At 57.7% G+C, this 71445-nt stretch overlaps 2 protein-coding genes across 3 annotated transcripts in view; one reads left to right on the top strand and one right to left on the bottom strand.

Moving 5' to 3' along the window:
• Positions 1-7454: 7454 nt before the first annotated feature.
• TMEM63C (transmembrane protein 63C) lies at positions 7455-57694 on the top strand. Of its 2 annotated transcripts, none has more exons than XM_056554899.1 (23): positions 7455-7608; positions 13139-13314; positions 16631-16710; positions 19624-19711; positions 27953-27990; positions 36262-36404; positions 36480-36531; positions 37586-37694; positions 37772-37845; positions 40163-40243; positions 40527-40647; positions 49211-49344; positions 50914-51036; positions 51106-51259; positions 53017-53123; positions 54120-54206; positions 54278-54343; positions 55654-55816; positions 55885-55990; positions 56056-56223; positions 56300-56415; positions 57002-57073; positions 57159-57694. In XM_056554899.1, exons 2-23 carry the CDS (start codon positions 13147-13149, stop codon positions 57333-57335), a joined length of 2427 nt encoding a protein of 808 aa, XP_056410874.1. In that variant the 5' UTR covers positions 7455-7608; positions 13139-13146; the 3' UTR covers positions 57336-57694. The 2 variants fall into 2 exon arrangements, with proteins under 2 accessions (XP_056410874.1, XP_056410873.1); XM_056554898.1 differs by lacking the exon at positions 7455-7608 and adding an exon at positions 7626-7713.
• Positions 57695-61334: 3640 nt separating this feature from the next.
• The window catches only part of NGB (neuroglobin), an 11177-nt gene continuing 1066 nt past the window's right edge, over positions 61335-71445 (bottom strand). Inside the window, exons 2-4 of the mRNA XM_056554900.1 lie at positions 67208-67319; positions 65396-65515; positions 61335-61573 (exon numbers count right to left, since the gene is read on the bottom strand). Of these exons, the coding sequence (XP_056410875.1) occupies positions 61427-61573; positions 65396-65515; positions 67208-67319 (379 nt within the window). The 3' untranslated portion in view covers positions 61335-61426. The remainder of the gene's footprint in view (positions 61574-65395; positions 65516-67207; positions 67320-71445) is intronic.

Genomic DNA, 71445 nt, shown 5'->3' on the forward strand with positions numbered 1-71445 from the left:
TGACCTCTCTTACAGTATAGACTCCATAGTGTGACCTCTCTTACAGTATAGACTCCATAGTGTGACCTCTCTTACAGTATAGACTCCAATTGTGTGACCTCTCTTACAGTATAGACTCCATAGTGTGACCTCTCTTACAGTATAGACTCCATAGATGTGACCTCTCTTACAGTAGAGACTCCATAGTGTGACCGCTCTTACAGTATAGACTCCATAGTGTGACCTCTCTTACAGTATAGACTCCATAGTGTGACCTCTCTTACAGTATAGACTCATAGTGTGACCTCTCTTACAGTATAGACTCCATAGTGTGACCTCTCTTACAGTATAGACTCCATAGTGTGACCTCTCTTACAGTATAGACTCATAGTGTGACCGCTCTTACAGTATAGACTCCATAGTGTGACCGCTCTTACAGTATAGACACCATAGTGTGACCTCTCTTACAGTATAGACTCCATAGTGTGACCGCTCTTACAGTATAGACTCCATAGTGTGACCTCTCTTACAGTATAGACTCCATAGTGTGACCTCTCTTACAGTATAGACTCCATAGTGTGACCTCTCTTACAGTATAGACTCCATAGTGTGACCGCTCTTACAGTATAGACTCCATAGTGTGACCTCTCTTACAGTATAGACTCCATAGTGTGACCTCTCTTACAGTATAGACTCCATAGTGTGACCTCTCTTACAGTATAGACTCCATAGTGTGACCTCTCTTACAGTATAGACTCATAGTGTGACCGCTCTTACAGTATAGACTCCATAGTGTGACCTCTCTTACAGTATAGACTCCATAGTGTGACGCTCTACAGTATAGACTCCATAGTGTGACCTCTCTTACAGTATAGACTCCATAGTGTGACCGCTCTTACAGTATAGACTCCATAGTGTGACCTCTCTTACAGTATAGACTCCATAGTGTGACCGCTCTTACAGTATAGACTCCATAGTGTGACCGCTCTTACAGTATAGACCCCATAGTTTGACCTCTCTTACAGTATAGACTCCATAGTGTGACCGCTCTTACAGTATAGACTCCATAGTGTGACCTCTCTTACAGTATAGACTCCATTGTGTGACTGCTCTTACAGTATAGACTCCATAGTGTGACCTCTCTTACAGTATAGACTCCATAGTGTGACCTCTCTTACAGTATAGACTCCATAGTGTGATCTCTCTTACAGTATAGACTCCATAGTGTGACCTCTCTTACAGTATAGACTCCATAGTGTGACCGCTCTTACAGTAGAGACTCCATAGTGTGACCGCTCTTACAGTATAGACTCCATAGTGTGACCTCTCTTACAGTATAGACTCCATAGTGTGACCTCTCTTACAGTGTAGACTCCATAGTGTGACCTCTCTTACAGTATAGACTCCATAGTGTGACCTCTCTTACAGTGTAGACTCCATAGTGTGACCTCTCTTACAGTATAGACTCCCATAGTGTGACTGCTCCTACAGTATAGACTCCATAGTGTGACCGCTCTTACAGTATAGACTCCATAGTGTGACCTCTCTTACAGTATAGACTCCATAGTGTGACCTCTCTTACAGTATAGACTCCATAGTGTGACCTCTCTTACGGTATAGACTCCATAGTGTGACCTCTCTTACAGTATAGACTCCATAGTGTGATCTCTCTTACAGTATAGACTCCATAGTGTGACCTCTCTTACAGTATAGACTCCATAGTGTGATCTCTTACAGTATAGACTCCATAGTGTGACCTCTCTTACAGTATAGACTCCATAGTGTGACCTCTCTTACAGTATAGACTCCATAGTGTGACCCGCTCTTACAGTATAGACTCCATAGTGTGACCTCTCTTACAGTATAGACTCCATAGTGTGACCTCTCTTACAGTATAGACTCCATAGTGTGACCTCTCTTACAGTATAGACTCCATAGCGTGATCTCTCTTACAGTATAGACTCCATAGTGTGACCCCTCTTACAGTATAGACTCCATAGTGTGACCTCTCTTACAGTGTAGAATCCAATGTTTGACGAATCTGTGACAGCCCTCATATACCGGTGACAGCCCACAAATACCAGTGACAGCCCTCATATACCAGTGACAGCCCTCATATACCAGTTACAGCCCCTATATACCAGTGACAGCCTCACATACCAGTGACAGCCCTCACTTACCAGTGACAGCCCCTATATACCAGTGACAACCCTCACTTACCAGTGACAGCCCCTATATACCAGTGACAGCCCCCATATACCAGTGACAGCCCTCATATACCGGTCACAACCCTCATATACCAGTGACCGCCCTCACATACCAGTGACAGCCCCTTTATACCGGTGACAGCCGTCATATACCAGTGACAGCCCTCACATACCAGTGACAGCCCTCACTTACCAGTGACAGCCCTCACTTACCAGTGACAGCCCTCACTTACCAGTGACAGCCCCCATATACCGGTGACAGCCCCCATATACCGGTGACAACCCTCATATACCAGTGACAGTCCTCACATACCAGTGACAACCCCTATATACCGGTGACAGCCCCCATATACCAGTGACAACCCTCATATACCAGTGACAGCCCTCACATACCAGTGACAGCCCTCACATACCAGTGACAGCCCCTATATACCGGTGACAGCCCCCATATACCAGTGACAACCCTCATATACCAGTGACAGCCCTCACATACCAGTGACAGCCCTCCCATACCAGTGACAGCCCTCACATACCAGTGACAGCCCTCACATACCAGTGACAGCCCTCACATACCAGTGACAGCCCTCACATACCAGTGACAGCCCTCACATACCAGTGACAGCCCTCACATACCAGTGACAGCCCTCACATACCAGTGACAGCCCTCACATACCAGTGACAGCCCTCACATACCAATGACAGCCCCTATATACCAGTGAAAGCCCCTATATACCAGTGAAAGCCCCTATATACCAGTGACAGCCCTCATATACCAGTGACAGCCCTCATATACCGGTGACAACCCTCATATACCAGTGACCGCCCTCACATACCAGTGACAGCCCCCATATACCAGTGACAGCCCTCATATACCAGTGACAGCCGTCATATACCAGTGACAGCCCTCATATACCAGTGACAGCCCTCATATACCAGTGACAGCCCTCATATACCAGTGACAGCCCTCACATACCAGTGACAGCCCTCACTTACCAGTGACAGCCCCTATATACCAGTGACAGCCCTCATATACCGGTGACAACCCTCATATACCAGTGACAGCCCTCACATACCAGTGACAGCCCCTATATACCGGTGACAGCCCCCATATACCAGTGACAACCCTCATATACCAGTGACAGCCCTCACATACCAGTGACAGCCCTCACATACCAGTGACAGCCCTCACATACCAGTGACAGCCCTCACATACCAGTGACAGCCCTCACATACCAGTGACAGCCCTCACATACCAGTGACAGCCCTCACATACCAGTGACAGCCCTCACATACCAGTGACAGCCCTCACATACCAGTGACAGCCCTCACATACCAATGACAGCCCTCATATACCAATGACAGCCCTCATATACCGGTGACAGCCCTCATATACCTGTGACAGCCCTCATATACCAGTGAAAGCCCCTATATACCAGTGACAGCCCTCATATACCAGTGACAGCCCTCATATACCGGTGACAGCCCTCATATACCTGTGACAGCCCCTATATACCAGTGACAGCCTCTATATACCAGTGACAGCCCTCATATACCAGTCACAGCCCTCATTTACCAGTGACAGCCCCCATATACCGGTGACAGCACTCACATACCGGTGACAACCCTCATATACCGGTGACAACCCTCATATACCGGTGACAGCCCACATATACCGGTGACAGCCCTCATATACCGGTGACAGCCCCCACATACCGGTGACAGCCCCCACATACCGGTGACAGCCCCCGTATACCGGTGACAGCCCTCGTATACCGGTGACAGCCCTCGTATACCGGTGACAGCCCTCGTATACCGGTGACAGCCCTCGTATACCAGTGACAGCCCCCATATACCGGTGACAGCCCCCATATACCGGTGACATCCCCCATATACCGGTGACAGCCCCCATATACCGGTGACAGCCCCCATATACCGGTGACTGCCCCCATATACCGGTGACTGCCCCCATATACCGGTGACAGCCCCCATATACCGGTGACAGCCCCCATATACCGGTGACAGCCCCCATATACCGGTGACAGCCCCCATATACCGGTGACAGCCCCCATATACCGGTGACAGCCCCCATATACCGGTGACAGCCCCCATATACCGGTGACAGCCCCCATATACCGGTGACTGCCCCCATATACCGGTGACTGCCCCCATATAGCGGTGACTGCCCCCATATACCGGTGACAGCCCCCATATACCGGTGACAGCCCCCATATACCGGTGACAGCCCCCATATACCTGTGACAGCCCTCATATACCTGTGACAGCCCTCATATACCGGTGACAGCCCTCATATACCGGTGACAGCCCTCATATACCGGTGACAGCCCTCATTTACCGGTGACAGCCCTCATATACCGGTGACAGCCCTCATATACCGGTGACAGCCCTCATATACCGGTGACAGCCCCCATATACCGGTGACAGCCCCCATATACCGGTGACAGCCCCCATATACCGGTGACAGCCCTCATATACCCGTGACAGCCCTCATATACCGGTGACAGCCCCTTTATACCGGTGACAGCCCTCATATACCGGTGACAGCCCTCATATACCGGTGACAGCCCTCATATACCAGTGACAGCCCTCATATACCAGTGACAGCCCTCACATACCAGTGACAGCCCTCACATACCAGTGACAGCCCTCATATACCGGTGACAGCCCTCATATACCGGTGACAGCCCCCATATACCAGTGACAGCCCTCATATACCGGTGACAGCCCTCATATACCAGTGACAGCCCCTTTATACCAGTGACAGCCCTCATATACCGGTGACAGCCCTCATATACCAGTGACAGCCCTCATATACCAGTGACAGCCCTCATATACCAGTGACAGCCCTCATATACCAGTGACAGCCCCTTTATACCGGTGACAGCCCTTATATACCAGTGACAGCCCTCATATACCTGTGACAGCCCCTATATACCAGTGACAGCCCTCATATACCGGTGACAGCCCTCATATACCAGTGACAGCCCCTTTATACCGGTGACAGCCCTCATATACCAGTGACAGCCCTCATATACCAGTGACAGCCCTCATATACCGGTGACAGCCCTCATATACCGGTGACAGCCCACATATACCGGTGACAGCCCCTTTATACCGGTGACAGCCCTCATATACCAGTGACAGCCCCTTTATACCGGTGACAGCCCTCATATACCAGTGACAGCCCTCATATACCAGTGACAGCCCTCATATACCAGTGACAGCCCCTTTATACCGGTGACAGCCCACATATACCGGTGACAGCCCCTTTATACCGGTGACAGCCCTCATATACCGGTGACAGCCCTCATATACCGGTGACAGCCCACATATACCGGTGACAGCCCCTTTATACCGGTGACAGCCCTCATATACCTGTGACAGCCCTCATATACCGGTGACAGCCCTCATATACCGGTGACAGCCCCTATATACCAGTGACAGCCCCTTTATACCGGTGACAGCCCTCATATACCGGTGACAGCCCTCATATACCAGTGACAGCCCCTTTATACCGGTGACAGCCCTCATATACCGGTGACAGCCCTCATATACCTGTGACAGCCCCTATATACCAGTGACAGCCCTCATATACCGGTGACAGCCCTCATATACCGGTGACAGCCCTCATATACCAGTGACAGCCCCTTTATACCGGTGACAGCCCTCATATACCGGTGACAGCCCTCATATACCTGTGACAGCCCCTATATACCAGTGACAGCCCTCATATACCGGTGACAGCCCCTTTATACCGGTGACAGCCCTCATATACCAGTGACAGCCCTCATATACCAGTGACAGCCCTCATATACCAGTGACAGCCCTCATATACCGGTGACAGCCCACATATACCAGTGACAGCCCCTTTATACCGGTGACAGCCCTCATATACCAGTGACAGCCCTCATATACCAGTGACAGCCCCTTTATACCGGTGACAGCCCTCATATACCAGTGACAGCCCCTTTATACCGGTGACAGCCCTCATATACCAGTGACAGCCCCCATATACCGGTGACAGCCCTCATATACCGGTGACAGCCCTCATATACCAGTGACTGCCCCCATATACCGGTGACAGCCCTCATATACCGGTGACAGCCCTCATATACCAGTGACAGCCCTCATATACCAGTGACAGCCCCTTTATACCGGTGACAGCCCTCATATACCAGTGACAGCCCCTTTATACCGGTGACAGCCCTCATATACCAGTGACAGCCCCTTTATACCGGTGACAGCCCTCATATACCAGTGACAGCCCCTTTATACCGGGGACAGCCCTCATATACCAGTGACAGCCCTCATATACCAGTGACAGCCCCCATATACCAGTGACAGCCCTCATATACCAGTGACAGCCCTCATATACCAGTGACAGCCCTCATATACCGGTGACAGCCCCTTTATACCGGTGACAGCCCTCATATACCGGTGACAGCCCTCATATACCGGTGACAGCCCTCATATACCAGTGACAGCCCTCATATACCAGTGACAGCCCTCATATACCAGTGACAGCCCTCATATACCAGTGACAGCCCTCATATACCAGTGACAGCCCCCATATACCAGTGACAGCCCCCATATACCAGTGACAGCCCTCATATACCGGTGACAGCCCCTTTATACCGGTGACAGCCTTCATATACCGGTGACAGCCCTCATATACCAGTGACAGCCCCTTTATACCGGTGACAGCCTTCATATACCGGTGACAGCCCTCATATACCAGTGACAGCCCTCATATACCGGTGACAGCCCTCATATACCAGTGACAGCCCTCATATACCAGTGACAGCCCACATATACCAGTGACAGCCCCTTTATACCGGTGACAGCCCTCATATACCGGTGACAGCCCTCATATACCAGTGACAGCCCCTTTATACCGGTGACAGCCCTCATATACCAGTGACAGCCCTCATATACCAGTGACAGCCCTCATATACCGGTGACAGCCCCCATATACCGGTGACAGCCCTCATATACCAGTGACAGCCCTCATATACCGGTGACAGCCCTCATATACCAGTGACAGCCCCTTTATACCGGTGATAGCCCTCATATACCGGTGACAGCCCTCATATACCAGTGACAGCCCTCATATACCAGTGACAGCCCTCATATACCAGTGACAGCCCTCATATACCGGTGACAGCCCTCATATACCGGTGACAGCACTCACATACCGGTGACAACCCTCATATACCGGTGACAGCCCTCATATACCAGTGACAGCCCCTTTATACCGGTGACAGCCCTCATATACCAGTGACAGCCCCTTTATACCGGTGACAGTCTCCGGAGCCCCGCCCGCCCGCTGCCCTTTGCTGATGTCAGGAGGCGGCCCCGGATCTCGGTGCTGTCGGACGCGGTTCGGGATGCTGCGGGCTCCCAGGTGAGGAGGCGGCGGGAGGGGTCGGGATGATGTTTGTTTTCTGGCGGAGGCTCCTAGACCCGATCCCCCTGTGTAATGTACCGGGAGCGCCGGGCCCAGCTGCGTGTACGGGGTGATACCGGGGCTAGAGGGGGTGATACCGGGGCTAGAGGGGGTAATACCGGGGCTAGAGGGGGTGATACCGGGGCTAGAGGGGGTAATACCGGGGCTAGAGGGGGTAATACCGGGGCTAGAGGGGGTAATACCGGGGCTAGAGGGGGTGATACCGGGGCTAGAGGGGGTGATACCGGGGCTAGAGGGGGTAATACCGGGGCTAGAGGGGGTAATACCGGGGCTAGAGGGGGTAATACCGGGGCTAGAGGGGGTGATACCGGGGCTAGAGGGGGTGATACCGGGGCTAGAGGGGGTAATACCGGGGCTAGAGGGGGTAATACCTGGGCTAGAGGGGGTAATACCGGGGCTAGAGGGGGTGATACCGGGGCTAGAGGGGGAGATACCGGGGCTAGAGGGGGAGATACCGGGGCTAGAGGGGGAGATACCGGGGCTAGAGGGGGAGATACCGGGGCTAGAGGGGGTAATACCGGGGCTAGAGGGGGTGATACCGGGGCTAGAGGGGGAGATACCGGGGCTAGAGGGGGAGATACCGGGGCTAGAGGGGGAGATACCGGGGCTAGAGGGGGAGATACCGGGGCTAGAGGGGGTGATACCGGGGCTAGAGGGGGAGATACCGGGGCTAGAGGGGGTGATACCGGGGCTAGAGGGGGTGATACCGGGGCTAGAGGGGGTGATACCGGGGCTAGAGGGGGTGATACCGGGGCTAGAGGGGGTAATACCGGGGCTAGAGGGGGAGATACCGGGGCTAGAGGGGGAGATACCGGGGCTAGAGGGGGTGATACCGGGGCTAGAGGGGGTAATACCGGGGCTAGAGGGGGTAATACCGGGGCTAGAGGGGGAGATACCGGGGCTAGAGGGGGAGATACCGGGGCTAGAGGGGGAGATACCGGGGCTAGAGGGGGAGATACGGGGCTAGAGGGGGTAATACCGGGGCTAGAGGGGGTAATACCGGGGCTAGAGGGGGTGATACCGGGGCTAGAGGGGGAGATACCGGGGCTAGAGGGGGTGATACCGGGGCTAGAGGGGGTGATACCGGGGCTAGAGGGGGTGATACCGGGGCTAGAGGGGGTGATACCGGGGCTAGAGGGGGTGATACCGGGGCTAGAGGGGGTGATACCGGGGCTAGAGGGGGAGATACCGGGGCTAGAGGGGGAGATACCGGGGCTAGAGGGGGTGATACCGGGGCTAGAGGGGGTGATACCGGGGCTAGAGGGGGTGATACCGGGGCTAGAGGGGGTGATACCGGGGCTAGAGGGGGTGATACCGGGGCTAGAGGGGGTGATACCGGGGCTAGAGGGGGTGATACCGGGGCTAGAGGGGGAGATACCGGGGCTAGAGGGGGTGATACCGGGGCTAGAGGGGGTGATACCGGGGCTAGAGGGGGTGATACCGGGGCTAGAGGGGGTGATACCGGGGCTAGAGGGGGTGATACCGGGGCTAGAGGGGGTGATACCGGGGCTAGAGGGGGTGATACCGGGGCTAGAGGGGGAGATACCTGGGCTAGAGGGGGTGATACCGGGGCTAGAGGGGGTGATACCGGGGCTAGAGGGGGAGATACCGGGGCTAGAGGGGGTGATACCGGGGCTAGAGGGGGTAATACCGGGGCTAGAGGGGGTGATACCGGGGCTAGAGGGGGTAATACCGGGGCTAGAGGGGGTGATACCGGGGCTAGAGGGGGTGATACCGGGGCTAGAGGGGGTGATACCGGGGCTAGAGGGGGTAATACCGGGGCTAGAGGGGGGTGATACCGGGGCTAGAGGGGGGTGATACCGGGGCTAGAGGGGGAGATACCGGGGCTAGAGGGGGTGATACCGGGGCTAGAGGGGGAGATACCGGGGCTAGAGGGGGAGATACCGGGGCTAGAGGGGGAGATACCGGGGCTAGAGGGGGAGATACGGGGCTAGAGGGGGAGATACGGGGCTAGAGGGGGAGATACCGGGGCTAGAGGGGGAGATACCGGGGCTAGAGGGGGAGATACCGGGGCTAGAGGGGGAGATACCGGGGCTAGAGGGGGAGATACCGGGGCTAGAGGGGGAGATACCGGGGCTAGAGGGGGAGATACCAAGGCTAGAGGGGGTAAAGGGGTTGGAGGAAGGGTATTAGGGTATTTAGTGCTGTAGAGGGGTAGGGGGTAATAGGGTATTTAGTGCTGTAGAGGTGTAGGTGGTAATAGGGTATTTAGTGCTGTAGAGGGGTAGGTGATAATAGGGTATTTAGTGCTGTAGAGGGGTAGGTGGTAATAGGGTATTTAGTGCTGTAGAGGGGTAGGGGGTAATAGGGTATTTAGTGCTGTAGAGGGGTAGGGGGTAATAGGGTATTTAGTGCTGTAGAGGGGTAGGGGGTAATAGGGTATTTAGTGCTGTAAGGGGTAGGTGGTAATAGGGTATTTAGTGCTGTAGAGGGTAATAGGGTATTTAGTGCTGTATGGGGTAATAGGGTATTTAGTGCTGTAGAGGGGTAGGTGGTAATAGGGTATTTAATGCTGTAGAGGGGTAGGGGGTAATAGGGTATTTAGTGCTCTAAGGGGTACGGGGTAGTAGGGAATTTAGTGCTGTAGAGGGGTAGGGGGTAATAGGGTATTAAGTGCTGTACTGGGGTAGGTGATAATAGGGTATTTAGTGCTGTAGAGGGGTAGTTGGTAATAGGGTATTTAGTGTTGTAGAGGGGTAGGGGGTAATAGGGTATTTAGTGCTGTAAAGGGATAGGGGGTAATAGGGTATTTAGTGCTGTAGGGGGTAATAGGGTATTTAGTGCTGTAGAGGGTTAGGGGGTAATAGGGTATTTAGTGCTGTAGAGGGGTAGGGGGTAATAGGGTATTTAGTGCTGTAGAGGGTTAGGGGGTAATAGGGTATTTAGTGCTGTAGAGGGGTAGAGGGTAATAGGGTATTTAGTGCTGTAGATGGGTATGGGGTAATAGGGTATTTAGTGCTGTAGAGGGGTAGGGGGTAATAGGGTATTTAGTGCTGTAGGAGGTAATAGGGTATTTAGTGCTGTAGAGGGGTAGGGGGTAATAGGGTATTTAGTGCTGTAGAGGGGTAGGGGGTAATAGGGTATTTAGTGCTGTAGAGGGGTAGGGGGTAATAGGGTATTTAGTGCTGTAGGGGGTAATAGGGTATTTAGTGCTGTAGAGGTGTAGGGGGTAATAGGGTATTTAGTGCTGTAGAGGGGTAGGGGGTAATAGGGTATTTAGTGCTGTAGAGGGGTAGGGGGTAATAGGGTATTTAGTACTGTAAGGGGTAGGGGGTAATAGGGTATTTAGTGCTGTAGAGGTGTAGGGGGTAATAGGGTATTTAGTGCTGTAAGGGGTAGGGGGTAATAGGGTATTTAGTGCTGTAAGGGGTAGGGGGTAATAGGGTATTTATTGTTGTAAGGGGTAGGTGGTAATAGGGTATTTAGTGATGTAGAGGTGTAGGGGGTAATAGGGTATTTAGTGCTGTAGAGGGTTAGGGGGTAATAGGGTATTTAGTGCTGTAAGGGGTAGGGGGTAATAGGGTATTTATTGTTGTAAGGGGTAGGTGGTAATAGGGTATTTAGTGATGTAGAGGTGTAGGGGGTAATAGGGTATTTAGTGCTGTAGAGGGTTAGGGGGTAATAGGGTATTTAGTGCTGTAGGAGGTAATAGGGTATTTAGTGATGTAGAGGGTTAGGGGGTAATAGTGGTGCCCTTACCCCGGTGACTGTATATATCCCCGCAGAAGGCTGACCGCTCCATCTCCTGCCCTTACCCCGGTGTATATACCCCCGCAGGAGGCTGACCGCTCCATCTCCTGCCCTTACCCCGGTGACTGTATATACCCCTCAGGAGGCTGACCGCTCCATCTTCTGCCCTTACCCCAGTGACTGTATATACCCCTCAGGAGGCTGACCGCTCCATCTCCTGCCCTTACCCCAGTGACTGTATATACCCCTCAGGAGGCTGACCGCTCCATCTCCTGCTCTTACCCCGGTGTATATACCCCCTCAGGAGGCTGACCGCTCCATCTCCTGCCCTTACCCCGGTGACTGTATATACCCCCTCAGGAGGCTGACCGCTCCATCTCCTGCTCTTACCCCGGTGTATATACCCCCTCAGGAGGCTGACCGCTCCATCTCCTGCTCTTACCCCGGTGTATATACCCCATCAGGAGGCTGACCGCTCCATCTCCTGCTCTTACCCCGGTGTATATACCCCCTCAGGAGGCTGACCGCTCCATCTCCTGCCCTTACCCCGGTGACTGTATATATCCCCGCAGGAGGCTGACCGCTCAATCTCCTGCTCTTACCCCGGTGTATATACCCCCTCAGGATGCTGACCGCTCCATCTCCTGCCCTTACCCCGGTGTATATACCCCCGCAGGAGGCTGACCGCTCCATCTCCTGCCCTTACCCCGGTGACTGTATATACCCCCTCAGGAGGCTGACCGCTCCATCTCCTGCCCTTACCCCGGTGTATATACCCCCGCAGGAGGCTGACCGCTCCATCTCCTGCCCTTACCCCGGTGACTGTATATACCCCCGCAGGAGGCTGACCGCTCCATCTCCTGCTCTTACCCCGGTGTATATACCCCTCAGGATGCTGACCGCTCCATCTCCTGTCCTTACCCCAGTGACTGTATATACCCCCTCAGGATGCTGACCGCTCCATCTCCTGCCCTTACCCCGGTGACTGTATATACCCCCGCAGGAGGCTGACCGCTCCATCTCCTGCCCTTACCCCGGTGACTGTATATACCCCTCAGGAGGCTGACCGCTCCATCTCCTGCCCTTACCCCGGGGACTGTATATACCCCTCAGGAGGCTGACCGCTCCATCTCCTGCCCTTACCCCGGTGTATATACCCCCGCAGGAGGCTGACCGCTCCATCTCCTGCCCTTACCCCGGTGACTGTATATACCCCTCAGGAGGCTGACCGCTCCATCTCCTGCCCTTACCCCGGGGACTGTATATACCCCTCAGGAGGCTGACCGCTCCATCTCCTGCCCTTACCCCGGTGTATATACCCCCGCAGGAGACTGACCGCTCCATCTCCTGCCCTTACCCGGTGACTGTATATACCCCCTCAGGAAGCTGACCGCTCCATCTCCTGCCCTTACCCCAGTGACTGTATATACCCCCCTCAGGAGGCTGACCGCTCCATCTCCTGCCCTTACCCCGGTGTATATACCCCCTCAGGAGGCTGACCACTCCATCTCCTGCCCTTACCCCGGTGTATATACCCCCGCAGGAGGCTGACCGCTCCATCTCCTGCCTTACCCCGGTGACTGTATATACCCCCGCAGGAGGCTGACCGCTCCATCTCCTGCCCTTACCCAGTGTATATACCCCCTCAGGATGCTGACCGCTCCATCTCCTGCCCTTACCCCGGTGACTGTATATACCCCCTCAGGAGGCTGACCACCGCCTTGTGTTGCAGACCTCGATGTTACTTGTTTTTCAGGTTACAATATGGCCGCCCTTCTGGAGTCCTCCTCAGTGGAGCCCTTCATTCCCGAGGACTTCCCCACCAATGTGACCGACGAGTGTTACAGTGCCCTCTCACACAGTACGGTCCTACAAGGGCTGCCCTTCGGAGGGGTTCCTACTGTGTTGGCGATAAACTTCTTGGTGTGGCTGGTGAGTCTGGTGATGAGGGGGTGATGAGGGTTTTGTCGGTGGGAGGCGGTGAGGGTGGTATCGGGGTGGGGGGGTGATGAGGGTGGTATTGGGGTGGGGGGCGGTGAGGGTTGTATTGGTGGGGGGCGGTGAGAGTGGTATCAGGGTGGGGGGCGGTGAGAGTGGTATCAGGGTGGGGGGGCGGTGAGGGTGGTAGGGGGGGCGGTGAGGGTGGTAGGGGGGTGGGGGGGCTGTGAGGGTGGTATCGGGGTGGGGGGACGGTGAGGGTGGTATCGGGGTGAGGGTGGTATCAGGGTGGGGGGCGGTGAGGGTGGTATGGGGGTGGGGGGCGGTGAGGGTGGTATGGGGTGGGGGGGCGGTGAGGGTGGTATGGGGGTGGGGGGGGCGGTGAGGGTGGTATGGGGGTGGGGGGGCGGTGAGGGTGGTATCGGGGTGGGGGGCGGTGAGGGTGGTATCGGTGGGGGCTGTATTGATGGGGGGCGCTGAGGGTGGTATTGAGGTGGGAGGTGGTGAGGGTGGTATCGGTGGGGGCTGTATTGGTGGGAGGTGGTGAGGGTGGTACCGGGGTGGGAGGTGGTGAGGGTGGTACCGGGGTGGGAGGTGGTGAGGGTGGTACCGGGGTGGTATCAGGGTGGTGAGGCTGGTACCGGGGTGGGAGGTGGTGAGGGTGGTACTGGGGTGGTATCAGGGTGGTGAGGATGGTATCGGGGTGGGAGGTGGTGAGGGTGGTACCGGGGTGGTATCAGGGTGGTGAGGATGGTATCGGGGTGGGAGGTGGTGAGGGTGGTACCGGGGGGGTATCGGGGTGGTATCGGGGTGGTGAAGGTGGTATCGGGGTGGGGGGCAGTGAGGGTGGTATCGGTGGGGGCTGTATTGGTGGGGGGGTGGTATCGGGGTGGGAGGTGGTGAGGGTGGTATTGGTGGGGGCTGTATTGGTGGGGGGCAGTGAGGGTAGTATCGGGGTGGGAGGTGGTGAGGGTGGTATCGGGGTGGGGGTTGGTGAGGGTGGTATCGGGGGGTGGTGAGGGTAGTATCGGGGTGTGGGAGGTGGTTAGGGTGGGATCGGGGTGGGAGGTGGTGAGGGTAGTATCGGGGTGTGGGAGGTGGTTAGGGTGGGATCGGGGTGGGAGGTGGTGAGGGTGGTATTGGTGGGGGGTGGTGAGGGTGGTATCGGGATGGGAAGCGGTGAGGGTGGTATCGGGATGGGAAGCGGTGAGGGTGGTATCAGGGTGGGGGGGTGGGAGGTGGTGAGGGTGGTATCGGTGGGGGCTGTATTGGTGGGGGGCGGTGAGGGTGGTATCGGGGTGGGGAGGTGGTGAGGGTTGTATCGGGGTGGGGTGGGCGGTGAGGGTGGTATCTGGGTGGGAGGTGGTGAGGGTTGTATCGGGATGGGGGGGGGCGGTGAGGGTTGTATCGGGGTGGGGGGGGGGGCGGTGAGGGTGGTATCGGGGTGGGAGGTGGTGAGGGTGGTATCTGGGTGGGAGGTGTGAGGGTTGTATCGGGGTGGGGGGCGGTGAGGGTGGTATCGGGGTGGGGGGGGGCGGTGAGGGTGGTATCGGGGTGGGAGGTGGTGAGGGTGGTATCGGTGGGGGCTGTATTGGTGGGGGGCGGTGAGGGTGGTATCGGGGTGGGGAGGTGGTGAGGGTTGTATCGGGGTGGGGTGGGCGGTGAGGGTGGTATCTGGGTGGGAGGTGGTGAGGGTTGTATCGGGGTGGGGGGGGCGGTGAGGGTTGTATCGGGGTGGGGGGGGGGCGGTGAGGGTGGTATCGGGGTGGGAGGTGGTGAGGGTGGTATCTGGGTGGGAGGTGTGAGGGTTGTATCGGGGTGGGGGGCGGTAAGGGTGGTATCGGGGTGGGGGGGGGGGGGCGGTGAGGGTGGTATCGGGGTGGGAGGTGTGAGGGTTGTATCGGGGTGGGGTGGGAGGTGGTGAGGGTTGTATCGGGGTGGGGGGGGGGCGGTGAGGGTTGTATCGGGGTGGGGGGGGGGCGGTGATGGTGGTATCGGGGTGGGAGGCGGTGAGGGTGGTATCTGGGTGGGAGGTGTGAGGGTTGTATCGGGGTGGGGGGCGGTGAGGGTGGTATCGGGGTGGGGGGGGGGGCGGTGAGGGTGGTATCGGGGTGGGAGGTGGTGAGGGTGGTATCGGTGGGGGCTGTATTGGTGGGGGGCGGTGAGGGTTGTATCGGGGTGGGGTGGGCGGTGAGGGTGGTATCGGGGTGGGAGGTGGTGAGGGTGGTATCTGGGTGGGAGGTGTGAGGGTTGTATCGGGGTGGGAGGGGGTGGTGAGGGTGGTATCGGGGTGGTGGGTGGTGAGGGTGGTATCTGGGTGGGAGGTGTGAGGGTTGTATCGGGGTGGGGGGCGGTGAGGGTGGTATCGGGGTGGGGGGGGGGGCGGTGAGGGTGGTATCGGGGTGGGAGGTGGTGAGGGTGGTATCGGTGGGGGCTGTATTGGTGGGGGGCGGTGAGGGTGGTATCGGGGTGGGGAGGTGGTGAGGGTTGTATCGGGGTGGGGTGGGCGGTGAGGGTGGTATCTGGGTGGGAGGTGGTGAGGGTTGTATCGGGGTGGGGGGGGCGGTGAGGGTTGTATCGGGGTGGGGGGGGGCGGTGAGGGTGGTATCTGGGTGGGAGGTGTGAGGGTTGTATCGGGGTGGGGGGCGGTGAGGGTGGTATCGGGGTGGGAGGTGGTGAGGGTGGTATCGGTGGGGGCTGTATTGGTGGGGGGCGGTGAGGGTGGTATCGGGGTGGGGGAGGTGGTGAGGGTTGTATCGGGGTGGGGTGGGCGGTTAGGGTGGTATCGGGGTGGGAGGTGGTGAGGGTGGTATCTGGGTGGGAGGTGTGAGGGTTGTATCGGGGTGGGGGGGGGGGTGGTGAGGGTGGTATCGGGGTGGGGGGTGGTGAGGGTGGTATCTGGGTGGGAGGTGTGAGGGTTGTATCGGGGTGGGGGGGGGGGGCGGTGAGGGTGGTATCTGGGTGGGAGGTGTGAGGGTTGTATCGGGGTGGGGGGCGGTGAGGGTGGTATCGGGGTGGGGGGGGGGCGGTGAGGGTGGTATCGGGGTGGGGGGGGGGGCGGTGAGGGTGGTATCGGTGAGGGTTGTATCGGGGTGGGGGGGGGCGGTGAGGGTGGTATCGGGGTGGGAGGTGGTGAGGGTGGTATCTGGGTGGGAGGTGTGAGGGTTGTATCGGGGTGGGGGGCGGTGAGGGTTGTATCGGGGTGGGGGGCGGTGAGGGTGGTATTGGTGAGGGTTGTATCGGGGTGGGGGGCGGTGAGGGTGGTATCGGTGGGGGCGGGGAGATCTGTAATGGTGTCTTCTGATTTCAGCTCCTCCTCCTGGTCTTCTCGTGTCTCAGGAAGGCGGCCTGGGATTATGGGCGTCTGGCGCTCCTGATAGACAATGATAGGTGAGATATAAGGCGGGGCCCCGCACTCTGCTCCTCCCTCTTGTTATTCGGACACTGACCTCTCCATTCTCTCCCCAGCCCGGCCATACGACGCAGATGGACATCATACGAGTAATGGTCGACTATAGTCAGTGGGCTGGTGGTGGAGGGACTGGGATAAAAGTGTCCAGACCTGAGGCTGCTCCTCCTTGTGACTGCACAGTACTGACCCCTGGTGTGCACCCCGTGGAGGAGAACACATCGGGGCCCTAAATGTGTGCAGTCCATGGAGGAGGCCGAGCAGTGAGAACACATCGGGGCCCTAAATGGAGAGAGGACCAGACACTTCTATCTGGATGCCTCTCACATTCCTGTTGGCACCATGTTTATTATGAGGATGGACACGTTTCATGCCAGGCCCCTAGCAGGGACTCGTGGTGGAGGCTCCTAAGCAGGGACTCGTGGTGGAGGCTCCTAAGCAGGGACTCGTGGTGGAGGCTCCTAAGCAGGGACTCGTGGTGGAGGCTCCTAAGCAGGGACTCGTGGTGGAGGCTCCTAAGCAGGGACTGGTGGTGGAGGCTCCTAAGCAGGGACTCGTGGTGGAGGCTCCTAAGCAGGGACTCGTGGTGGAGGCTCCTAAGCAGGGACTCGTGGTGGAGGCTCCTAAGCAGGGACTCGTGGTGGAGGCTCCTAAGCAGGGACTCGTGGTGGAGGCTCCTAAGCAGGGACTCGTGGTGGAGGCTCCTAAGCAGGGACTCGTGGTGGAGGCTCTAGAGCAGGGACTGGTGGTGGAGGCTCCTAAGCAGGGACTCGTGGTGGAGGCTCCTAAGCAGGGACTCGTGGTGGAGGCTCCTGAGCAGGGACTCGTGGTGGAGGCTCTTGAGCAGGGACTCGTGGTGGAGGCTCTTGAGCAGGGACTGGTGGTGGAGGCTCTTGAGCAGGGACTGGTGGTGGAGGCTCTTGAGCAGGGACTGGTGGTGGAGGCTCTTGAGCAGGGACTGGTGGTGGAGGCTCTTAAGCAGGGACTGGTGGTGGAGGCTCTTAAGCAGGGACTGGTGGTGGAGGCTCTTAAGCAGGGACTGGTGGTGGAGGCTCTTAAGCAGGGACTGGTGGTGGAGGCTCCTAAGCAGGGACTGGTGGTGGAGGCTCCTAAGCAGGGACTGGCGGTGGAGGCTCCTAAGCAGGGACTCGTGGTGGAGGCTCCTAAGCAGGGACTCGTGGTGGAGGCTCTTGAGCAGGGACTCGTGGTGGAGGCTCTTGAGCAGGGACTGGTGGTGGAGGCTCTTGAGCAGGGACTGGTGGTGGAGGCTCTTGAGCAGGGACTGGTGGTGGAGGCTCTTGAGCAGGGACTGGTGGTGGAGGCTCTTGAGCAGGGACTGGTGGTGGAGGCTCTTAAGCAGGGACTGGTGGTGGAGGCTCTTAAGCAGGGACTGGTGGTGGAGGCTCCTAAGCAGGGACTGGTGGTGGAGGCTCCTAAGCAGGGACTGGTGGTGGAGGCTCCTAAGCAGGGACTGGTGGTGGAGGCTCCTAAGCAGGGACTGGTGGTGGAGGCTCCTAAGCAGGGACTGGTGGTGGAGGCTCCTAAGCAGGGACTGGTGGTGGAGGCTCCTAAGCAGGGACTGGTGGTGGAGGCTCCTAAGCAGGGACTGGTGGTGGAGGCTCCTAAGCAGGGACTGGTGGTGGAGGCTCCTAAGCAGGGACTGGTGGTGGAGGCTCCTAAGCAGGGACTGGTGGTGGAGGCTCCTAAGCAGGGACTGGTGGTGGAGGCTCCTAAGCAGGGACTGGTGGTGGAGGCTCCTAAGCAGGGACTGGTGGTGGAGGCGGAGGCTCCTAAGCAGGGACTGGTGGTGGAGGCTCTAGAGCAGGGACTGGTGGTGGAGGCTCCTAAGCAGGGACTCGTGGTGGAGGCTCCTAAGCAGGACTCGTGGTGGAGGCTCCTAAGCAGGGGACTGGTGGTGGAGGCTCCTAAGCAGGGACTGGTGGTGGAGGCTCCTAAGCAGGGACTCGTGGTGGAGGCTCCTAAGCAGGGACTCGTGGTGGAGGCTCCTAGCAGGGACTTCGTGGTGGAGGCTCCTAGCAGGGACTCGTGGTGGAGGCTCACAAAAGGTTCTCCTGCTTGATGTAATTTGTGGTGGAGGCTCCTAAAGGTTTCTAGTGGTTGGGGCTTCTAGAAGGTTCTCACGTGGAGGCTTCTAGTAGGTTCTCACGGTGGAGGCTCCTGGAAGGTTCTCACGGTGGAGGCTCCTGGAAGGTTCTCACGGTGGAGGCTCCTGGAAGGTTCTCACGGTGGAGGCTCCTGGAAGGTTCTCACGGTGGAGGCTCCTGGAAGGTTCTCACGGTGGAGGCTCCTGGAAGGTTCTCACGGTGGAGGCTCCTGGAAGGTTCTCACGGTGGAGGCTCCTGGAAGGTTCTCACGGTGGAGGCTCCTGGAAGGTTCTCACGGTGGAGGCTCCTGGAAGGTTCTCACGGTGGAGGCTCCTGGAAGGTTCTCACGGTGGAGGCTCCTGGAAGGTTCTCACGGTGGAGGCTTCTGGAAGGTTCTCACGGTGGAGGCTTCTGGAAGGTTCTCATGGTGGAGGCTTCTGGAAGGTTCTCATGGTGGAGGCTCCTGGAATGTTCTCACGGTGGAGGCTCCTAGAATGTTCTCACGGTGGAGGCTCCTAGAAGGTTCTCACGGTGGAGGCTCCTGGAAGGTTCTCATGGTGGAGGCTTCTGGAAGGTTCTCATGGTGGAGGCTTCTGGAAGGTTCTCATGGTGGAGGCTCCTAGAATGTTCTCATGGTGGAGGCTCCTAGAAGGTTCTCATGGTGGAGGCTCCTAGAAGGTTCTCATGGTGGAGGCTCCTAGAAGGTTCTCATGGTGGAGGCTCCTTGCAGGGAGTAGTACAATGGGCTCAGGGCCTGGATGTCTCTTGATGCCTCTGTCTCTCTTGCAGTCTGACCTCCCTTTTCTATGGAGAGCCGAGTGACAAGGAGAAGTCGCCCTGTGAGACCAGTCCCTCCGACCTCCACAGTAAAGATCTGGTGAGTAACGGGATCATACATGATATGGACTCCATTAGTCTTCTATATTACGTGTGTGGTGACGGGATCCCTGTGTATAACGTGTGTGGTGACGGGATCCCTGTGTATTACGTGTGTGGTGACGGGATCCCTGTGTATTACGTGTGTGGTGACGGGATCCCTGTGTATAACGTGTGTGGTGACGGGATCCCTGTGTATTACGTGTGTGGTGACGGGATCCCTGTGTATTACGTGTGTGGGGACGGGATCCCTGTGTATTACGTGTGTGGTGACGGGATCCCTGTGTATTGCGTGTTTGGTGACGGGATCCCTGTGTATTACGTGTGTGGCGACGGGATCCCTGTGTATTACGTGTGTGGCGACGGGATCCCTGTGTATTACGTGTGTGGCGACGGAGTCCCTGTGTATTACGTGTGTGGCGACGGGATCCTGTGTATTACGTGTGTGGCGACGGGATCCCTGTGTATTACGTGTGTGGTGACGGGATCCCTGTGTATTACGTGTGTGGTGACGGGATCCCTGTGTATAACGTGTGTGGGGACGGGATCCCTGTGTATTACGTGTGTGGTGACGGGATCCCTGTGTATTGCGTGTTTGGTGACGGGATCCCTGTGTATTGCGTGTGTGGTGACGGGATCTCTGTGTATTACGTGTTTGGTGACGGGATCATTGTGTATTACGTGTTTGGTGACGGGATCCCTGTGTATTACGTGTTTGGTGACGGGATCCCTGTGTATTACGTGTTTGGTGACGGGATCTCTGTGTATTACGTGTTTGGTGACGGGATCCCTGTGTATTACGTGTTTGGTGACGGGATCCCTGTGTATTACGTGTTTGGTGACGGGATCCCTGTGTATTACGTGTTTGGTGACGGGATCCCTGTGTATTACGTGTTTGGTGACGGGATCTCTGTGTATTACGTGTTTGGTGACGGGATCTCTGTGTATTACGTGTTTGGTGACGGGATCATTGTGTATTACGTGTTTGGTGACGGGATCCCTGTGTATTACGTGTTTGGTGACGGGATCTCTGTGTATTACGTGTTTGGTGACGGGATCCCTGTGTATTACGAGTGTGGTGACGGGATCCTGTGTATTACGTGTGTGGTGACGGGATCCCTGTGTATAACGTGTGTGGTGACGGGATCCCTGTGTATTGCGTGTGTGGTGACGGGATCCCTGTGTATTGCGTGTTTGGTGACGGGATCCCTGTGTATTGCGTGTTTGGTGACGGGATCCCTGTGTATTGCGTGTGTGGTGACGGGATCCCTGTGTATAACGTGTGTGGTGACGGGATCCCTGTGTATTACGTGTGTGGTGACGGGATCCCTGTGTATTACGTGTTTGGTGACGGGATCCCTGTGTATTACGTGTTTGGTGACGGGATCCCTGTGTATTGCGTGTGTGGTGACGGGATCCCTGTGTATTACGTGTGTGGTGACGGGATCCCTGTGTATAACGTGTGTGGGGACGGGATCCCTGTGTATTACGTGTGTGGTGACGGGATCCCTGTGTATTACGTGTGGGGGGACGGGATCCCTGTGTATTACGTGTGTGGCGACGGGATCCCTGTGTATTACGTGTGTGGCGACGGGATCCCTGTGTATTACGTGTGTGGCGACGGGATCCCTGTGTATTACGTGTGTGGCGACGGGATCCCTGTGTATTACGTGTGTGGCGACGGGATCCCTGTGTATTACGTGTGTGGCGACGGGATCCCTGTGTATTACGTGTGTGGCGACGGGATCCCTGTGTATTACGTGTGTGGCGACGGGATCCCTGTGTATTACGTGTGTGGCGACGGGATCCCTGTGTATTACGAGTGTGGCGACTGGATCCCTGTGTATTACGTGTGTGGCGACGGGATCCCTGTGTATTAAGAGTGTGGCGACGGGATCCCTGTGTATTACGTGTGTGGCGACGGGATCCCTGTGTATTACGTGTGTGGCGACGGGATCCCTGTGTATTACGTGTGTGGCGACGGGATCCCTGTGTATTACGTGTGTGGCGACGGGATCCCTGTGTATTACGTGTGTGGCGACGGGATCCCTGTGTATTACGTGTGTGGCGACGGGATCCCTGTGTATTACGTGTGTGGCGACGGGATCCCTGTGTATTACGTGTGTGGCGGCGGGATCCCTGTGTATTACGTGTGTGGCGACGGGATCCCTGTGTATTACGTGTGTGGCGACGGGATCCCTGTGTATTACGTGTGTGGCGACGGGATCCCTGTGTATTACGTGTGTGGCGACGGGATCCCTGTGTATTACGTGTGTGGCGACGGGATCCCTGTGTATTACGTGTGTGGCGACGGGATCCCTGTGTATTACGTGTGTGGCGACGGGATCCCTGTGTATTACGTGTGTGGCGACGGGATCCCTGTGTATTACGTGTGTGGCGACGGGATCCCTGTGTATTACGTGTGTGGCGACGGGATCCCTGTGTATTACGTGTGTGGCGACTGGATCCCTGTGTATTACGTGTGTGGCGACGGGATCCCTGTGTCTTACGTGTGTGGCGACGGGATCCCTGTGTATTACGTGTGTGGCGACGGGATCCCTGTGTATTACGTGTGTGGCGACGGGATCCCTGTGTATAACGTGTGTGGCGACTGGATCCCTGTGTATTACGTGTGTGGTGACTGGATCCCTGTGTATTACGAGTGTGGTGACGGGATCCCTGTGTATTACGAGTGTGGTGACGGGATCCCTGTGTATTACGTGTGTGGTGACTGGATCCCTGTGTATTACGTGTGTGGTGACTGGATCCCTGTGTATTACGAGTGTGGTGACGGGATCCCTGTGTATTACGAGTGTGGTGACGGGATCCCTGTGTATTACGTGTGTGGTGACGGGATCCCTGTGTATTACGTGTGTGGTGACGGGATCCCTGTGTATTACGTGTGTGGTGACTGGATCCCTGTGTATTACGAGTGTGGTGACGGGATCCCTGTGTATTACGTGTGTGGTGACGGGATCCCTGTGTATTACGTGTGTGGTGACGGGATCCCTGTGTATTACGTGTGTGGTGACGGGATCCCTGTGTATTACGTGTGTGGTGACGGGATCCCTGTGTATTACGAGTGTGGTGACGGGATCCCTGTGTATTACGAGTGTGGTGACGGGATCCCTGTGTATTACGTGTGTGGTGACGGGATCCCTGTGTATTACGTGTGTGGTGACGGGATCCCTGTGTATTACGTGTGTGGTGACGGGATCCCTGTGTATTACGTGTGTGGTGACGGGATCCCTGTGTATTACGTGTGTGGTGACGGGATCCCTGTGTATTACGTGTGTGGTGACGGGATCCCTGTGTATTACGTGTGTGGTGACTGGATCCCTGTGTATTACGTGTGTGGTGACTGGATCCCTGTGTATTACGTGTGTGGTGACGGGATCCCTGTGTATTACGTGTGTGGTGACGGGATCCCTGTGTATTACGTGTGTGGTGACGGGATCCCTGTGTATTACGTGTGTGGTGACGGGATCCCTGTGTATTACGTGTGTGGTGACGGGATCCCTGTGTATTACGTGTGTGGTGACTGGATCCCTGTGTATTACGTGTGTGGTGACTGGATCCCTGTGTATTACGTGTGTGGTGACGGGATCCCTGTGTATTACGTGTGTGGTGACGGGATCCCTGTGTATTACGTGTGTGGTGACGGGATCCCTGTGTATTACGTGTGTGGTGACGGGATCCCTGTGTATTACGTGTGTGGTGACGGGATCCCTGTGTATTACGTGTGTGGGGACGGGATCCCTGTGTATTGCGTGTTTGGTGACGGGATCCCTGTGTATTACGTGTTTGGTGACGGGATCCCTGTGTATTACGTGTTTGGTGACGGGATCCCTGTGTATTACGTGTTTGGTGACGGGATCCCTGTGTATTACGTGTTTGGTGACGGGATCCCTGTGTATTACGTGTTTGGTGACGGGATCCCTGTGTATTACGTGTTTGGTGACGGGATCCCTGTGTATTACGTGTTTGGTGACGGGATCTCTGTGTATTACGTGTTTGGTGACGGGATCTCTGTGTATTACGTGTTTGGTGACGGGATCATTGTGTATTACGTGTTTGGTGACGGGATCTCTGTGTATTACGTGTTTGGTGACGGGATCCCTGTGTATTACGAGTGTGGTGACGGGATCCCTGTGTATTACGTGTGTGGTGACGGGATCCCTGTGTATAGCGTGTGTGGGGACGGGATCCCTGTGTATTGCGTGTGTGGTGACGGGATCCCTGTGTATTGCGTGTTTGGTGACGGGATCCCTGTGTATTGCGTGTTTGGTGACGGGATCCCTGTGTATTGCGTGTGTGGTGACGGGATCCCTGTGTATAGCGTGTGTGGTGACGGGATCCCTGTGTATAACGTGTGTGGTGACGGGATCCCTGTGTATTACGTGTGTGGTGACGGGATCCCTGTGTATTACGTGTGTGGTGACGGGATCCCTGTGTATTACGTGTTTGGTGACGGGATCTCTGTGTATTACGTGTTTGGTGACGGGATCCCTGTGTATTGCGTGTGTGGTGACGGGATCCCTGTGTATTACGTCTGTGGTGACGGGATCCCTGTGTATTACGTGTGTGGTGACGGGATCCCTGTGTATTACGTGTTTGGTGACGGGATCCCTGTGTATTGTGTGTGTGGGGACGGGATCCCTGTGTATTACGTGTGTGGTGACGGGATCCCTGTGTATTACGTGTGGGGGGACGGGATCCCTGTGTATAGCGTGTGTGGTGACGGGATCCCTGTGTATAACGTGTGTGGTGACGGGATCCCTGTGTATTACGTGTGTGGTGACGGGATCCCTGTGTATTACGTGTTTGGTGACGGGATCCCTGTGTATTACGTGTTTGGTGACGGGATCCCTGTGTATTGCGTGTGTGGTGACGGGATCCCTGTGTATTACGTGTGTGGTGACGGGATCCCTGTGTATTACGTGTGTGGTGACGGGATCCCTGTGTATTACGTGTTTGGTGACGGGATCCCTGTGTATTGTGTGTGTGGGGACGGGATCCCTGTGTATTACGTGTGTGGTGACGGGATCCCTGTGTATTACGTGTGGGGGGACGGGATCCCTGTGTATTACGTGTGTGGCGACGGGATCCCTGTGTATTACGTGTGTGGCGACGGGATCCCTGTGTATTACGTGTGTGGCGACGGGATCCCTGTGTATTACGTGTGTGGCGACGGGATCCCTGTGTATTACGTGTGTGGCGACGGGATCCCTGTGTATTACGTGTGTGGCGACGGGATCCCTGTGTATTACGTGTGTGGCGACGGGATCCCTGTGTATTACGTGTGTGGCGACGGGATCCCTGTGTATTACGTGTGTGGCGACGGGATCCCTGTGTATTACGAGTGTGGCGACGGGATCCCTGTGTATTACGTGTGTGGGGACGGGATCCCTGTGTATTGCGTGTTTGGTGACGGGATCCCTGTGTATTACGTGTTTGGTGACGGGATCCCTGTGTATTACGTGTTTGGTGACGGGATCTCTGTGTATTACGTGTTTGGTGACGGGATCCCTGTGTATTACGTGTTTGGTGACGGGATCCCTGTGTATTACGTGTTTGGTGACGGGATCCCTGTGTATTACGTGTTTGGTGACGGGATCCCTGTGTATTACGTGTTTGGTGACGGGATCTCTGTGTATTACGTGTTTGGTGACGGGATCTCTGTGTATTACGTGTTTGGTGACGGGATCATTGTGTATTACGTGTTTGGTGACGGGATCTCTGTGTATTACGTGTTTGGTGACGGGATCCCTGTGTATTACGAGTGTGGTGACGGGATCCCTGTGTATTACGTGTGTGGGGACGGGATCCCTGTGTATAGCGTGTGTGGGGACGGGATCCCTGTGTATTGCGTGTGTGGTGACGGGATCCCTGTGTATTGCGTGTTTGGTGACGGGATCCCTGTGTATTGCGTGTTTGGTGACGGGATCCCTGTGTATTGCGTGTGTGGTGACGGGATCCCTGTGTATAGCGTGTGTGGTGACGGGATCCCTGTGTATAACGTGTGTGGTGACGGGATCCCTGTGTATTACGTGTGTGGTGACGGGATCCCTGTGTATTACGTGTGTGGTGACGGGATCCCTGTGTATTACGTGTGTGGCGACGGGATCCCTGTGTATTACGTGTGTGGCGACGGGATCCCTGTGTATTACGTGTGTGGCGACGGGATCCCTGTGTATTACGTGTGTGGCGACGGGATCCCTGTGTATTACGTGTGTGGTGACGGGATCCCTGTGTATTACGTGTGTGGCGACGGGATCCCTGTGTATTACGAGTGTGGCGACGGGATCCCTGTGTATTACGAGTGTGGCGACTGGATCCCTGTGTATTAAGAGTGTGGCGACGGGATCCCTGTGTATTAAGAGTGTGGCGACGGGATCCCTGTGTATTACGTGTGTGGCGACGGGATCCCTGTGTATTACGTGTGTGGCGACGGGATCCCTGTGTATTACGTGTGTGGCGACGGGATCCCTGTGTATTACGTGTGTGGCGACGGGATCCCTGTGTATTACGTGTGTGGCGACGGGATCCCTGTGTATTACGTGTGTGGCGACGGGATCCCTGTGTATTACGTGTGTGGCGACGGGATCCCTGTGTATTACGTGTGTGGCGACGGGATCCCTGTGTATTACGTGTGTGGCGACGGGATCCCTGTGTATTACGTGTGTGGCGGCGGGATCCCTGTGTATTACGTGTGTGGCGGCGGGATCCCTGTGTATTACGTGTGTGGCGACGGGATCCCTGTGTATTACGTGTGTGGCGACGGGATCCCTGTGTATTACGTGTGTGGCGACGGGATCCCTGTGTATTACGTGTGTGGCGACGGGATCCCTGTGTATTACGTGTGTGGCGACGGGATCCCTGTGTATTACGTGTGTGGCGACGGGATCCCTGTGTATTACGTGTGTGGCGACGGGATCCCTGTGTATTACGTGTGTGGCGACGGGATCCCTGTGTATTACGTGTGTGGCGACGGGATCCCTGTGTCTTACGTGTGTGGCGACGGGATCCCTGTGTATTACGTGTGTGGCGACGGGATCCCTGTGTATTACGTGTGTGGCGACGGGATCCCTGTGTATAACGTGTGTGGCGACTGGATCCCTGTGTATTACGTGTGTGGCGACTGGATCCCTGTGTATTACGAGTGTGGTGACGGGATCCCTGTGTATTACGAGTGTGGTGACGGGATCCCTGTGTATTACGTGTGTGGTGACTGGATCCCTGTGTATTACGTGTGTGGTGACTGGATCCCTGTGTATTACGAGTGTGGTGACGGGATCCCTGTGTATTACGAGTGTGGTGACGGGATCCCTGTGTATTACGAGTGTGGTGACGGGATCCCTGTGTATTACGTGTGTGGTGACGGGATCCCTGTGTATTACGTGTGTGGTGACTGGATCCCTGTGTATTACGTGTGTGGTGACGGGATCCCTGTGTATTACGTGTGTGGTGACGGGATCCCTGTGTATTACGTGTGTGGTGACGGGATCCCTGTGTATTACGTGTGTGGTGACGGGATCCCTGTGTATTACGTGTGTGGTGACGGGATCCCTGTGTATTACGAGTGTGGTGACGGGATCCCTGTGTATTACGAGTGTGGTGACGGGATCCCTGTGTATTACGTGTGTGGTGACGGGATCCCTGTGTATTACGTGTGTGGTGACGGGATCCCTGTGTATTACGTGTGTGGTGACGGGATCCCTGTGTATTACGTGTGTGGTGACGGGATCCCTGTGTATTACGTGTGTGGTGACTGGATCCCTGTGTATTACGTGTGTGGTGACTGGATCCCTGTGTATTACGTGTGTGGTGACGGGATCCCTGTGTATTACGTGTGTGGTGACGGGATCCCTGTGTATTACGTGTGTGGTGACGGGATCCCTGTGTATTACGTGTGTGGTGACGGGATCCCTGTGTATTACGTGTGTGGTGACGGGATCCCTGTGTATTACGTGTGTGGTGACGGGATCCCTGTGTATTACGTGTGTGGTGACGGGATCCCTGTGTATTACGTGTGTGGTGACGGGATCCCTGTGTATTACGTGTGTGGTGACGGGATCCCTGTGTATTACGTGTGTGGTGACGGGATCCCTGTGTATTACGTGTGTGGTGACGGGATCCCTGCGTATTACGTGTGTGGTGACGGGATCCCTGCGTATTACGTGTGTGGTGACGGGATCCCTGTGTATTATGTGTTTATGATTCTGTGTTTATTCTCTTGCAGGGTTTCTGTTCCTGGCTGAGCTCAATTTATCAGATGAAGTAAGAAGATGATGGGGGTGGAGGGAGATGATGGGGTGGATGATGGGGGTGGAGAGAGATGATGGGGGTGGAGGGAGATGATGGGGTGGATGATGGGTGGAGGGAGATGATGGGGGTGGAGGGAGATGATGGGGGTGGAGGGAGATGATGGGGGTGGAGGGAGATGATGGGTGGAGGGAGATGATGGGGTGGATGATGGGGGTGGAGGGAGATGATGGGGGTGGAGGGAGATGATGGGGGTGGAGGGAGATGATGGGGTGGATGATGGGGGTGGAGGGAGATGATGGGGGTGGAGGGAGATGATGGGGTGGATGATGGGTGGAGGGAGATGATGGGGGTGGAGGGAGATGATGGGGGTGGAGGGAGATGATGGGGTGGATGATGGGTGGAGGGAGATGATGGGGGTGGAGGGAGATGATGGGGGTGGAGGGAGATGATGGGGTGGATGATGGGTGGAGGGAGATGATGGGGTGGATGATGGGGGTGGAGGGAGATGATGGGTGTGGAGGGAGATGATGGGGGTGGAGGAAGATGATGGGGGTGGAGGGAGATGATGGGGTGGATGATGGGTGGAGGGAGATGATGGGGTGGATGATGGGGGTGGAGGGAGATGATGGGTGTGGAGGGAGATGATGGGGGTGGAGGGAGATGATGGGGTGGATGATGGGGGTGGAGGGAGATGATGGGGTGGATGATGGGGGTGGAGGGAGATGATGGGGTGGATGATGGGGGTGGAGGGAGATGATGGGGGTGGAGGGAGATGATGGGGTGGATGATGGGGGGTGGAGGGAGATGATGGGGTGGATGATGGGGGTGGAGGGACATGATGGGGTGGAGGGAGATGATGGGGTGGATGATGGGGGTGGAGAGAGATGATGGGGTAGATGATGGGGTGGATGATGGGGGTGGAGGGAGATGATGGGGTGGATGATGGGGGTGGAGGGAGATGATGGGGTGGATGATGGGGGTGGAGGGAGATGATGGGGGTGGATGATGGGGGTGGAGGGAGATGATGGGGTGGATGATGGGGGTGGAGGGAGATGATGGGTGTGGAGGGAGATGATGGGGTGGATGATGGGGGTGGAGGGAGATGATGGGGTGGATGATGGGGGTGGAGGGAGATGATGGGGGTGGATGATGGGGGGGTGGAGGGAGATGATGGGGTGGATGATGGGGGTGGAGGGAGATGATGGGGTGGATGATGGGGGTGGAGGGAGATGATGGGGTGGATGATGGGGGTGGAGGGGGTGGAGGGAGATGATGGGGGTGGAGGGAGATGATGGGGTGGATGATGATGGGGTGGATGATGGGGGTGGAGGGAGATGATGGGGGTGGATGATGGGGGTGGAGGGAGATGATGGGGTGGATGATGGGGGTGGAGGGAGATGATGGGGGTGGATGATGGGGGTGGAGGGAGATGATGGGGGTGGATGATGGGGGGTGGAGGGAGATGATGGGGGTGGATGATGGGGGGTGGAGGGAGATGATGGGGGTGGATGATGGGGGTGGATGATGGGGGGTGGAGGGAGATGATGGGGTGGATGATGGGGGTGGAGGGAGATGATGGGGTGGATGATGGGGGTGGAGGGAGATGATGGGGTGGATGATGGGGGTGGAGGGAGATGATGGGGGTGGAGGGAGATGATGGGGTGGATGATGGGGGGTGGAGGGAGATGATGGGGTGGATGATGGGGGTGGAGGGACATGATGGGGTGGAGGGAGATGATGGGGTGGATGATGGGGGTGGAGGGAGATGATGGGGTAGATGATGGGGTGGATGATGGGGGTGGAGGGAGATGATGGGGTGGATGATGGGGGTGGAGGGAGATGATGGGGGTGGAGGGAGATGATGGGGTGGATGATGGGGGTGGAGGGAGATGATGGGGTGGGAGATGATGGGGGTGGAGGGAGATGATGGGGTGGATGATGGGGGTGGAGGGAGATGATGGGGTGGATGATGGGGGTGGAGGTGGATGATGGGGGTGGAGGGAGATGATGGGGGTGGAGGGAGATGATGGGGGTGGAGGGAGATGATGGGGTGGATGATGGGGGTGGAGGGAGATGGGGTGAATGATGGGGGTGGAGGGAGATGATGGGGTGGATGATGGGGGTGGAGGAAGATGATGGGGTGGATGATGGGGGTGGAGGGAGATGATGGGGTGGATGATGGGGGTGGAGGGAGATGATGGGGTGGATGATGGGGGTGAAGGGAGATGATGGGGTGGATGATGGGGGTGGAGGAAGATGATGGGGTGGATGATGGGGGTGGAGGGAGATGATGGGGTGGATGATGGGGGTGGAGGGAGATGATGGGGTGGATGATGGGGGTGGAGGGAGATGATGGGGTGGATGATGGGGGTGGAGGGAGATGATGGGGGTGGAGGGAGATGATGGGGTGAATGATGGGGGTGGAGGGAGATGATGGGGCTGGAGGGAGATGATGGGGTGGATGATGGGGCTGGAGGGAGATGATGGGGTGGATGATGGGGTGGAGGGAGATGATGGGGTGGATGATGGGGGTGGAGGGAGATGATGGGGGTGGAGGGAGATGATGGGGGTGGAGGGAGATGATGGGGGTGGAGGGAGATGGGGTGAATGATGGGGGTGGAGGGAGATGATGGGGTGGATGATGGGGGTGGAGGAAGATGATGGGGGTGGAGGGAGATGATGGGGTGGAGGGAGATGATGGGGTGGATGATGGGGGTGGAGGGAGATGATGGGGTGGATGATGGGGGTGGAGGGAGATGATGGGGGTGGAGGGAGATGATGGGGGTGGAGGGAGATGATGGGGGTGGAGGGATATGATGGGGTGGATGATGGGGGTGGAGGGAGATGGGGTGAATGATGGGGGTGGAAGGAGATGGGGTGGATGATGGGGGTGGAGGAAGATGATGGGGTGGATGATGGGGGTGGAGGGAGATGATGGGGTGGAGGGAGATGATGGGGTGTATGATGGGGGTGGAGGGAGAGGATGGGGTGGATGATGGGGGTGGAGGGAGATGATGGGGTGGATGATGGGGGTGGAGGGAGATGATGGGGTGGATGATGGGGGTGGAGGGAGATGATGGGGTGGATGATGGGGGGTGGAGGGAGATGATGGGGTGGATGATGGGGGTGGAGGGAGATGATGGGGTGGATGATGGGGGTGGAGGGAGATAATGGGGTGGATGATGGGGGTGGAGGGAGATGATGGGGTGGATGATGGGGTGGAGGGAGATGATGGGGTGGATGATGGGGGTGGAGGGAGATGATGGGGGTGGAGGAAGATGATGGGGGGTGGAGGAAGATGATGGGGTGGATGATGGGGGTGGAGGGAGATGATGGGGGTGGATGATGGAGGGAGATGATGGGGGTGGAGGAAGATGATGGGGGTGGAGGGAGATGATGGGGGTGGAGGGAGATGATGGGGTGGATGATGGGGGTGGATGATGGGGGTGGAGGGAGATGATGGGGGTGGAGGAAGATGATGGGGGTGGAGGAAGATGATGGGGTGGATGATGGGGGTGGAGGGAGATGATGGGGGTGGAGGGAGATGATGGGGGTGGATGATGGGGGTGGAGGGAGATGATGGGGTGGATGATGGGGGTGGAGGGAGATGATGGGGTGGATGATGGGGGTGGAGGGAGATGATGGGGTAGATGATGGGGTGGATGATGGGGTGGAGGGAGATGATGGGGTGGATGATGGGGGTGGAGGGAGATGATGGGGGTGGAGGAAGATGATGGGGTGGATGATGGGGGTGGAGGGAGATGATGGGGGTGGAGGGAGATGATGGGGGGTGGAGGGAGATGATGGGGTGGATGATGGGGGTGGAGGGAGATGATGGGGTGGATGATGGGGGTGGAGGGAGATGATGGGGTGGATGATGGGGGTGGAGGGAGATGATGGGGTGGATGATGGGGGTGGAGGGAGATGATGGGGTGGATGATGGGGGTGGAGGGAGATGATGGGGTGGATGATGGGGGTGGAGGGAGATGATGGGGTGGATGATGGGGGTGGAGGGAGATGATGGGGTGGATGATGGGGGTGGAGGGAGATGATGGGGTGGATGATGGGGGTGGAGGGAGATGATGGGGTGGATGATGGGGGTGGAGGGAGATGATGGGGTGGATGATGGGGTGGAGGGAGATGATGGGGTGGATGATGGGGGTGGAGGGAGATGATGGGGGTGGAGGAAGATGATCGGGGTGGAGGAAGATGATGGGGGTGGAGGGAGATGATGGGGGTGGAGGGAGATGATGGGGGTGGAGGGAGATGATGGGGGTGGAGGGAGATGATGGGGGTGGAGGGAGATGATGGGGGTGGAGGGAGATGATGGGGTGGATGATGGGGGTGAAGGGAGATGATGGGGTGGATGATGGGGGTGGAGGGAGATGATGGGGGTGGATGATGGGGGTGGAGGGAGATGATGGGGGTTGAGGGAGATGATGGGGTGGATGATGGGGGTGGAGGGAGATGATGGGGGTGGATGATGGGGGTGGAGGGAGATGATGGGGGTTGAGGGAGATGATGGGGTGGATGATGGGGGTGGAGGGAGATGATAGGGGTGGATGATGGGGCTGGAGGGAGATGATGGGGGTGGAGGGAGATGATGGGGGTGGAGGAAGATGATGGGGGTGGAGGGAGATGATGGGGGTGGAGGGAGATGATGGGGGTGGAGGGAGATGATGGGGGTGGAGGGAGATGATGGGGGTGGAGGGAGATGATGGGGTGGATGATGGGGGTGGAGGGAGATCATAGGGGTGGATGATGGGGGTGGAGGGAGATGATAGGGGTGGATGATGGGGCTGGAGGGAGATGATAGGGGTGGAGGGAGATGATGGGGTGGATGATGGGGGTGGAGGGAGATGATGAGGGTGGAGGGAGATGATGGGGTGGATGATGGGGGTGGAGGAAGATGATGGGGGTTGAGGGAGATGATGGGGTGGATGATGGGGGTGGAGGGAGATGATGGGGTGGATGATGTGGGTGGAGTGAGATGATGGGGGTGGATGATGGGGGTGGAGGGAGATGATGGGGGTTGAGGGAGATGATGGGGTGGATGATGGGGGTGGAGGGAGATGATGGGGGTGGAGGGAGATGATGGGGTGGATGATGGGGGTGGAGGGAGATGATGGGGTGGATGATGGGGGTGGAGGGAGATGATGGGGTGGATGATGGGGGTGGAGGGAGATGATGGGGTGGATGATGGGGGTGGAGGGAGATGATGGGGTGGATGATGGGGGTGGAGGGAGATGATGGGGTGGATGATGGGCGTGGGGGTGGATGATGGGGGTGGAGGGAGATGATGGGGTGGATGATGGGCGTGGAGGAAGATGATGGGGGTGGAGGGAGATGATGGGGTGGATGATGGGGGTGGAGGAAGATGATGGGGGTGGAGGAAGATGATGGGGGTGGAGGAAGATGATGGGGTGGATGATGGGGTTGGAGGGAGATGATGGGGGTGGAGGGAGATGATGGGGTGGATGATGGGGGTGGAGGGAGATGATAGGGTGGAGGTAGATGATGGGGGTTGAGGGAGATGATGGGGTGGATGATGGGGGTGGAGGGAGATGATGGGGGTGGAGGGAGATGATGGGGTGGATGATGGGGGTGGAGGGAGATGATGGGGTGGATGATGGGGGTGGAGGGAGATGATGGGGTGGATGATGGGGGTGGAGGGAGATGATGGGGTGGATGATGGGGGTGGAGGGAGATGATGGGGTGGATGATGGGGGTGGAGGGAGATGATGGGGTGGAGGGAGATGATGGGGTGGATGATGGGGGTGGAGGGAGATGATGGGGTGGATGATGGGGGTGGAGGGAGATGATGGGGGTGGAGGGAGATGATGGGGGTGGAGGGAGATGATGGGTGGAGGGAGATGATGGGGTGGATGATGGGGGTGGAGGGAGATGATGGGGGTGGAGGGAGATGATGGGGGTGGAGGGAGATGATGGGGTGGATGATGGGGGTGGAGGGAGATGATGGGGTGGATGATGGGGGTGGAGGGAGATGATGGGGTGGATGATGGGGGTGGAGGGAGATGATGGGGTGGATGATGGGGGTGGAGGGAGATGATGGGGTGGATGATGGGGGTGGAGGGAGATGATGGGGTGGATGATGGGGGTGGAGGGAGATGATGGGGTGGATGATGGGGGTGGAGGGAGATGATGGGGGTGATGGGAGAGTGATGGGGGTGGATGATGGGGGTGGAGGGAGATGATGGGGGTGGATGATGGGGGTGGAGGGAGATGATGGGGGGGATGATGGGGGTGGAGGGAGATGATGGGGGTGGATGATGGGGGTGGAGGGAGATGATGGGGGGGAGGGAGTGATGGGGGATGATGGGGGGGGAGGGAGATGATGGGGGTGGATGGATGGGGGTGGAGGGGAGATGATGGGGGTGGATGATGGGGGTGGAGGGAGATGATGGGGTGGATGATGGGGGTGGAGGGAGATGATGGGGTGAGATGGTGATGGGGTGAGGGAGAGATGGGGGTTGGAGGGAGATGATGGGGGAGGTTGATGGGGGTGGAGGGAGATGATGGGGTGGATGATGGGGGTAGAGGGAGATGATGGGGGTTGAGGGAGATGATGGGGTGGATGATGGGGGTGGAGGGAGATGATGGGGTGGATGATGGGGGTGGAGGGAGATGATGGGGGTGAATGATGGGGGTGGAGGGAGATGATGGGGGTGGATGATGGGGGTGGAGGGAGATGATGGGGGTGGAGGGAGATGATGGGGTGGATGATGGGGGTGGAGGGAGATGATGGGGTGGTGATGGGGGTGGAGGGAGATGATGGGGGTGGTTGATGGGGGTGGAGGGAGATGATGGGGGTGGTTGTGGGGGGGGTTGTTGGGGGTGGAGGTGATGATGGGGTGGATTGATGGGGGTGGTGGGATGATGGGGGTGGGGGAGATGATGGGGTGGATGATGGGGGTGGAGGGGAGATGATGGGTGGTTGATGGGGTGGTGGGATGATGGGGTTGGATGATGGGGGTGGAGGGAGATGATGGGGGTGGATGATGGGGGTGGAGGGAGATGATGGGGTGGATGATGGGGGTGGAGGGAGTGATGGGGGGGATGATGGGGGTGGAGGGAGATGATGGGGTGGATGATGGGGGTGGAGGGAGATGTTGGGGGTGGAGGGATGATGGGGTGGATGATGGGGGTGGAGGGAGATGATGGGGTGGATGATGGGGGTGGAGGGAGATGATGGGGTGGATGATGGGGGTGGAGGGAGATGATGGGGTGGATGATGGGGGTGGAGGGAGATGATGCGGTGGATGATGGGGGTTGAGGGAGATGATGGGGTGGATGATGGGGGTGGAGGGAGATGATGGGGTGGATGATGGGGGTGAGGGAGATGATGGGGGGTGGAGGGAGATGATGGGGTGGATGATGGGGGTGGAGGGAGATGATGGGGTTGGATGATGGGGGTGGAGGGAGATGATTAGGGTGGAGGGAGATGATGGGGGTGGAGGGAGATGATGGGGTGGATGATGGGGGTGGAGGGAGATGATGGGGTGGATGATGGGGGTGGAGGGAGATGATGGGGTGGATGATGGGGGTGGAGGGAGATGATGGGGTGGATGATGGGGGTGGAGGGAGATGATGCGGTGGATGATGGGGGTTGAGGGAGATGATGGGGTGGATGATGGGGGGTGGAGGGAGATGATGGGGTGGATGATGGGGGTGGAGGGAGATGATGGGGGGTGGAGGGAGATGATGGGGTGGATGATGGGGGTGGAGGGAGATGATGGGGTTGGATGATGGGGGTGGAGGGAGATGATTAGGGTGGAGGGAGATGATGGGGGTGGAGGGAGATGATGGGGGTGGATGATGGGGGTGGAGGGAGATGATGGGGGTGGATGATGGGGGTGGAGGGAGATGATGGGGGTGGAGGGAGATGATGGGGTGGATGATGGGGGTGGAGGGAGATGATGGGGTGGATGATGGGGGTGGAGGGAGATGATGGGGTGGATGATGGGGGTGGAGGGAGATGATGGGGGTGGAGGGAGATGATGGGGTGGATGATGGGGGTGGAGGGAGATGATGGGGTGGGATGATGGGGGTGGAGGGAGATGATGGGGTGGATGATGGGGGTGGAGGGAGATGATGCGGTGGATGATGGGGGTTGAGGGAGATGATGGGGTGGATGATGGGGGTGGAGGGAGATGATGGGGTTGGATGATGGGGGTGAAGGGAGATGATGCGGTGGATGATGGGGGTTGAGGGAGATGATGGGGTGGATGATGGGAGTCCCCTGACCTGTGATTATCTGTACAGGGATGAGGAGATCCAGAGTAAGTGCGGGGTGGACGCCATCACCTATCTGTCCTATCAGCGCCATCTTCTGGTTCTTCTGCTCCTCGTCTGTGTCCTCTCCGTGTCCATCATTTTACCTGTGAACTTCTCTGGAGATTTGTTGGGTGAGTCGCCTGTTTCCCCCCTCGCTGTCCCGTCCGGTGTTAACCCTTCACTATATCCTGGTGTCTTTACTGCAGGTGACGGTCCGGCCCAGTTTGGACGCACTACAATCGTCAATGTTCCCACACAGTGAGTGGCGGGTGTATGGGGGGGGGGGGTCACGGTGGATGTATGGGGTGTCAGGGGGTCATTGGGTGTGGGGGGAGTCACTGGCTGTGGTGGATGTATGGGGGGGGGGTCACGGTGGATGTGTGGGGGGGGTCATTGGGTGTGGGGGGGGTCACTGGCCGTGGTGGATGTATGGGGTGTGGGGGGGGTCATTGGGTGTGTGGGGGGGGGGGGGTCACTGGCCATGGTGGATGTATGGGGTGTGGGGGGGTCATTGGGTGTGGGGGGGGGGTCACTGGCCGTGGTGGATGTATGGCGTGTGGGGGGGGTCATTGGTGTGGGGGGGGGGGGGTCACTGGCCGTGGCGGATGTATGTGGGGTGTGGGGGGGTCATTGGGTGTGTGGGGGGGGGTCATTGGTGTGGGGGGGGGGTCACTGGCCGTGGCGGATGTATGTGGGGTGGGGGGGGGGGTCATTGGGTGTGGGGGGGGTCACTGGCCATGGTGGATGTATGGTGTGTGGGGGGGGGGTCACTGGCCGTGGTGGATGTATGGGGTGTGGGGGGGGGTCATTGGGTGTCGGTGGGGGGGGGGTCACTGGCCGTGGTGGATGTATGGGGTGTGGGGGGGGGTCATTGGGTGTGTGGGGGGGGGGGTCACTGGCCGTGGCGGATGTATGTGGGGTGGGGGGGGGTCATTGGGTGTGGGGGGGGGGGGTCACTGGCCATGGTGGATGTATGTGTGTGGGGGGGGGGGGGGTCACTGGCCGTGCGGATGTATGTGGGGTGGGGGGGGGTCATTGGGTGTGGGGGGGGGGGTCACTGGCCATGGTGGATGTATGGTGTGTGGGGGGGGTCACTGGCCGTGGTGGATGTATGGGGTGTGGGGGGGGTCATTGGGTGTGGAGGGGGGGTCACTGGCCATGGTGGATGTATGGGGTGTGGGGGGCCATTGGGTGTGGGGGGGGGGGGGTCACTGGCCATGGTGGATGTATGGGGTGTGGGGGGGTCATTGGGTGTGGGTGGGGGGGGGGGGTCACTGGCAGTGGCGGTGCATGACTGCTCTTCTGTCCTCAGGGACCGCTTCCTGTGGCTGCACAGTGTGTTCGCTCTCTTGTACTTCTTGCTGACCGTCCTGTGTATGCGCCATCACTCCGCCTCCTTACACTATAGAGAAGACGACAAGGTGAGAAGACCCCTCCCCCCGACCTCCGCCACGTCCTGTGGGGTCACCTCATCTGTCCCCTCTGCTTATATCTCCAGGTGGTCCGCACCCTCATGGTGACTCACATCCCTCTAGAGATCTCGGACCCCTCACTGATCACCAAACATTTCCAGTAAGTCCAAATCAGTCGTGACCCTCACCTACTGACAAGGCTGGGAGTGAGGACGGGGGGGCCCCCACCTGAGAGTGAGGACGGGGGGCCATCACCTGAGAGTGTGTGGTCGGGGGGGGGGCCCCCACCTGAGAGTGAGGACGGGGGGGCCCCCACCTGAGAGTGAGGACGGGGGGGGGGGGGCCCCCACCTGAGAGTGAGGACGGGGGGGGGGGGGCCATCACTTGAGAGTGAGGACGGGTGGGGGCCATCACTTGAGAGTGAGGACGGGGGGGGGGGCCATCACCTGAGAGTGAGGACGGGGGGGGGGCCCATCACCTGAGAGTGAGGACGGGGGGGCCATCACCTGAGAGTGAGGACGGGGGGGCCATCACCTGAGAGTGAGGACGGGGGGCCATCACCTGAGAGTGAGGATGGGGGGGGGCCCCCACCTGAGAGTGTGTGCACGGGGGGGGCCCCCACCTGAGAGTGTGTGGACGGGGGGGGCCCCCTCCTGAGAGTGTGTGGACGGGGGGGGGCCCCCTCCTGAGAGTGTGTGGTCGGGGGGGCCCCCTCCTGAGAGTGTGTGGTCGGGGGGGCCCCCACCTGAGAGTGAGGACGGGAGGGCCATCACCTGAGAGTGAGGACGGGGGTCCCCCCACCTGAGAGTGAGGACGGGGGGTCCCCCACCTGAGAGTGAGGACGGGGGGTCCCCCACCTGAGAGTGTGTGGACGGGGGGGCCCCCACCTGAGAGTGTGTGGACGGGGGGGCCCCCACCTGAGAGTGTGTGGACGGGAGGGCCATCACCTGAGAGTGAGGACGGGGGGGGGGACATCACCTGAGAGTGAGGACGGGGGGGGCCCCCACCTGAGAGTGTGTGGACGGGGGGGCCCCCACCTGAGAGTGTGTGGACGGGGGGGCCCCCACCTGAGAGTGTGTGTGGACGGGGGGGGCCCCCACCTGAGAGTGTGTATGGACGGGGGGGGCCCCCACCTGAGAGTGTGTGTGGACGGGGGGGCCCCCACCTGAGAGTGTGTGTGGACGGGGGGGCCCCCACCTGAGAGTGTGTGTGGACGGGGGGGCCCCCACCTGAGAGTGTGTGTGGACGGGGGGGGCCCCCACCTGAGAGTGTGTGGACGGGGGGGCCCCCACCTGAGAGTGTGTGGACGGGGGGGCCCCCCACCTGAGAGTGTGTGGACGGGGGGGGCCCCCACCTGAGAGTGTGTGGACGGGGGGGCCCCCACCTGAGAGTGTGTGGACGGGGGGGCCCCCACCTGAGAGTGTGTGGACGGGGGGGGCCCCCACCTGAGAGTGTGTGGACGGGGGGGCCCCCACCTGAGAGTGTGTGGACGGGGGGGCCCCCACCTGAGAGTGTGTGGACGGGGGGGGCCCCCACCTGAGAGTGTGTGGACGGGGGGGCCCCCACCTGAGAGTGTGTGGACGGGGGGGCCCCCACCTGAGAGTGTGTGGACGGGGGGGGCCCCCACCTGAGAGTGTGTGGACGGGGGGGCCCCCACCTGAGAGTGTGTGGACGGGGGGGGCCCCCACCTGAGAGTGTGTGGACGGGGGGGCCCCCACCTGAGAGTGTGTGGACGGGGGGGGCCCCCACCTGAGAGTGTGTGGACGGGGGGGCCCCCACCTGAGAGTGTGTGGACGGGGGGGCCCCCACCTGAGAGTGTGTGGACGGGGGGGCCCCCACCTGAGAGTGTGTGGACGGGGGGGCCCCCACCTGAGAGTGTGTGGACGGGGGGGCCCCCACCTGAGAGTGTGTGGACGGGGGGGCCCCCACCTGAGAGTGTGTGGACGGGGGGGCCCCCACCTGAGAGTGTGTGGACGGGGGGGCCCCCACCTGAGAGTGTGTGGACGGGGGGGCCCCCACCTGAGAGTGTGTGGACGGGGGGGGCCCCCACCTGAGAGTGTGTGGACGGGGGGGCCCCCACCTGAGAGTGTGTGGACGGGGGGGCCCCCACCTGAGAGTGTGTGGACGGGGGGGGCCCCCACCTGAGAGTGTGTGGACGGGGGGGGCCCCCACCTGAGAGGGAGGACGGCGGGGGGGGGGCCATCACCTGAGAGGGAGGACGGGGGGGGGCATCACCTGAGAGTGAGGACGGGGGGGGGGCCATCACCTGAGAGTGAGGACGGGGGGGGGGCCATCACCTGAGAGTGAGGACGGGGGGGTCATCACCTGAGAGTGAGGACGGGGGGGGGGGGGCCCATCACCTGAGATTGTGTGGTCTGAGGGGGCCCCACATGAGTGTATGTGGTCGGGGGGTCCTCTTGTTGACCTTCAGTCATTGCTGTCCCCCCCCCCCCCCCCCTCCGGGGTCTCTCTTGCAGTGAGGCCTACCCCAGCTGTACGGTCACAGACGTCCAGTTCAGCTACGATGTCCGCAGACTGATGAAGCTGGACACCGAAAGGTGAGAGGTCAATCCCCTCATCCAATCAGAATACCCTGGTTATGGAACAGAACTATTGTCACACACTGGGGCGCACAATTACACACTCTAATCTCTCCCCCATCTCTCTCCTCTTCTCCTCCTCTTCTCTCCCCTCCTCCTCTTCTCTCCGCCCCTCTCTTCTCCTCCTCTTCTCTCCTTTCCTCCTCTTCTCTCCGCCCCTCTCTTCTCCTCCTCTTCTCTCCGCCCCTCTCTTCTCCTCCTCTTCTCTCCTCTTCTCATCACATGACTTCTCTTTTCCTAGGCGTCGCGCTATGAAGGGTCGTCTATACTTTGCTGGAAGATCTCAGAAAGAAGGAAGAATCCTGATCAAAACCCACCCGTGTGCCCGACTCTGCCCCTGTGACTGCTGCGGCTTCCAGAAAGTAAGAGGGGACTACCCTGTGTGCAGACCCCAGAGGTCATTAGTATCATTTATTTTTATAGTGCCCCTGATTCCAGTGCGCTTTACATATAATGGGGGGTAAAATACATAACACAAATACAGGAACAATGAACTTAAATGAGTAAATTACTGATATAGAGGGAGAGGGGGCCCTGCCCAGGAGGGTTTACAGTCTACAAGGGGAGGGAATAGAGAGGGCCCTGCCCAGGAGGGCTAACCCCAGGAGGGCTAACAGTCTACAAGGGGATAGAGAGGGCCCTGCCCTGGAGGGCTAACAATCTACAAGGGGAGAGAATAAAGATGGCCCTGACCAGGAGGGCTTACAGTTTACAAGGCGAGGGAGAAATGGCCTTGCCCAGGAGGGTTTACAGTCTTCAAGGGGCAGTAGAGAGTGCCCTGCCCAGGAGGGCTTACAATCTGCAAGGGGAGGGAATAGAGAGGGCCCTGCCCAGGAGGGTTTACAGTCTACAAGGGGAGGGAGAAATGGCCTTGCCCAGGAGGGTTTACAGTTTACAAGGCGAGGAAGAAATGGCCTTGCCCAGGAGGGTTTACAGTCTTCAAGGGGCAGTAGAGACTGCCCAGGAGGGCTTACAATCTGCAAGGGGAGGGAATAGAGAGGGCCCTGTCCGGGAGGGTTTACAGCCTACAAGGGGACGGAGAGAGGCCCTGCCTGGGAGGGTTAACAATCTACAAGGAGATAGAGGGGGCCCTGCCCAGGAGGGTTTACAGTCTGCAAGGAGATAGATGGGGCCCTGCCCAGGAGGGTTTACAGTCTACAAGGGGAAGGAATAGAGAGGGCCCTGCCAGGGAGGTTTACAGTCTACAAGGAGAGGGACCTGCCCAGGAGGGTTTACAGTCTTCAAGAGGCAGTAGAGAGTGCCCTGCCCAGGAGGGCTTACAATCTGCAAGGGGAGGGAATAGAGAGGGCCCTGCCCAGGAGGGTTTACAGTCTGCAAGGAGAGGGAGAGAGGGCCTTGCCCAGGAGGGTTTACAGTCTACAAGGGGCAGTAGAGAGGGCCCTGCCCGGGAGGATTTACAGTCTACAACGGGAGGGAATAGAGGGGGCCCTGCCCAGGAGGGTTTACAGTCTACAAGGGGAGGGAATAGAGAGGGCCCTGGCCAGGGGGGATAACAATCTACAAGGAGAGGGAATAAAGAGGGCCCTTCCCAGGAGATCTTACAATCTACAAGGGGAGGGAATAGAGAGGGCCCTGCCCAGGAGGGTTTACAGTCTACAAGGGGAGGGAGAAATGGCCTTGCCCAGGAGGGTTTACAGTTTACAAGGCGAGGGAGAAATGGCCTTGCCCAGGAGGGTTTACAGTCTTCAAGGGGCAGTAGAGACTGCCCAGGAGGGCTTACAATCTGCAAGGGGAGGGAATAGAGAGGGCCCTGCCCAGGAGGGTTTACAGTCTACAAGGGGAGGGAGAAATGGCCTTGCCCAGGAGGGTTTACAGTTTACAAGGCGAGGGAGAAATGGCCTTGCCCAGGAGGGTTTACAGTCTTCAAGGGGCAGTAGAGACTGCCCAGGAGGGCTTACAATCTGCAAGGGGAGGGAATAGAGAGGGCCCTGCCCGGGAGGGTTTACAGCCTACAAGGGGACGGAGAGAGGCCCTGCCTGGGAGGGTTAACAATCTACAAGGAGATAGAGGGGGCCCTGCCCAGGAGGGTTTACAGTCTGCAAGGAGATAGATGGGGCCCTGCCCAGGAGGGTTTACAGTCTACAAGGGGAAGGAATAGAGAGGGCCCTGCCCGGGAGGGTTTACAGTCTACAAGGAGAGGGAGAGAGGGCCCTGCCCAGGAGGGTTTACAGTCTACAAGGGGAGGGAGAAATGGCCTTGCCCAGGAGGGTTTACAGTTTACAAGGCGAGGGAGAAATGGCCTTGCCCAGGAGGGTTTACAGTCTTCAAGGGGCAGTAGAGACTGCCCAGGAGGGCTTACAATCTGCAAGGGGAGGGAATAGAGAGGGCCCTGCCCGGGAGGGTTTACAGCCTACAAGGGGACGGAGAGAGGCCCTGCCTGGGAGGGTTAACAATCTACAAGGAGATAGAGGGGGCCCTGCCCAGGAGGGTTTACAGTCTGCAAGGAGATAGATGGGGCCCTGCCCAGGAGGGTTTACAGTCTACAAGGGGAAGGAATAGAGAGGGCCCTGCCAGGGAGGTTTACAGTCTACAAGGAGAGGGACCTGCCCAGGAGGGTTTACAGTCTTCAAGAGGCAGTAGAGAGTGCCCTGCCCAGGAGGGCTTACAATCTGCAAGGGGAGGGAATAGAGAGGGCCCTGCCCAGGAGGGTTTACAGTCTACAAGGAGAGGGAGAGAGGGCCTTGCCCAGGAGGGTTTACAGTCTACAAGGGGCAGTAGAGAGGGCCCTGCCCGGGAGGGTTTACAGTCTACAACGGGAGGGAATAGAGGGGGCCCTGCCCAGGAGGGTTTACAGTCTACAAGGGGAGGGAATAGAGAGGACCCTGGTCAGGGGGGATAACAATCTACAAGGAGAGGGAATAAAGAGGGCCCTTCCCAGGAGATCTTACAATCTACAAGGGGAGGGAATAGAGAGGGCCCTGCCCGGGAGGGCTTTCAGTCTACAAGGGGAGGGAATAGAGAGGGCCCTGCCCGGGAGGGCTTTCAGTCTACAAGGGGAGGGAATAGAGAGGGCCCTGCCCCGGAGGGTTTTCAGTCTACAAGGAAAGGGAGAGGGGGCACTGCCCAGGAGGGTTTACAGTCTACAAGGGGAGGGAATAGAGGGGGCCCTGCCCAGGAGGGTTTACAGTCTACAAGGGGAGGGAGAGAGGGCCTGCCCAGGAGGGTTTACAGTCTACAAGGGGAGGGAATAGAGAGGGCCCTCCCCAGGAGGGTTTACAGTCTACAAGGGGATAGAGGGGGCCCTGCCCAGGAGGGTTTACAGTCTACAAGGGGAGAGAATAGAGAGGACCCTGCCCAGGAGGGTTTACAGTCTACAAGGGTAGGGAATAGAGAGGGCCCTGCCAGGGAGAGTTTACAGTCTCTACAAGGGGAGGGAGAGAGGGCCCTGCCCGGGAGGGTTTACAGTCTACAAGGGGAGGGAGAGAGGGCCCTGCCCGGGAGGGTTTACAGTCTACAAGGAGAGGGACCTGCCCAGGAGGGTTTACAGTCTACAAGGGGAGGGAGAAATGGCCCTGCCCAGGAGGGCTTACAATCTGCAAGGGGAGGGAATAGAGAGGGCCCTGCCCGGGAGGGTTTACAGTCTCTACAAGGGGAGGGAGAGAGGGCCTGCCCGGGAGGGTTTACAGTCTACAAGGGGCAGTAGAGAGGGCCCTGCTCGGGAGGGTTTACAGTCTACAAGGGGAGGGAATAGAGGGGGCCCTGCCCAGGAGGGTTTACAGTTTACAAGGGGAGGGAATAGAGAGGGCCCTGGCCAGGAGGGATAACAATCTACAAGGGGAGGGAATAGAGAGGGCCCAGGCCAGGAGGGATAACAATCTACAAGGGGAGGGAATAAAGAGGGCCCTTCCCAGGAGATCTTACAATCTACAAGGGGAGGGAATAGAGAGGGCCCTGCCCGGGAGGGCTTTCAGCCTACAAGGGGAGGGAATAGAGAGGGCCCTGCCCGGGAGGGTTTTCACTCTACAAGGAGATAGGGGGGGGCCCTGCCCAGGAGGGTTTACCATCTAAAAGGAGAGGGAGAGAGGGCCCTGCCCAGGAGGGTTTACAGGAGGGAGAGGGGGCACTGCCCAGGAGGGTTTACAGTCTACAAGGGGCTGGGAATAGAGGGGGCCCTGCCCAGGAGGGTTTACAGTCTACAAGGGGAGGGAATAGAGAGGGCCCTCCCCAGGAGGGTTTACAGTCTACAAGGGGATAGAGGGGGCCCTGCCGGGGAGGGTTTACAGTCTACAAGGGGAGGGAATAGAGGGGGCCCTATCCAGGAGGGTTTACAGTCTACAAGGGGAGGGAATACAGAGGGCCCTGCCCAAGAGGTTTTACAATCTACAAGGGGAGGGAATACAGAGGGCCCTGCCCGGTAGGGTTTACAGTCTACAAGGGGAGGGAATACAGAGGGCCCTGCCCGGTAGGGTTTACAGTCTACAAGGGGAGGGAATACAGAGGGCCCTGCCCGGGAGGGTTTACAATCTACAAGGGGAGGTAGAGAGGGCCCTGCCCAGGAGGGTTTACAGTCTACAAGGGGAGGGAATAGAGAGGGCCCTGCCCGGGAGGGTTTCAGTCTACAAGGGGAGGGAATAGAGAGGGCCCTGCCCAGGAGGGTTTACAGTCTACAAGGGTAGGGAATAGAGGGGGCCCTGCCCAGGAGGGTTTACAGTCTACAAGGGGAGGGAATACAGAGGGCCCTGCCCAGGAGGGTTTACAGTCTACAAGGGGAGGGAATACAGAGGGTCCTGCCCGGGAGGGTTTACAATCTACAAGGGGAGGTAGAGGGGGCCCTGCCCAGGAGGGTTTACAATCTACAAGGGGATGGAATCGAGGGAGCCCTGCCCGGGAGGGTTTACTGTCTACAAGGGGAGGGAATACAGAGGGCCCTGCCCGGGAGGGTTTACAGTCTACAAGGGGAGGGAATACAGAGGGCCCTGCCCGGGAGGGTTTACAGTCTACAAGGGGAGGGAATAGAGAGGGCCTTTCCCAGGAGGGTTTACAGTCTACAAGGGGAGGGAATAGAGGGGGCCCTGCCCGGGAGGGTTTACAGCCTACAACGGGAGGGAATACAGAGGGCCCTGCCCAGGAGGATTTACAGTCTACAAGGGGAGGGAATAGAGAGGGCCTTGGCGAGGAGGGATAACAATCTACAAGGGGAGGGAATAAAGAGGGCCCTTCCCAGGAGATCTTACAATCTACAAGGGGAGGGAATAGAGAGGGCCCTGCCCGGGAGGGCTTTCAGTCTACAAGGGGAGGGAATAGAGAGGGCCCTGCCCGGGAGGGTTTTCAGTCTACAAGGAGATAGGGGGGCCCTGTCCAGGAGGGTTTACCATCTAAAAGGAGAGGGAGAGAGGACCCTGCCCAGGAGGGTTTACAGGAGGGAGAGGGGGCACTGCCCAGGAGGGCTTACAGTCTACAAGGGGATAGAGGGGGCCCTGCCGGGGAGGGTTTAGTCTACAAGGGGAGGGAATAGAGGGGGCCCTATCCAGGAGGGTTTACAGCCTACAAGGGGAGGGAATACAGAGGGCCCTGCCCGGGAGGGTTTACAATCTACAAAGGGAGGTAGAGAGGGCCCTGCCCAGGAGGGTTTACAGTCTACAAGGGGAGGGAATAGAGAGGGCCCTGCCGGGGAGGGTTTACAATCTACAAGGGGAGGGAATACAGAGGGTCCTGCCCGGGAGGGTTTACAACCTACAAGGGGAGGGAATAGAGGGGGCCCTGCCCGGGAGGGTTTGCAGTCTACAAGGGGAGGGAATACAGAGGGCCCTGCCCAGGAGGGTTTACAGTCTACAAGGGGAGGGAATAGAGGGGGCCCTGCCCGGGAGGGTTTACAGCCTACAACGGGAGGGAATACAGAGGGCCCTGCCCAGGAGGATTTACAGTCTACAAGGGGAGGGAATAGAGAGGGCCTTGGCCAGGAGGGATAACAATCTACAAGGGGAGGGAATAGAGAGGGCCCTGCCCGGGAGGGCTTTCAGTCTACAAGGGGAGGGAATAGAGAGGGCCCTGCCCGGGAGGGTTTTCAGTCTACAAGGAGATAGGGGGGCCCTGCCCAGGAGGGTTTACCATCTAAAAGGAGAGGGAGAGAGGACCCTGCCCAGGAGGGTTTACAGGAGGGAGAGGGGGGCACTGCCCAGGAGGGCTTACAGTCTACAAGGGGATAGAGGGGGCCCTGCCGGGGAGGGTTTAGTCTACAAGGGGAGGGAATAGAGGGGGCCCTATCCAGGAGGGTTTACAGTCTACAAGGGGAGGGAATACAGAGGGCCCTGCCCGGGAGGGTTTACAATCTACAAGGGGAGGGAATACAGAGGGTCCTGCCCGGGAGGGTTTACAATCTACAAGGGGAGGGAATACAGAGGGTCCTGCCCGGGAGGGTTTACAATCTACAAGGGGAGGGAATAGAGGGGGCCCTGCCCGGGAGGGTTTGCAGTCTGAAAGGGGAGGGAATACAGAGGGCCCTGCCCAGGAGGGTTTACAGTCTACAAGGGGAGGGAATAGAGGGGGCCCTGCCCAGGAGGGTTTACAGTCTACAAGGGGAGGGAATAGAGGGGGCCCTGCCCTGGAGGGTTTACAATGTACAAGGGGATGGAATCGAGGGGGCCCTGCCCGGGAGGGTTTACAGTCTACAAGGGGAGGGAATACAGAGGGCCCTGCCCGGGAGGGTTTACAGTCTAAAAGGGGAGGGAATAGAGAGGGCCCTGCCCAGGAGGGTTTACAGTCTACAAGGGGAGGGAATAGAGAGGGCCCTGCCCGGGAGGGTTTACAGTCTACAAGGGGAGGGAATAGAGAGGGCCCCGCCCAGGAGGGTTTACAGTCTACAAGGGGAGGGAATAGAGAGGGCCCCGCCCAGGAGGGTTTACAGTCTACAAGGGGAGGGAATAGAGAGGGCCCTGCCCGGGAGAGTTTACAGTCTACAAGGGGAGGGAATAGAGAGGGCCCCGCCCAGGAGGGTTTACAGTCTACAAGGGGAGGGAATACAGAGGGTCCTGCCCAGGAGGGTTTACAGTCTACAAGGGGAGGGAATAGAGAGGGCCCTGCACAGGAGGGTTTACAGTCTACAAGGGGAGGGAATAGAGGGGGCCCTGCCCGGGAGGGTTTGCAGTCTACAAGGGGAGGGAATACAGAGGGCCCTACCCAGGAGGGTTTACAGTCTACAAGGGGAGGGAATAGAGGGGGCCCTGCCCAGGAGGGTTTACAGTCTACAAGGGGAGGGAATAGAGGGGGCCCTGCCCAGGAGGGTTTACAATCTACAAGGGGATGGAATCGAGGGGGCCCTGCCCGGGAGGGTTTACAGTCTACAAGGGGAGGGAATACAGAGGGCCCTGCCCAGGAGGGTTTACAGTCTACAAGGGGAGGGAATACAGAGGGCCCTGCCCGGGAGGGTTTACAGTCTAAAAGGGGAGGGAATAGAGAGGGCCCTGCCCGGGAGGGTTTACAGTCTACAAGGGGAGGGAATAGAGAGGGCCCTGCCCGGGAGGGTTTACAGTCTACAAGGGGAGGGAATAGAGAGGGCCCCGCCCAGGAGGGTTTACAGTCTACAAGGGGAGGGAATAGAGAGGGCCCCGCCCAGGAGGGTTTACAGTCTACAAGGGGAGGGAATAGAGAGGGCCCTGCCCAGGAGGGTTTACAGTCTACAAGGGGAGGGAATAGAGAGGGCCCTGCCCAGGAGGGTTTACAGTCTACAAGGGGAGGGAATAGAGAGGGCCCTGCCCGGGAGGGTTTACAGTCTACAAGGGGAGGGAATAGAGAGGGCCCTACCCAGGAGGGTTTACAGTCTACAAGGGGAGGGAATAGAGAGGGCCCCGCCCAGGAGGGTTTACAGTCTACAAGGGGAGGGAATAGAGAGGGCCCTGCCCGGGAGGGTTTACAGTCTACAAGGGGAGGGAATAGAGAGGGCCTTTCCCAGGAGTGTTTACAGTCTACAAGGGGAGGGAACAGAGAGGGCCCTGCCCGGGAGGGTTTACAGTCTACAAGGGGAGGGAATAGAGAGGGCCCCGCCCAGGAGGGTTTACAGTCTACAAGGGGAGGGAATAGAGAGGGCCCTGCCCAGGAGGGTTTACAGTCTACAAGGGGAGGGAACAGAGAGGGCCCTGCCCGGGAGGGTTTACAGTCTACAAGGGGAGGGAATACAGAGGGCCCTGCCCAGGAGGGTTTACAGTCTACAAGGGGAGGGAATAGAGGGGGCCCTGCCCGGGAGGGTTTACAGTCTACAAGGGGAGGGAATAGAGAGGGCCCTGCCCAGGAGGGTTTACAGTCTACAAGGGGAGGGAACAGAGAGGGCCCTGCCCGGGAGGGTTTACAGTCTACAAGGGGAGGGAATAGAGAGGGCCCTGCCCGGGAGGGTTTACAGTCTACAAGGGGAGGGAATAGAGAGGGCCCTGCCCGGGAGGGTTTACAGTCTACAAGGGGAGGGAATAGAGAGGGCCCCGCCCAGGAGGGTTTACAGTCTACAAGGGGAGGGAATAGAGGGGGCCCTGCCCGGGAGGGTTTACAATCTATGGGGGTTCCAGTGTATGGGTTCACACAGAGTCCCATTCTTTTGGCGTTTTCCCCCGACAGAATTTATGCTGCGCAAATTCAGATTCCAGCATCCACAGAAAGAAAAGTTAAGTCTATGAGGCGGCGCATTTCTGAGCGCTCCTAGTGCCCACAGGTTAGTTAAATGTCCGCACATTGGAGACGGTTATGTGAGGTGCGGGCGGGGGTAGGGCACAGGCGGGGGTCTTGTGAGGGGTGGGATTGGTTCCTGGGTCCCTCAGCTGCATTCACAGGATTTTCTAGAGGGGCCCCGCACTCTAAGGGGGAAATGTATCAAACCTTGTGCAAAAGAAAAGTACACCAGATACCCATATCTAAAAAGGCCTCTCCTCTGTGCCCCCCTCTCCTCTGTGCCCCCCTCTCCTCTGTGCCCCTCACCCTCAGGTAGATGCGGAGCAGTATTATGCGGAGCTAGAGGAGAAGTTTACCGATGAGTTCACTGCCGAGAGGAACCGCGTCCCCCTGAAGAGACTGGGCACGGCGTTTGTGACCTTCCAGGACGAGAGGATGACGGCAGTGTGAGTGCCCGATCCGGGGGTAGTTGTGGGTATGCAGTGTGAGTGCCCGATCCGGGGGTAGTTGTGGGTATGCAGTGTGAGTGCCTGATCCGGGGGTAGTTGTGGGTATGCAGTGTGAGTGCCCGATCCGGGGGTAGTTGTGGGTATGCTGTGTGAGTGCCCGATCCGGGGGTAGTTGTGGGTATGCTGTGTGAGTGCCCGATCCGGGGGTAGTTGTGGGTGTGCAGTGTGAGTGCCCCATCTGGGGGTAGTTGTGGGTGTGCTGTGTGAGTGCCCCATCTGGGGGTAGTTGTGGGTGTGCTGTGTGAGTGCCCGATCCGGGGGTAGTTGTGGGTATGCAGTGTGAGTGCCCCATCTGGGGGTAGTTGTGGGTATGCTGTGTGAGTGCCCCATCCGGGGGTAGTTGTGGGTATGCAGTGTGAGTGCCCCATCCGGGGGTAGTTGTGGGTATGCAGTGTGAGTGCCCCATCCGGGGGTAGTTGTGGGTGTGCAGTGTGAGTGCCCCATCCGGGGGTAGTTGTGGGTATGCAGTGTGAGTGCCCCATCCGGGGGTAGTTGTGGGTATGCTGTGTGAGTGCCCCATCCGGGGGTAGTTGTGGGTATGCAGTGTGAGTGCCCGATCCGGGGGTAGTTGTGGGTATGCAGTGTGAGTGCCAGATCCGGGGGTAGTTGTGGGTATGCAGTGTGAGTGCCCCATCCGGGGGTAGTTGTGGGTATGCTGTGTGAGTGCCTGATCCGGGGGTAGTTGTGGGTGTGCAGTGTGAGTGCCCCATCTGGGGGTAGTTGTGGGTATGCTGTGTGAGTGCCCCATCCGGGGGTAGTTGTGGGTGTGCAGTGTGAGTGCCCCATCTGGGGGTAGTTGTGGGTATGCAGTGTGAGTGCCTGATCCGGGGGTAGTTGTGGGTATGCTGTGTGAGTGCCCCATCCGGGGGTAGTTGTGGGTATGCAGTGTGAGTGCCTGATCCGGGGGTAGTTGTGGGTATGCAGTGTGAGTGCCCCATCCGGGGGTAGTTGTGGGTGTGCAGTGTGAGTGCCCCATCTGGGGGTAGTTGTGGGTATGCTGTGTGAGTGCCTGATCCGGGGGTAGTTGTGGGTATGCTGTGTGAGTGCCTGATCCGGGGGTAGTTGTGGGTATGCTGTGTGAGTGCCTGATCCGGGGGTAGTTGTGGGTATGCAGTGTGAGTGCCTGATCCGGGGGTAGTTGTGGGTATGCAGTGTGAGTGCCTGATCCGGGGGTAGTTGTGGGTATGCAGTGTGAGTGCCCCATCCGGGGGTAGTTGTGGGTATGCAGTGTGAGTGCCCCATCCGGGGGTAGTTGTGGGTATGCAGTGTGAGTGCCTGATCCGGGGGTAGTTGTGGGTGTGCAGTGTGAGTGCCCCATCTGGGGGTAGTTGTGGGTGTGCAGTGTGAGTGCCCCATCTGGGGGTAGTTGTGCAGTGTATGGGATGTGTGGTCGGACCATCTGGGCTCCTGGCTGGTTTGTTGGGTTGATGTCCCCGCCCATTGCTGTATACACATTGGTGGTCATGTGACAGACGGGATCATGTGATGAGAATCTTCTCGCCTCAGAATTATCCAGGACTATAGCCGTCCCCGTTGTCGTCGATCGCCCCAGCAGTCGTCCGTCACCCCAGTCGTCCATTCCCACCAGTGGGGTGTGCGTTACGCCCCGGCACCCAATGATGTCATCTGGTGAGTATCTGTCTGATGCCGGATGCCATGTCCGCTGCCGGGTGGCTACTAACCTCCTGCTGGTCACAGGGAGAATCTGGCGGTGTCGGGGCCCATGTGGTGGGTGCGGCTGATGGGCCTGAACCTGGTTCTGTTCCTCCTGCTCTTCTTCCTCACCACCCCCGCAGTTATAGTCAGCACCATGGACAGATTCAACGTCACGCGGCCCGCAGAGAACCTACAGGTGAGCAGCCCCATGTGCCCCCAATACTGACACCCCAGGTGAGCAGCCCCATGTGCCCCCAATACTGACACCCCAGGTGAGCAGCCCCATGTGCCCCCAATGCTGACACCCCAGGTGAGCAGCACCATGTGCCCCCAATGCTGACACCCCAGGGGAGCAGCCCCATGTGCCCCCAATGCTGACACCCCAGGGGAGCAGCCCCATGTGCCCCCAATACTGACACCCCAGGTGAGCAGCCCCATGTGCCCCCAATGCTGACACCCCAGGGGAGCAGCCCCATGTGCCCCCAATACTGACACCCCAGGGGAGCAGCCCCATGTGCCCCCAATACTGACACCCCAGGGGAGCAGCCCCATGTGCCCCCAATGCTGACACCCCAGGGGAGCAGCCCCATGTGCCCCCAGTGCTGACACCCCAGGGGAGCAGCCCCATGTGCCCCCAGTGCCGACACCCCAGGGGAGCAGCCCCATGTGCCCCCAGTGCCGACACCCCAGGGGAGCAGCCCCATGTGCCCCCAGTGCCGACACCCCAGGTGAGCAGCCCCATGTGCCCCCAGTGCCGACACCCCAGGTGAGCAGCCCCATGTGCCCCCCAGTGCCGACACCCCAGGTGAGCAGCCCCATGTGCCCCCAATACTGAAAACCCAGGGGAGCAGCCCCATGTGCCCCCAATACTGACACCCCATGGGAGCAGCCCCATGTGCCCCCAGTGCCGACACCCCAGGGGAGCAGCCCCATGTGCCCCCAGTGCCGACACCCCAGGTGAGCAGCCCCATGTGCCCCCAGTGCCGACACCCCAGGTGAGCAGCCCCATGTGCCCCCAGTGCCGACACCCCAGGTGAGCAGCCCCATGTGCCCCCAATACTGAAAACCCAGGGGAGCAGCCCCATGTGCCCCCAATACTGACACCCCAGGGGAGCAGCCCCATGTGCCCCCAATACTGACACCCCAGGGGAGCAGCCCCATGTGCCCCCAATACTGACACCCCAGGGGAGTAGCCCCATGTGCCCCCAATGCTGACACCCCAGGGGAGCAGCCCCATGTGCCCCCAATGCTGACACCCCAGGGGAGCAGCCCCATGTGCCCCCAGTGCTGACACCCCAGGGGAGCAGCCCCATGTGCCCCCAGTGCTGACACCCCAGGGGAGCAGCCCCATGTGCCCCCAGTGCTGACACCCCAGGGGAGCAGCCCCATGTGCCCCCAGTGCTGACACCCCAGGGGAGCAGCCCCATGTGCCCCCAGTGCTGACACCCCAGGGGAGCAGCCCCATGTGCCCCCAGTGCTGACACCCCAGGGGAGCAGCCCCATGTGCCCCCAATGCTGACACCCCAGGGGAGCAGCCCCATGTGCCCCCCAATACTGACACCCCAGGGGAGCAGCCCCATGTGCCCCCAATGCTGACACCCCAGGGGAGCAGCCCCATGTGCCCCCAATGCTGACACCCCAGGGGAGCAGCCCCATGTGCCCCCCAATACTGACACCCCAGGGGAGCAGCCCCATGTGCCCCCCAATGCTGACACCCCAGGGGAGCAGCCCCATGTGCCCCCCAATACTGACACCCCAGGGGAGCAGCCCCATGTGCCCCCCAATACTGATACCCCAGGTGAGCAGCCCCATGTGCCCTCAATCCTGACACCCCAGGTGAGCAGCCCCATGTGCCCCCAATACTGACACCCCAGGTGAGCAGCCCCATGTGCCCCCAATACTGACTCCCCAATATGTTACCACCGGGACCCCTGATGTGTTGTGTCTCCTCAGAACCCGGTCATCACCCAGTTCCTGCCCACTCTGCTGCTGTGGACCTTTTCCGTGTGCCTGCCCTTCCTGGTCTACTACTCCGCCTTCTTGGAATGCCACTGGACCAGGTATCCCAGGGATGCCCCCGTGGTCTGTGCTGTAGATAAGTGGGGGGCAGGTCCCGCCTCTGTAGATAAGTGGGGGGCAGGTCCCGCCTCTGTAGATAAGTGGGGGGCAGGTCCCGCCTCTGTAGATAAGTGGGGGGGCAGGTCCCGCCTCTGTAGATAAGTGGGGGGCAGGTCCCGCCTCTAGATAAGTGGGGGGGGGGGGGAGGTCCCACCTCTGTAGATAAGTGGGGGGCAGGTCCCGCCTCTGTAGATGAGTGGGAGGCAGGTCCCGCCTCTGTAGATGAGTGGGAGGCAGGTCTTGCCTCTGTAGATGAGTGGGGGGCAGGTCCCGCCTCTGTAGATGAGTGGGGGGCAGGTCCCGCCTCTGTAGATGAGTGGGGGGCAGGTCCCGCCTCTGTAGATGAGTGGGGGGCAGGTCCCGCCTCTGTAGATGAGTGGGGGGCAGGTCCCGCCTCTGTAGATGAGTGGGGGGCAGGTCCCGCCTCTGTAGATGAGTGGGGGGCAGGTCCCGCCTCTACAGATGAGTGGGGGGGCAGGTCCCGCCTCTGTAGATGAGTGGGGGGGCAGGTCCCGCCTCTGTAGATGAGTGGGGGGGCAGGTCCCGCCTCTGTAGATGAGTGGGGGGGCAGGTCCCGCCTCTGTAGATGAGTGGGGGGGCAGGTCCCGCCTCTGTAGATGAGTGGGGGGGCAGGTCCCGCCTCTGTAGATGAGTGGGGGGCAGGTCCCGCCTCTGTAGATGAGTGGGGGGCAGGTCCCGCCTCTGTAGATGAGTGGGGGGCAGGTCCCGCCTCTGTAGATGAGTGGGGGGCAGGTCCCGCCTCTGTAGATGAGTGGGGGGCAGGTCCCGCCTCTGTAGATGAGTGGGGGGCAGGTCCCGCCTCTGTAGATGAGTGGGGGGCAGGTCCCGCCTCTGTAGATGAGTGGGGGGCAGGTCCTGCCTCTGTAGATGTTGCCATGGTTTTCTTCACTCCCACAATGCATTTCTTCTCTCTTCAGGTCTAATGAGAATCAGCTGACGATGCACAAGTGCTACCTGTTCCTGGTCTTCATGGTCATCATACTGCCCTCCCTAGGGCTCACCAGGTACTGCACCCCCCCGCTCTCTCTCTCACAGTTACTTGCCTGCGGAGCTGACGTTCTTTCCTTCCCCCCAGTTTGGATCTCTTCTTCCGATGGCTTTTTGATGTCCACTTCCTAGATTCAGCCAACCTGAAGTTTCAGTGAGTACAGAATCCTGATGCCCCCACATACAGCTCTCTGATCACATGACCCTCCTGATACCCTCATATACAGCTCTGATCACATGACCCTCCTGATACCTCCATATACAGTGCTATGATCACATGACCCTCCTGATACCCCCATATACAGCTCTCTGATCACATGACCCTCCTGATACCCCCATATACAGCTCTCTGATCACATGACCCTCCTGATACCCCCATATACAGCTCTCTGATCACATGACCCTCCTGATACCCCCATATACAGCTCTCTGATCACATGACCCTCCTGATACCCCCATATACAGCTCTCTGATCACATGACCCTCCTGATACCCTCATAATTTACAGCTCTCTGATCACATGACCCTCCTGATACCTCCATAATTTACAGCTCTCTGATCACATGACCCTCCTGATACCTCCATATACAGCTCTCTGATCACATGACCCTCCTGATAGCCCCATATACAGCTCTGATCACATGACCCTCCTGATAGCCCCATATACAGCTCTCTGATCACATGACCCTCCTGATACCTCCATATACAGTGCTATGATCACATGACCCTCCTGATAGCCCCATATACAGCTCTCTGATCACATGACCCTCCTGATACCTCCATATACAGTGCTATGATCACATGACCCTCCTGATACCCCCATATACAGCTCTCTGATCACATGACCTTCCTGATACCCCCATATACAGCTCTCTGATCACATGACCCTCCTGATACCCCCATATACAGCTCTCTGATCACATGACCCTCCTGATACCCCCATATACAGCTCTCTGATCACATGACCCTCCTGATACCCCCATATACAGCTCTCTGATCACATGACCCTCCTGATACCCTCATAATTTACAGCTCTCTGATCACATGACCCTCCTGATACCCTCATAATTTACAGCTCTCTGATCACATGACCCTCCTGATACCTCCATAATTTACAGCTCTGATCACATGACCCTCCTGATACCTCCATATACAGCGCTATGATCACATGACCCTCCTGATACTCCCATATACAGCTCTCTGATCACATGACCATCCTGATACCTCCATATACAGTGCTATCATCACATGACCCTCCTGATACCCCCATATACAGCGCTATGATCACATGACCCTCCTGATACCCCCATATACAGCTCTCTGATCACATGACCCTCCTGATACCCCCATATACAGTGCTATGATCACATGACCCTCCTGATACCCCCATATACAGCGCTATGATCACATGACCCTCCTGATACCCCCATATACAGCTCTCTGATCACATGGCTCTCCCCTTAGGTGTGTATTTTTGCCAAATAATGGCGCATTCTTTGTCAACTATGTCATCACCGCCAGCCTGATCGGCACGGCTATGGAGTTACTGCGTATTCCTGGTCTCACGGTGTACGCCACACGTCTGTGCTTGGCCAAATCTGTTCCTGAGCGTCTCCATGTGAAGCGGGTAAGGCTTTCTGTTTGTGGGGGGTCCAGCCTGCGGGGGGCGCAGTCCTAACCGTCTTCACATTGCAGAGTCAGGCCTATGAGTTCCAGTTTGGCCTGGAGTACGCCTGGACCACGTGTGTCTTCTCTGTGGTGATGACCTACAGCATCACGTGTCCCATCATCGCCCCCTTTGGTAAGTGTGGGTACAGACACCTGGCCCCGTGGACCCCGCCCCCTCTCACTGTCTCTGTCCTGCAGGATTGCTGTATCTGCTCCTGAAGCACATGACTGACCGCTACAACATCTACTACGCCTACATCCCCACCAAGCTGAGCCCCAGCCTGCACGCCGCTGCCGCGAGACAGCTCCTCGCCGCGCCAATCCTCTGCATCTTCTGGCTACTGTTCTTCTCTGTTCTGCGTCTGGGTAAGTGGATTGTGGGGGAGCGGTTCTCCGGAGTGTTACCCCCCCCCTCATGTACTCAACCTCCGTCTCCCTGCAGGATCCATGCACCCGATCACACTCTTTACCTTCGCAACGCTCCTCTGCTGTTTACTCTTCTCCATTTTTGGTCTTTGCCTCCGAAAATTGCGTCCAAAGAGACCATCGAGCTACCAGGTAAGAACCATTAGACTCCACCCCCAGGACCTGTAATAACCTGACTATTAGACTCCACCCCCAGGACCTGTAATAACCTGACTATTAGACTCCACCCCCGGGACCTGTAATAACCTGACTATTAGACTCCACCCCCAGGACCTGTAATAACCTGATTATTAGACTCCACCCCCGGGACCTGTAATAACCTGACTATTAGACTCCACCCCCAGGACCTGTAATAACCTGACTATTAGACTCCACCCCCGGGACCTGTAATAACCTGACTATTAGACTCCACCCCCAGGACCTGTAATAACCTGATTATTAGACTCCACCCCCGGGACCTGTAATAACCTGACTATTAGACTCCACCCCCGGGACCTGTAATAACTTTATTATTAGACTCCGCCCCGGGGACCTGTAATTACCTCATTATTAGACTCCGCCCCGGGGACCTGAAATTACCTGATTAGTAGACTCCGCCCCGGGGACCTGTAATTACCTGATTTTTAGACTCCGCCCCAGTGACCTGTAATAACCCAGCTGATTTAGTCTCTCCGCCCCCTTGACCTGTGGTTACATGTAACGGTGATGTCTCCCGCAGATGTCTGAGCAGGGGGAGGGGATCATCCAGGATACGGAGAGCAGCAGTATATCATCCACGCTGCAGTCCACGGTGAGTGCGAGCTCCTGCGCTCAGGCCCCGCTTCTGCCTCCATAGTCCCGGCCCCTCATCAGAGTCTTCGCTTTTTCCCCTCCAGGTGTTTGTGGCGACCGTATTACAGGAGCATGAACTGTCCCCTTTGGCCTCCCCGGCCCGCCCCTCGTATGGCGCCCTGGAGACCCGCGCTGACAGCCCTTCAGATACCCCAGAGGTGGAGCACCCACAGGACAGTTACGTGAAAGGGCCGTGCTGCACCGCGGAGGGGTCCCCCTGACACCCCATCAGGCTCATACTGAGGTCAGAGTTCCGCCAGGTGCCAAGCACTGTGGATGGTTGAGTCGCTGTGACATGCGGAGCAGGCTGCATTGTGGGTACTGGGCCCCTCCATGATATCGGCCCCGGCTGGTATAAGGTGCTGGATGTTGCACACCTGTGCGAGGAATCCTGCAGCAGATCATGTCATGTAAAGGGTGTGGCTGCCCCTCCCCCTTCAGATACCTGTACAGCCACCCTCCCTGGCTCTATTTTTGCGTTTGCATCGGGAGGACCGAACGTTTCGCATTTGAAAGTACAAAATGTTCAGCGGGCGCCGATTTTATCGCTGATTTTTGCCAAATATAATTTTAAAAGAAAAGAGAATCTGAAGCAGTGTGTTCTGTGCAAGCGAAATGACCCTGCTGGTGCATGAGTGTGCGGGGGGAGCAGAGTGTGCTGTAGGGAGGTTGGGTTACGGGGAGAGCAGAGCGTGCTGCAGGGAGGGTGGGTGTACGGGGAGAGCAGAGCGTGCTGTAGGGAGGGTGGGTGTACAGGGAGAGCAGAGCGTGCTGTAGGGAGGGTGGGTTACGGGGAGAGCAGAGCGTGCTGCAGGGAGGGTGGGTGTACGGGGAGAGCAGAGCGTGCTGTAGGGAGGGTGGGTGTACAGGGAGAGCAGAGCGTGCTGTAGGGAGGGTGGGTGTGCGGGGGGAGCAGAGCGTGCTGTAGGGAGGTTGGGTGTGCGGGGAGAGCAGAGCGTGCTGTAGGGAGGTTGGGTGTGCGGGGGGAGCAGAGCGTGCTGTAGGGAGGTTGGGTTACGGGGAGAACAGAGCGTGCTGTAGGGAGGGTGGGTGTGCGGGGGGGAGAGCAGAGCGTGCTGCAGGGAGGTTGGGTGTGCGGGGGAGAGCAGAGCGTGCTGTAGGGAGGGTGGGTGTGCGGGGAGAGCAGAGCGTGCTGTAGGGAGGTTGGGTTACTGGGAGAACAGCGTGCTGTAGGGAGGGTGGGTGTGCGGGGGGGGGGGAGAGCAGAGCGTGCTGCGGGGAGGGTGGGTGTGCGGGGAGAGCAGAGCGTGCTGCGGGGAGGGTGGGTGTACGGGGAGAGCAGAGCGTGCTGCGGGGAGGGTGGGTGTACGGGGAGAGCAGAGCGTGCTGCGGGGAGGTTGGGTGTACGGGGAGAGCAGAGTGTGCTGCGGGGAGGTTGGGTGTGCGGGGAGAGCAGAGCGTGCTGTAGGGAGGGTGGGTATGCGGGGGGGGGGGGGAGCAGAGCATGCTGCAGGGAGGTTGGGTGTACGGGGAGAGCAGAGCGTGCTGTAGGGAGGTTGGGTGTGCGGGGAGAGCAGAGCGTGCTGTAGGGAGGGTGGGTGTACGGGGGGGGGTGGAGCAGAGCGTGCTGTAGGGAGGTTGGGTGTACGGGGAGAGCAGAGCGTGCTGTAGGGAGGGTGGGTGTACGGGGAGAGCAGAGCGTGCTGTGGGGAGGTTGGGTGTGCGGGGAGAGCAGAGCGTGCTGTAGGGAGGTTGGGTGTGCGGGGGGAGCAGAGCGTGCTGTAGGGAGGGTGGGTGTGCGGGGTGGGAGAGCAGAGCGTGCTGCAGGGAGGTTGGGTGTACGGGGAGAGCAGAGCGTGCTGTAGGGAGGTTGGGTAGGCAGGGAGAGCAGAGCGTGCTGTAGGGAGGGTGGGTGTACGGGGGGGGGAGCAGAGCGTGCTGTAGGGAGGTTGGGTGTACGGGGAGAGCAGAGTGTGCTGTGGGGAGGGTGGGTGTACGGGGAGAGCAGAGCGTGCTGTGGGGTGGCTGGGTGTGCGGGGGGAGCAGAGCGTGCTGTAGGGAGGTTGGGTGTGCGGGGAGAACAGAGCGTGCTGTAGGGAGGGTGGGTGTGCGGGGGGGGGAGAGCAGAGCGTGCTGCAGGGAGGGTGGGTGTACGGGGAGAGCAGAGCGTGCTGTAGGGAGGTTGGGTTACGGGGAGAACAGAGCGTGCTGTAGGGAGGGTGGGTGTGCGGGGGGGAGAGCAGAGCGTGCTGCAGGGAGGTTGGGTGTGCGGGGGAGAGCAGAGCGTGCTGTAGGGAGGGTGGGTGTGCGGGGAGAGCAGAGCGTGCGGTAGGGAGGTTGGGTGTACGGGGAGAGCAGAGCGTGCTGAAGGGAGGGTGGGGGTGCGGGGGAGAGCAGAGCGTGCTGTGGGGAGGTTGGGTGTACGGGGAGAGCAGAGCGTGCGGTAGGGAGGTTGGGTGTACGGGGAGAGCAGAGCGTGCGGTAGGGAGGTTGGGTGTACGGGGAGAGCAGAGCGTGCGGTAGGGAGGTTGGGTGTGCGGGGAGAGCAGAGCGTGCTGTAGGGAGGTTGGGTGTGCGGGGAGAGCAGAGCGTGCTGTAGGGAGGTTGGGTGTGCGGGGGGGGGGGTGGAGCAGAGCGTGCTGTAGGGAGGTTGGGTGTACGGGGAGAGCAGAGCGTGCTGTGGGGAGGGTGGGTGTACGGGGAGAGCAGAGCGTGCTGTGGGGAGGTTGGGTGTGCGGGGAGAGCAGAGCGTGCTGTAGGGAGGTTGGGTGTGCGGGGGGAGCAGAGCGTGCTGTAGGGAGGGTGGGTGTGCGGGGTGGGAGAGCAGAGCGTGCTGCAGGGAGGTTGGGTGTACGGGGAGAGCAGAGCGTGCTGTAGGGAGGTTGGGTAGGCAGGGAGAGCAGAGCGTGCTGTCGGGAGGATGGGTGTACGGGGGGGGGAGCAGAGCGTGCTGTAGGGAGGTTGGGTGTACGGGGAGAGCAGAGCGTGCTGTGGGGAGGCTGGGTGTGCGGGGGGAGCAGAGCGTGCTGTAGGGAGGTTGGGTGTGTGGGGAGAACAGAGCGTGCTGTAGGGAGGGTGGGTGTGCGGGGGGGAGAGCAGAGCGTGCTGCAGGGAGGGTGGGTGTACGGGGAGAGCAGAGCGTGCTGTAGGGAGGTTGGGTTACGGGGAGAACAGAGCGTGCTATAGGGAGGGTGGGTGTGCGGGGGGGGGGGAGAGCAGAGCGTGCTGTAGGGAGGGTGGGTGTGCGGGGAGAGCAGAGCGTGCGGTAGGGAGGTTGGGTGTACGGGGAGAGCAGAGCGTGCTGAAGGGAGGGTGGGGGTGCGGGGGAGAGCAGAGCGTGCTGTGGGGAGGTTGGGTGTACGGAGAGAGCAGAGCGTGCGGTAGGGAGGTTGGGTGTACGGGGAGAGCAGAGCGTGCGGTAGGGAGGTTGGGTGTACGGGGAGAGCAGAGCGTGCGGTAGGGAGGTTGGGTGTACGGGGAGAGCAGAGCGTGCGGTAGGGAGGTTGGGTGTACGGGGAGAGCAGAGCGTGCGGTAGGGAGGTTGGGTGTACGGGGAGAGGAGAGCGTGCTGTAGGGAGGGTGGGCGTGCGGGCGGAGCAGAGCAGAGGGTGCTGTAGAGAGGCTGTGCGGGCGAGGCGTGCTGTGGGGAGGTTGGGTGTACGGGGAGAGCAGAGCGTGCTAGAGGGAGACTGGGCGGGCGGGCGGAGCAGAGGGTGCTGGAGGGAGGCTGGGCGAGCGAGCGGGCAGGCGGAGCAGAGGGTGCTGGAGGGAGGCTGGGCGAGCGGGCGGGCGGAGCAGAGGGTGCTGTAGAGAGGCTGTGCGGGCGAGGTGTGCTGTGGGGAGGTTGGGTGTACGGGGAGAGCAGAGCGTGCTGTGGGGAGGTTGGGTGTACGGGGAGAGCAGAGCGTGCGGTAGGGAGGTTGGGTGTACGGGGAGAGCAGAGCGTGCGGTAGGGAGGTTGGGTGTACGGGGAGAGCAGAGCGTGCTGTAGGGAGGGTGGGCGTGCGGGCGGAGCAGAGCAGAGGGTGCTGTAGAGAGGCTGTGCGGGCGAGGCGTGCTGTGGGGAGGTTGGGTGTACGGGCAGAGCAGAGCGTGCTGTAGGGAGGTTGGGTGTGCAGGTGGAGCAGATTTTGTTTTATTGGAGAGATGTGATGGGTGGAGGTTAAATTGTACACGGTTTGGCCTGGAGGCAGAGCAGAATGATAAGTATGTGGCCCCCTTGAGGATTAGGGCCACAGATCTCTGACACAGAACACAGCTTTATTTCTTCCAGTTTATTACCATGAGTCGTGGAGCGGACAGGACACACAACATACATGTGACCCCTCGGCTCCTGTTCACACTGCAGCGGTCACTGCCCCGGAGGCTCCGCTCCCCAGCCCTGACTCATGGCGCTCACCACAACGGCGTACAGCCGGCTCCAGGCCTCGCGGGTATCAGATGTGAACACGTCGCCCAGTCCAGACTCCAGAGCGTAGAGCAGCGACTCCCCGACCGTCTGCAAGAAACAGAGGCTGTCAGCGGCGGCCGACACCTCCCTCCCCAATTATACAATGACTCCTCCCCTGTTACAGACAACCCCTCCCACTATAAAGTGGGGGAAATTAATATTGGACACGTCACCATATATATGACTAAATATATTACAGATGTTGGTAACAACCCAAGTGAAAAGTCACACAAGACACATCTCATGGTGGGGAAAAGTCACAGGACACATATCATGGTGGAGAAAAGTCACACGAGACACATATCATGGAGGAGAAAAGTCACACGAGACACATATCATGGAGGAGAAAAGTCACACGAGACACATATCATGGAGGAGAAAAGTCACACAAGACACATCTCATGGTGGGGAAAAGTCACACGAGACACATCTCATGGTGGGGAAAAGTCACAGGACACATATCATGGTGGAGAAAAGTCACACGAGACACATATCATGGAGGAGAAAAGTCACACGAGACATCTCATGGGGGAGAAAAGTCACACGAGACACATATCATGGAGGAGAAAAGTCACACGAGACACATATCATGGAGGAGAAAAGTCACACGAGACACATATCATGGAGGAGAAAAGTCACACAAGACACATCTCATGGAGGAGAAAAGTCACACAAGACACATCTCATGGAGGAGAAAAGTCACACAAGACACATCTCATGGTGGGGAAAAGTCACACGAGACACATATCATGGTGGAGAAAAGTCACACAAGACACATCTCATGGTGGAGAAAAGTCACACGAGACACATCTCATGGTGGGGAAAAGTCACACAAGACACATCTCATGGTGGAGAAAAGTCACACAAGACACATCTCATGGTGAGGAAAAGTCACACGAGACACATCTCATGGTGGAGAAAAGTCACACGAGACACATCTCATGGTGGAGGGAAAAGTCACACAGGACACATCTCATGGTGGGGAAAAGTCACACAGGACACATCTCATGGTGGGGAAAAGTCACACAAGACACATCTCATGGTGGAGAAAAGTCACACAAGACACATCTCATGGTGAGGAAAAGTCACACGAGACACATCTCATGGTGGAGAAAAGTCACACGAGACACATCTCATGGTGGAGGGAAAAGTCACACAGGACACATCTCATGGTGGGGAAAAGTCACACAGGACACATCTCATGGTGGGGAAAAGTCACACAAGACACATCTCATGGAGGAGAAAAGTCACACAAGACACATCTCATGGTGGGGAAAAGTCACACAAGACACATCTCATGGAGGAGAAAAGTCACACAAGACACATCTCATGGAGGAGAAAAGTCACAAGACACATCTCATGGTGGGGAAAAGTCACACAAGACACATCTCATGGTGGGGAAAAGTCACACAAGACATCTCATGGTGGAGGAGAAAAGTCACACAAGACACATCTCATGGTGGAGAAAAGTCACAGAAGACACATCTCATGGGGGAGAAAAGTCACACAAGACACATCTCATGGAGGAGAAAAGTCACACAAGACACATCTCATGGTGGGGAAAAGCAAACAGCTGTCTCCAGACCTTCACAACTTAATTGCTGTAAACATAGCGACGGTGTTGGTTACAGGCACAAAGCTTTTGGTTCTAAGCTTCTGAATGCTCCTGTGAGCTCTGTTGGGACATAATACGTAAGAGGAAAGAATCCTTTCACCATAAATTTGCCTCCACGGGGTGAGAAGAATAATCAGATGAGATGACACTTGTGGAGGCTTCAAAAAGACCTGAAATCCTCCAACAAACAGGATTTAGTGGGGAAAAAAATTGTCGCTGTATAACCCCTCGTCCTCCCCTGACACGACTCGTCCCCCATAACAGACCTCTCCTCCCCTGACACATGACTCGTCCCCCATAACAGACCTCTCCTCCCCTGACACATGACCAGTCCCCCATAACAGACCTCTCCTCCCCTGACACATGACTCGTCCCCCATAACAGACCTCTCCTCCCCTGACACATGATGACTTGTCCCCCATAACAGACCTCTCCTCCCCTGACATATGACTTGTCCCCCATAACAGACCTCTCCTCCCCTGACATATGACTTGTCCCCCATAACAGACCTCTCCTCCCCTGACACATGACTCGTCCCCCATAACAGACCTCTCCTCCCCTGACACATGACTCGTCCCCCATAACAGACCTCTCCTCCCCTGACACATGACTCGTCCCCCATAACAGACCTCTCCTCCCCTGACACATGATGACTTGTCCCCCATAACAGACCTCTCCTCCCCTGACATATGACTTGTCCCCCATAACAGACCTCTCCTCCCCTGACACATGACTTGTCCCCCATAACAGACCTCTCCTCCCCTGACATATGACTCGTCCCCCATAACAGACCTCTCCTCCCCTGACACGTGATGACTCGTCCCCCATAACAGACCTCTCCTCCCCTGACATATGACTTGTCCCCCATAACAGACCTCTCCTCCCCTGACACGTGATGACTCGTCCCCCATAACAGACCTCTCCTCCCCTGACACGTGATGACTCGTCCCCCATAACAGACCTCTCCTCCCCTGACATATGACTTGTCCCCCATAACAGACCTCTCCTCCCAACATATGACTCGTCCCCCGTAACAGACCTCTCCTCCCCTCACACATGACTCGTCCCCCGTAACAGACCTCTCCTCCCCTGACACATGACTCGTCCCCCATAACAGACCTCTCCTCCCCTGACACATGACCAGTCCCCCATAACAGACCTCTCCTCCCCTGACACATGACTCATCCCCCATAACAGACCTCTCCTCCCCTGACACATGACCAGTCCCCCATAACAGACGTCTCCTCCCCTCACACATGACTCGTCCCCCATAACAGACCACTCCTCCCCTGACACATGACTCTTCCCCCATAACAGACCTCTCCTCCCCTGACACATGACTCGTCCCCCATAACAGACCTCTCCTCCCCTGACATATGACTCGTCCCCCATAACAGACCTCTCCTCCCCTGACACATGACTCGTCCCCCATAACAGACCTCTCCTCTCCTGACACATGACTCGTCCCCCATAACAGACCTCTCCTCCCCTGACACGACTCGTCCCCCATAACAGACCTCTCCTCCCCTGACACATGACCAGTCCCCCATAACAGACCTCTCCTCCCCTGACACATGACGAGTCCCCCATAACAGACGTCTCCTCCCCTCACACATGACTCGTCCCCCATAACAGACCTCTCCTCCCCTGACACATGATGACTTGTCCTCCATAACAGACCTCTCCTCCCCTGACACATGACTCGTCCCCCATAACAGACCTCTCCTCCCCTGACACATGACGACTTGTCCCCAATAACAGACCTCTCCTCCCCTGACACATGATGACTTGTCCCCCATAACAGACCTCTCCTCCCCTGACACATGACTCGTCCCCCATAACAGACCTCTCCTCCCCTGACACATGATGACTTGTCCCCCATAACAGACCTCTCCTCCCCTGACACATGATGACTTGTCCCCCATAACAGACCTCTCCTCCCCTGACACATGATGACTCGTCCCCCATAACAGACCTCTCCTCCCCTGACACATGATGACTCGTCCCCCATAACAGACCTCTCCTCCCCTGACACATGACTCGTCCCCCATAACAGACCTCTCCTCCCCTGACACATGACTCGTCCCCCATAACAGACCTCTCCTCCCCACTACATTCCTCCCTGTACCATCACATGACTCCTGTTCCTATCCTCTCCTACCCCATAGGATCTCCCGATTACATGACTGCTCCCTTCTGTCATATGACTATTTGTCCCCTCCCCCGACATGATATTCAGAGGGTCTGATCCCCACCTTGAAGGACTCCAGTTGTACCCCAGAGGTGCGATGTTTCCTCCCCAGACCGGTCAGATATTCCTCCAGAGAGGGCAGTGTGTCCAGGCTCCGCACCGCAGCGTCAATCACAGTCATAACCTGGTGGGAGGGAGAGAAGGGGCATTATATGGGGGGCTCACCCCAACATCACCACATCCCCTCCCCTACTGGTCACTGCTGTGAAAGGTATGTGAACCTTTATAGGATAATAGAGGCTGAGACAGATGGAGACATCACCTTCAACCCTCGCCCAGGGCAGATGTGGAGAATAACTGGGGGCGGAGGCTGCCATACTGACCACCCACCCCCCACTTCCCGTCACATGACATGCAAACATACTAATGGAGTGCTCCTCCACCAGATAAATGGAGAGATACACCACAACCTTACAAAGGAAGGACTAACTTTATAAATGGAGCACTCTACCACAACCATCACCTAATAAATGGAGCAATCTACCACATCAAATAATAAATGGAGCACTCTACCACAACCATCACATAATAAATGGAGCAATCTACCACATCAAATAATAAATGGAGCACTCTACCACAACCATCACATAATAAATGGAGCAATCTACCACATCAAATAATAAATGGAGCACTCTACCACAACCATCACATAATAAATGGAGCACTCTACCACAACCATCACATAATAAATGGAGCAATCTACCACAACCATCACCTAATAAATGGAGCAATCTACCACATCAAATAATAAATGGAGCACTCTACCACAACCATCACATAATAAATGGAGCACTCTACCACATCACATAATAAATGGAGCACTCTACCACAACCATCACCTAATAAATGGAGCACTCTACCACAACCATCACCTAATAAATGGAGCACTCTACCACATCACATAATAAATGGAGCACTCTACCACATCACATAATAAATGGAACACTCTACCACATCATATAATAAATGGAGCACTCTACCACATCACATAATAAATGGAGCACTCTACCACATCATATAATAAATGGAGCACTCTACCACAACCATCACATAATAAATGGAGCACTCTACCACATCATATAATAAATGGAGCACTCTACCACATCACATAATAAATGGAAGACTCTACCACATCACATAATAAATGGAGCACTCTACCACATCATATAATAAATGGAGCACTCTACCACATCATATAATAAATGGAGCACTCTACCACAACCATCACATAATAAATGGAGCACTCTACCACAACCATCACATAATAAATGGAGCACTCTACCACATGACATAATAAATGGAGCACTCTACCACATGACATAATACATGGAGCACTCTACCACATGACATAATACATGGAGCACTCTACCACATGACATAATAAATGGAGCACTCTACCACAACCATCACCTAATAAATGGAGCAATCTACCACATCAAATAATAAATGGAGCACTCTACTACAACCATCACATAATAAATGGAGCACTCTACCACATCACATAATAAATGGAGCACTCTACCACATCACATAATAAATGGAGCACTCTACCACATGACATAATAAATGGAGCACTCTACCACATCACATAATAAATGGAGCACTCTACCACATGACATAATACATGGAGCACTCTACCACATGACATAATACATGGAGCACTCTACCACATGACATAATAAATGGAGCACTCTACCACCATAACCTGACAAATTAAGTGCTCGGCCCCCACCTTTAGGATGCATATTTGGGGGTCAAACCGGAGGAATGAGTGGAGATGGGACAGCACTGAGGCTGTGACTCCGAGGTTACTCACTTTTAGGATGTGTTCTGTGAATTCGGAGGAGAGGAGACATTCCTGGACGCTGGAGAAATGAGCAGAATTATACTGGAAAAGGAAAATCAGCTCCGGCTCCAGCTCGAAAAGCCTGAAAAATGACAGCAGTGATTTGTGTGATGTCCTGCAGATGGCGCCAAATCACAAGAAATCCTTCATAACCCCCATCATCCTCCATCATATGGACAAGAGGGTCTGAACCAATCAGATCGCATCCCAGTATGTTGGAGATCTGATGGTTCATAGTTAGGATGCTTGCTGTCAGTGAATAGAAACATGTAGTGCCGGAGATGTACACAATGTTCAATGACAGCAAGCAGAGGAACGGAAACCTAAAAGATTACAGAAGAACATAAGACGCGGTGTATGAGCAGTGGACATCTACACAGTATACGGCCCGGTGCTGCCCCTCTATACAGTATACGGCCCGGTGCTGCCCCTCTACACAGTATACGGCCCGGTGCTGCCCCTCTACACAGTATACGGCCCGGTGCTGCCCCTCTACACAGTATACGGCCCGGTGCTGCCCCTCTACACAGTATACGGCCCGGTGCTGCCCCTCTACACAGTATACGGCCCGGTGCTGCCCCTCTACACAGTATACGGCCCGGTGAAGCCCCTCTATAGTATACGGCCCGGTGCTCCCCCTCTATAGTATACGGCACGATGCTGCCCCTCTACACAGTATACGGCCCGGTGCTCCCCCTCTATAGTATACGGCCCGATGCTCCCCCTCTATAGTATACGGCCCGATGCTGCCCCTCTATAGTATACGGCCCGGTGAAGCCCCTCTATAGTATACGGCCCGCTGCTCCCCCTCTATAGTATACGGCCCGGTGCTGCCCCTCTATAGTATACGGCCCGATGCTGCCCCTCTATAGTATACGGCCCGGTGAAGCCCCTCTATAGTATACGGCACGATGCTCCCCCTCTATAGTATACGGCCCGATGCTCCCCCTCTATAGTATACGGCCCGATGCTGCCCCTCTATAGTATACGGCCCGGTGAAGCCCCTCTATAGTATACGGCCCGATGCTGCCCCTCTATAGTATACGGCCCGGTGAAGCCCCTCTATAGTATACGGCCCGATGCTGCCCCTCTATAGTATACGGCCCGGTGAAGCCCCTCTATAGTATACGGCCCGCTGCTCCCCCTCTATAGTATACGGCCCGATGCTGCCCCTCTATAGTATACGGCCCGATGCTGCCCCTCTATAGTATACGGCCCGGTGCTGCCCCTCTATACAGTATACGGCCCGATGCTGCCCCTCTATAGTATATGGCCCGGTGCTGCCCCTCTATAGTATACGGCCCGGTGCTGCCCCTCTATAGTATACGGCCCGGTGCTGCCCCTCTACACAGTATACGGCCCGGTGCTGCCCCTCTACACAGTATACGGCCCGGTGCTGCCCATCTATAGTATACGGCCCGGTGCTGCCCATCTATAGTATACGGCCCGGTGCTGCCCCTCTACACAGTATACGGCCCGGTGCTGCCCCTCTACACAGTATACGGCCCGGTGCTGCCCCTCTACACAGTATACGGCCCGGTGCTGCCCCTCTACACAGTATACGGCCCGGTGCTGCCCCTCTGCACAGTATACGGCCCGGTGCTGCCCCTCTGCACAGTATACGGCCCGGTGCTGCCCCTCTACACAGTATACGGCCCGGTGCTGCCCCTCTACACAGTATACGGCCCGGTGCTGCCCCTCTATAGTATACGGCAACCCCTCTACACAGTATACGGCGACCCCTCTACACAGTATACGGCGACCCCTCTACACAGTATACGGCGGCCCCTCTACACAGTATACGGCGGCCCCTCTACACAGTATACGGCGACCCCTCTATAGTATACGGCGACCCCTCTATAGTATACGGTCACCCCTCTACACAGTATACGGCGGCCCCTCTACACAGTATACGGCGACCCCTCTATAGTATACGGCGGCCCCTCTACACAGTATACGGCGCCCCTCTACACAGTATACGGCGACCCCTCTACACAGTATACGGCGACCCCTCTACACAGTATACGGCGGCCCCTCTACACAGTATACGGCGACCCCTCTACACAGTATACGGTCACCCCTCTATAGTAAACGGCGACCCCTCTATAGTATACGGCGACCCCTCTACACAGTATACGGTCACCCCTCTATAGTAAACGGCGACCCCTCTATAGTATACGGCGACCCCTCTACACAGTATACGGCGGCCCCTCTACACAGTATACGGCGACCCCTCTACACAGTATACGGCGACCCCTCTATAGTATACGGTGACCCCTCTATAGTATACGGCGACCCCTCTATAGTATACGGCGGCCCCTCTACACAGTATATGGTCACCCCTCTACACAGTATACGGTGACCCCTCTATAGTATACAGCGACCCCTCTATAGTATACGGCGGCCCCTCTACACAGTATACGGCGACCCCTCTACACAGTATACGGCGACCCCTCTACACAGTATACGGCGACCCCTCTACACAGTATACGGCGACCCCTCTATAGTATACGGCGACCCCTCTATAGTATACGGCGACCCCTCTATAGTATACGGCGACCCCTCTACACAGTATACGGCGACCCCTCTACACAGTATACGGCGACCCCTCTACACAGTATACGGCGACCCCTCTACACAGTATACGGTGACCCCTCTATAGTATACGGCGGCCCCTCTACACAGTATACGGCGACCCCTCTACACAGTATATGGTCACCCCTCTACACAGTATACGGCGGCCCCTCTACACAGTATACGGTGACCCCTCTATAGTATACAGCGACCCCTCTATAGTATACGGCGGCCCCTCTACACAGTATACGGCGACCCCTCTACACAGTATACGGCGACCCCTCTACACAGTATACGGCGACCCCTCTATAGTATACGGTCACCCCTCTACACAGTATACGGCAACCCCTCTATAGTATACGGTCACCCCTCTACACAGTATACGGTGACCCCTCTATAGTATACGGCGACCCCTCTATAGTATACGGTCACCCCTCTACACAGTATACGGCGACCCCTCTATAGTATACGGTGACCCCTCTATAGTATACGGTGACCCCTCTATAGTATACGGCGGCCCCTCTACACAGTATACGGTGACCCCTCTATAGTATACGGCGGCCCCTCTACACAGTATACGGCGACCCCTCTATAGTATACGGTCACCCCTCTATAGTATACGGCGGCTCCTCTATAGTATACGGCGGCCCCTCTACACAGTATACGGCACCCCTCTATAGTATACGGCGGCCCCTCTACACAGTATACGCCGACCCCTCTATAGTATAAGGCGACCCCTCTATAGTATACGGCGGCCCCTCTATAGTATACGGCGACCCCTCTATAGTATACGGTCACCCCTCTACACAGTATACGGTGACCCCTCTACACAGTATACGGCGACCCCTCTATAGTATACGGTCACCCCTCTACACAGTATACGGCGACCCCTCTATAGTATACGGCGGCCCCTCTACACAGTATACGGCGACCCCTCTATAGTATACGGTCACCCCTCTACACAGTATACGGCGACCCCTCTATAGTATACGGTCACCCCTCTATAGTATACGGCGACCCCTCTATAGTATACGGCGACCCCTCTATAGTATACGGTCACCCCTCTACACAGTATACGGCGACCCCTCTACACAGTATACGGCGACCCCTCTATAGTATACGGTCACCCCTCTACACAGTATACGGCGACCCCTCTACACAGTATACGGCGACCCCTCTACACAGTATACGGCGACCCCTCTACACAGTATACAGCGACCCCTCTATAGTATACGGTCACCCCTCTACACAGTATACGGTGACCCCTCTATAGTATACGGCGGCCCGTCTACACAGTATATGGTCACCCCTCTACACAGTATACGGCGACCCCTCTATAGTATACGGTCACCCCTCTACACAGTATACGGCGACCCCTCTACACAGTATACGGCGACCCCTCTACACAGTATACGGCGACCCCTCTACACAGTATACAGCGACCCCTCTATAGTATACGGTCACCCCTCTACACAGTATACGGTGACCCCTCTATAGTATACGGCGACCCCTCTATAGTATACGGTCACCCCTCTACACAGTATACGGCGACCCCTCTACACAGTATACAGCGACCCCTCTATAGTATACGGTCACCCCTCTACACAGTATACGGCGACCCCTCTGCACAGTAT

This window comes from Hyla sarda, unplaced genomic scaffold, assembly GCF_029499605.1.
Source record: "Hyla sarda isolate aHylSar1 unplaced genomic scaffold, aHylSar1.hap1 scaffold_954, whole genome shotgun sequence".
Classification (NCBI taxonomy): domain Eukaryota; kingdom Metazoa; phylum Chordata; class Amphibia; order Anura; family Hylidae; genus Hyla; species Hyla sarda.

Bases quoted from the DNA above. Each gene is read 5' to 3' on its own strand.
- TMEM63C (XM_056554898.1), top strand. From the start codon at position 7,635: ATGATGTTTGTTTTCTGGCGGAGGCTCCTAGACCCGATCCCCCTGTGT. The intron at 37,695-37,771 runs GTGAGAAGACCC...TTATATCTCCAG, and splicing joins ACTATAGAGAAGACGACAAG to GTGGTCCGCACCCTCATGGT. The intron at 51,260-53,016 runs GTGAGCAGCCCC...GTGTCTCCTCAG, and splicing joins GGCCCGCAGAGAACCTACAG to AACCCGGTCATCACCCAGTT.